At 36.8% G+C, this 72,089-nt stretch overlaps 1 protein-coding gene across 1 annotated transcript; it reads left to right on the top strand.

The window, feature by feature from the left end:
* Positions 1-39,902: 39,902 nt before the first annotated feature.
* LOC123675527 lies at positions 39,903-41,169 on the top strand. Its single transcript, XM_045610892.1, has 2 exons — positions 39,903-40,656; positions 40,755-41,169. Exons 1-2 carry the CDS (start codon positions 40,144-40,146, stop codon positions 40,806-40,808), a joined length of 567 nt encoding a protein of 188 aa, XP_045466848.1. The 5' UTR covers positions 39,903-40,143; the 3' UTR covers positions 40,809-41,169.
* Positions 41,170-72,089: the final 30,920 nt, after the last annotated feature.

Below are 72,089 nucleotides of genomic sequence, written 5' to 3'. Positions count from 1 at the left end.
TTCATGAAATAAATAAATCAGAAATTATTCCAAATGAAAATTTCTGAATTGGACGAAAAATACCTTCACTGCTCTCAATTAAAATTTTATTTTCACCTACTCATATGACTGGTAGAATAATGATGGAATTCTAAACCTGGGGCAAATTATACTAGGTGATTCTAGTAAAATAATTATTGAATTCTAAACCTGGGGTAAATTATACTAGGTGATTCTAGTAAAATAATTATTGAATTCTTGACCTGGGCTAAATTATACCGGATGATTCTAGTAACGAATTTCACTTCGTTACACAGTTAGAATGAGAAACATTGAATAAAATAACAAACGAATGAAATCAACAACAGAAGTCAGTCGTGCATTTGTGGTTACAGCAGCAATTGACCTTACCACGTGGGAGATTATAGCTACCTGCGTGACATCCGAGTCCAAGAAAATCAACAATGTGGAATGGCTTACTTGGATAATTGTTCATTAAACAAAAAGAAGGGAATAAGAACAGTCTCTTATACCAAAGTGGTTTCCTTAGACACGTGTTTCAAGCTTTCGTCCCTGTGCAATACGATGAAAAGTGTAAGAATGAGAAACATAGAAGGAAATAACAAACAAATGAAATCATCAACAGAAGTCAATCGTGCATTCGTGGTTACAGCAGCAATGGACCTTACCACGTGAGAGATTATAGCTACCTGCGTGACATCCGAGTCCAAGAAAATCAACAATGTGGAATGGCTTACTTGGATAATTGTTCATTAAACAAAAAGGAGGGAATAAGAACAGTCCCTTATACCAAAATGGTTTCCTTAGACACGTGTGTCAAGCTTTCGTCCCTGTGCAATACGATGAAAAGTGTTAGAATGAGAAACATTGAAGAAAATAACAAACGAATGAAATCAACAACAGAAGTCAGTCGAGCATTTGTGGTTACAGCAGCAATTGACCTTACCACGTGGGAGGTTATAGCTACCTGCGTGACATCCGAGTCCAAGAAAATCAACAATGTGGAATGGCTCACTTGGATAATTGTTGATTGAACAAAAAGAAGGGAATAAGAACAGTCCCTCATACCAAAGTGGTTTCCTTAGACACGTGTGTCAAGCTTTCGTCCCTGTGCAATACGATGAAAAGTGTTAGAATGAGAAACATTGGAGGAAATAACAAACAAATGAAATCAACAACAGAAGTCAGTCGTGCATTTGTGGTTTCAGCAGCAATTGACCTTACCACGTGGGAGATTAAAGCTACCTGCGTGACATCCGAGTCCAAGAAAATCAACAATGTGGAATGACTTACTTGGATAATTGATCATTATACAGAAAGAATGAAGTAAGGACAGTCCCTTATACCAATGTGGTTTCCATAGACACGTGTGTCAAGCTTTCGTCCCTGTGCAATACGATGAAAAGTGTAAGAATGAGAAACATAGAAGGAAAAAACAAACAAATGAAATCAACAACAGAAGTCAGTCGTGCATTTGTGGTTACAGCAGCAATTGACCTTACCACGTGGGAGATTCTAGCTACCTGCGTGACATCCGAGTCCAAGAAAATCAACAATGTGGAATGGCTTACTTGTATAATTGTTCATTAAACAAAAAGTAGGGAATAAGAACAGTCCCTTATACCAAAGTGGTTTCCTTAGACACGCGTGTCAAGCTTTCGTCCCTGTGCAATACGATGAAAAGTGTTAGAATGAGAAACATTGAAGAAAATAACAAACGAATGAAATCAACATTAGAAGTCAGTCGTGCATTTGTGGTTACAGCAGCAATTGACCTTACCACGTGGGAGAATATAGCTACCTGCGTGACATCCGAGTCCAAGAAAATCAACAATGTGGAATGGCCTACTTGGATAATTGTTGATTAAACAAAAAAAAGTGGTTTCCTTAGACACGTGTGTCAAGCTCTCGTCCCTCTGCAATACGATGAAAAGTGTTAGAATGAGAAACATAGAAGGAAATACCAAAGAAATGAAATCAACAACAGAAGTCAGTCGTGCATTTGTGGTTACAGCAGCAATTGACCTTACCACGTTAAAGATTATAGCTACCTGCTTGTCATCCGAGTCCAAGAAAATCAACAATGTGGAATGGCTTACTTGGATAATTGATCATCATACAGAAAGAAGGGAATAAGAACAGTCCCTTATACCAATGTGGTTTCCATAGACACGTGTGTCAAGCTTTCGTCCCTGTGCAATACGATGAAAAGTGTTAGAATGAGAAACATTGGAGGAAATAACAAACAAATGAAATCAACAACAGAAGTCAGTCGTGCATTTGTGGTTTCAGCAGCAATTGACCTTACCACGTGGGAGATTATAGCTACCCGCGTGTCATCCGAGTCCAAGAAAATCAACAATGTGGAATGGCTTACTTGGATAATTGTTCATTAAACAAAAAGAATGGAATAAGAACAGTCCCTTATACCAAAGTGGTTTCCTTAGACACGCGTGTCAAGCTTTCGTCCCTGTGCAATACGATGAAAAGTGTTAGAATGAGAAACATTGGAGGAAATAACAAACAAATGAAATCAACAACAGAAGTCAGTCGTTCATTTGTGGTTTCAGCAGCAATTGACCTTACCACGTGGGAGATTAAAGCTACCTGCGTGACATCCGAGTCCAAGAAAATCAACAATGTGGAATGACTTACTTGGATAATTGATCATTATACAGAAAGAATGAAGTAAGGACAGTCCCTTATACCAATGTGGTTTCCATAGACACGTGTGTCAAGCTTTCGTCCCTGTGCAATACGATGAAAAGTGTAAGAATGAGAAACATAGAAGGAAAAAACAAATAAATGAAATCAACAACAGAAGTCAGTCGTGCATTTGTGGTTACAGCAGCAATTGACCTTACCACGTGGGAGATTCTAGCTACCTGCGTGACATCCGAGTCCAAGAAAATCAACAATGTGGAATGGCTTACTTGTATAATTGTTCATTAAACAAAAAGAAGGGAATAAGAACAGTCCATTATACCAAAGTGGTTTCCTTAGACACGCGTGTCAAGCTTTCGTCCCTGTGCAATACGATGAAAAGTGTTAGAATGAGAAACATTGAAGAAAATAACAAACGAATGAAATCAACAACAGAAGTCAGTCGAGCATTTGTGGTTACAGCAGCAATATACCTTACCACGTGGGAGGTTATAGCTACCTGCGTGACATCCGAGTCCAAGAAAATCAACAATGTGGAATGGCTCACTTGGATAATTGTTGATTGAACAAAAAGAAGGGAATAAAAACAGTCCCTCATACCAAAGTGGTTTCCTTAGACACGTGTGTCAAGCTTTCGTCCCTGTGCAATACGATGAAAAGTGTTAGAATGAGAAACATTGGAGGAAATAACAAACAAATGAAATCAACAACAGAAGTCAGTCGTGCATTTGTGGTTTCAGCAGCAATTGACCTTACCACGTGGGAGATTATAGCTACCTTAAACAAAAAGAAGGGAATAAGAACAGTCCCTTATACCAAAGTGGTTTCCTTAGACACGTGTGTCAAGCTTTCGTCCCTGTGCAATACGATGAGAAGTGTTGTGACGGCGACTTTCTTCGGATTGATGATTGTTTACTATTTCTCTCCTATATTACCTCGGGCGCCAATTGCGATAGGTTTTATAAGGTCGCAATTCCTTACGTCGCTCACTTTTATCGACCCTGGGTAGCTTTTAAACAGTTGGAGAAGGGTTCGATTCAATCTAAGGTAAGAGCGATTGACCAGTGGTGATTTATTTCGCTAAATGGCAGTAAATGTCTATGAGATAAATAAAAGACACCCTGACGAAACACACTATATTTAACAATATCCGTTCCCTTATGTACAACACCAAATTATATACAATACTATCCTATATATACAATAATGCAAAAGGCTACTAAACACCAAAAGCAAATATTTACAATGCAACACGGTACGGAACGAGAAATAAGCGAGGTGAGCAGGTGGCGTATATCAAGCAGCAGAAATGAGTAAAGCAGTGAGCAAGCAAATTGAGCGATGATAAAAACGGTTAAGTGCGGACAAGCGTGGAAAGCATGCAGATTGGCGTGTGAAATGCAGTCTAATAAGTCAGATGTGACTACCTATCCTGTGTTCCGTACGGTCCGGTTCGATACCTCTTTATTAGAAACAGCAAGCCTGAACAATATCTTCGAATCAGGTCTTGTATCGGCGCATCCACCAAAAATTGATATTAAGTCAGACTGGGCAGGGTGACTCACCGAAATGACCACGGTGATCCGTGAATCGGAAATAAGCGACCCCGCTCCACAAGATAAGGAATTCTGTCTGGTGGTCCCAAATAAGAGTTGCTCGCAATAAGGGACCCGACACACAGATTCCACCTGAGAAAGTTGGGTCTTAGAAACAGATTTCAATTAGGGTATTTGTCGGCGCATCCACCAAAATAAATCTAAGAAATAAATTTCGTTTGGGGTATACTCTGGCGCATCCACCAATTCCAGACTCGAGTCAGACCGGACAGGGTAATTCGCCGAAAAGGCTGCTGTGATCCGGAGATCGGAATTAAGCGACCCCTCTCCCCAAGATAAGGAGTTATGCCTGGTAGTGCCAAATAAGAGTTGCTCGCAATAAGGAACCGGACAGACAAACTCCACTTGAGAAAGAAAGATCTAAGAAATAAATTTCACTCAGGGTATACTTCGGCGCATCCACCAATTCTAGACTCGAGTCAGACCGGACAGGGTAATTAGCCCAAAACACTGCCGTGATCCGGAGATCGGAAATAAGCGACCCCTCTCCTCAAGATAAGGAGTTCTGCCTGGTAGTTCCAAATAAGAGTTACTCGCAATAAGGAACCGGACAGACAAACTCCACTTGAGAAAGAAAGATCTAAGAAATAAATTTCGTTCAGGGTATACTGTGGCGCATCCACCAATTCACGACTCGAGTCAGACCGGACAGGGTAATTAGCCCAAAACACTGCCGTGATCCGGAGATCGGAAATAAGCGACCCCTCTCCTCAAGATAAGGAGTTCTGCCTGGTAGTTCCAAATAAGAGTTGCTCGCAATAAGGAACCGGACAGACAAACTCCACCTGAGAAAGAAAGATCTAAGAAATGAATTTCGTTCAGGGTACACTCTGGCGCATCCACCAATTCTAGACTCGGGTCAGACCGGACAGGGTAATTAGCCCAAAACACTGCCGTGATCCGGAGATCGGAAATTAGCGACCCCTCTCCTCAAGATAAGGAGTTCTGCCTGGTAGCTCCAAATAAGAGTGGCTCGCAATAAGGAACCGGACAGACAAACTCCACTTGAGAAAGAAAGATCTAAGAAATGAATTTCGTTCAGGGTACACCTTGGCGCATCCACCAATTCACGACTCGAGTCAGATCGGACAGGGTAATTAGCCCAAAACACCGCGGTGATCCGGAGATCGGAAATTAGCGACCCCTCTCCTCAAGATAAGGAGTTCTGCCTGGTAGTTCCAAATAAGAGTTGCTCGCAATAAGGAACCGGACAGACAAACTCCACTTGAGAAAGAAAGATCTGAGAAATAAATTTCGCTCAGGGTTTACTCCGGCGCATCCACCAATTCACGACTCGAGTCAGATCGGACAGGGTAATTAGCCCAAAACACCGCGGTGATCCGGAGATCGGAAATGAGCGACCCCTCTCCTCAAGATAAGGAGTTCTGCCTGGTAGTTCCAAATAAGAGTTGCTCGCAATAAGGAACCGGACAGACAAACTCCACTTGAGAAAGAAAGATCTGAGAAATGAATTTCACTCAGGTATACTTCGGCGCATCCACCAATTCACGACTCGAGTCAGATCGGACAGGGTAATTAGCCCAAAACACCGCGGTGATCCGGAGATCGGAAATGAGCGACCCCTCTCCTCAAGATAAGGAGTTCTGCCTGGTAGTTCCAAATAAGAGTTGCTCGCAATAAGGAACCGAACAGACAAACTCCACTTGAGAAAGAAAGATCAAAGAAATAAATTTCACTTACGGTATACCCCGGCGCATCCACCAATTAACGACTCGAGTCGGACCGGACAGGATAATTAACCTTAAAGACCGCAGTGATCCGGAGATCGGAAATAAACGACCCCTCTCCCCAAGATAAGGAGTTTTGCCTGGTAGTTCCAAATAAGAGTTGCTCGCAATAAGGAACCGAACAGACAAACTCCACTTGAGAAAGAAAGATCTTAGAAATAAAACAAATTACAAATAAATCACACTCGAAAAGTATCGATGGAACACAGGAAAGTCACCGATAATACAGACAGGAATAAAACGGTTCTTACCAATCTTAAGAATTTCCCACTTCACTACACGAACTCAAATTCTTTTCGTGTACGGGCTAAGTGTCAAATTCACGAATATAAAATACGGCACTAAAACGTCCAACGTTCAAAAGAAAAATTGCGAACTAAAAATTAAACTCTAAACTGTTACTCAAGAAAATCCGCTCAATAACTATGGAAATATATAGCTCGAAGACGCCGACAGGAGTAAATCGGAAAATATCTTAATACTTCGAAGACACCGGCAAGAATAATTGGAAAAATATCTTTCTACTTCGAAGACACCGACAAGAATAATCCTCCTTTTCCGAAATATTTCACTTGTAATCTCGGTTGGAAGGGGAAAATTTCGAGTCTCAAAATCGGCGGTGTGAATATGAAAAACAAACGGCAACATGTAAAAAAGAACATATTGAAGAGATAACGTCTGTAGCGGTGTCGCACGGAAGTTTTTATACATAGGCTGATATTTTAAATTGCATCGTTATATTTTCATGAAATAAATAAATCAGAAATTATTCCAAATGAAAATTTCTGAATTGGACGAAAAATACCTTCACTGCTCTCAATTAAAATTTTATTTTCACCTACTCATATGACTGGTAGAATAATGATGGAATTCTAAACCTGGGGCAAATTATACTAGGTGATTCTAGTAAAATAATTATTGAATTCTAAACCTGGGGTAAATTATACTAGGTGATTCTAGTAAAATAATTATTGAATTCTTGACCTGGGCTAAATTATACCGGGTGATTCTAGTAACGAATTTCACTTCGTTACACACCCCCCTTACTTCCCCAAAAAAAAACGAAAGTTTTTTTTTTATGACCACCTGCTACCTCGTTGTTCAGAAATCTATTGGCAGACGACCAATATAACCCCTGGATGAATCTTCAATGACCAGCGATGGAGGTTCGTCGAGGTTCGCAGCAGCTCGCATTGGATTCCAATGGACTCGGGGTTGGGCTGGTCTGACCTCGCCTGCTGATTGCGGTTTTCTTCAGCTCGCGATGGCTCCTCTTGTCGCCTTGTTTGGACTCGACTATCTTGGGGGAACTCTTTCGGGCACAAGTATTCCCTGGACATTACCCCCTCGTAGTCTTGGCCAGTAGTCGAATGCTTCTACCACCAGCTCGTCTAGGCGTTCTAACATGGAATCCACCAGCCTGACATTGAATAGGTCCTACTACTTTCAGACATTTCTATTCTGAAACATAAAAGGATTAGCGACCATTCGTATGGATCCCCCCCACGACCAACGACGACCCACTTCGGACTCCAACATAGGGACGTCTTGATGGACGGCCTCACACTCTGGGAGTCCAAATTCGCATTGTGGTCACATCTACAGAAGAGGCGGGTAATGTGACCGCCAAAGATCGGGGCTTCTCCGAAAACGGGCGGCTAACACGGTTACACCTCATTGGCATGTTCTCCACCTAACTCATCCTCGTGGAACGGTTTCAAATCTTTCACGTGGATATGACGGAGGCATTTACCCGACCCGCTTTTCAAGTTGTAAACCACTGGAGATATGACCCTGGTAACGGTATATGGACCAGAATATTTGGGCGCTAATTTAGATGCAAAGCCTTCTGCCGCCGAAGACAACGGATGTTCCCGGCGCAAAACTTTGTCACCTACCCGGCACGACCACGCTCTCCTTCGGAGATTATAATACCGACTCTGTTGGTTGAATGCACGAGCCAGCTGGAGTCTAACAAACTCCCGGGTCTCTTGGAGTCGCTTGATGCGATTTGCGTATTGGCCTACCCCTTGAACCTGTGGTTCTTCCGTTGATTTCTCTGGATCACCTTTGGTTCCTGATGTCCGACGGTTCGTTTCTGGGGAGTGAACCTCCCGACCGAAATTCAGGAACGACGGTGTGAATCCAGTGGACTCATGTTTGGCAGAGTTCAACGCGAAAGCCAGTTCTCCAACTCGCTCATCCCAGGAACGGTGATCCTGCTCGCAGAATTGTGCTATCATGGTTTTGGTGGTCCGGTTAGCTCTTTCTACGGGATTGCACTGCGGCGAATAGACCGGAGCAAACCTATGTTGGATACCCAAACTCTTCAGTTTTTCCCTAAATAGACGTCCGTCGTATTGAGAACCATTGTCGCTAATTACGGTCTTTGGACATCCAAATTTCAGCAACACTAGATCGTAAAACGCCTGGAACACACCTTTACCCGTGGCTGCCCGGAGTGGTTTGCATTCGATCCACTTCGAGAAACGGTCCTGGAACATCACGAGGAAAGTATTACCCCTTTTGGAACGAGGTAATGGGCCTATTAGATCCGTGCAGACCGTATGCCATGGTTCGGTGATGTGGTACGGTTGCATTTTCCCTGGGGGTTTCTGTTGGCAAACCTTGTACCTCTGGCATTGCTTGCACCTTCGAACGTATTGGGCTGCTTCACGGAACATCCCAGGCCAATAGTAGCTTTGGGCCACTCGAGATATGGTCTCCCTCAAGTGTCCGACCTTACCACAACGCCAGCATTGAAGTTCTCGGAGCCTGGTGTCTTCGAACCGAATGACCTTGGCATCACGGGGTGGTGGGCCTCCAGGTCTGACTCCAACGGATGTAGACTCCCTCTTTGGTGTTTCATTCCGGGCCTTAGGCGTCGACTTTGGTACATTTTCCGGTGGCTTCATTTCTTCCGGCCTCTTGGACGGTGGAAACTCGACGGTCAAGGTCTGTGGAGGTTTTCGGCGAGGTCTTTCATATACCAGGTGTGGATCATCGATTAGACCTTTATGGGCTGGAGGTGGAGTGTATTGGTCTGCATGCCACTGAACCAACTCAAACACCTTTCCTTTGGACAACAGCTGGGCATAATTGTTGATCTCTTGAAAAGCCAGTGCTTTCTGCAGGGTCGGCAACAGACGCTTCCTGATCAAATTCACCTGTTCTTCTTCAGGAGGTCGCTTTGTAGTCAACTTCAAGAACAGGTTCTGCATCCTTGTGACGAACATCAACAGCTTTTCGTCCTCCCCCTGAGTTCGTTTCCTGATTTCCTCTAGAAGCGTTTCCTCGTAGTCGAGGGGGAGGAAAGCCTCACGCAGCTGCTCCTTGAAGTCTTCCCAACCTCTGAATGTACCCCTCCTGGGAATATACCAATCCCTGGCATCCTTCCGTAGTAACTCGAAGATAGATTCGAAGAGGTACTGTCGAGTAACCTTGCGAGATTCGGCTAGATGTTCGACCTCCTGCAGGAATGCATTAACGCTGGTTGATCCATCGAATTGTATATTCCACTTATAAACAGGTACGGCTGGCTGGTTAAATGATCTATCCATTCCAGTCCTGTTGTCCTGGCCTGTTCTGCCTCGCTCCAAACTATCTGATCTGCCTCGATCAGCTTGACCTCCCGTAGCCGTCGTGTGGGCTACATCCTCCTCGGTATCTCTCGAATCCTCGGGTACCAAAAATGGGAACGAAATTTTCCGAGTCGACTCAGCCACCACCGGCCTATTCCCTCGCATGAGCGGTCCAGAAGTTTCATCTGTTCTCCAGGGACTAGTGAAGTTTAATCGTCGACGGACAGCTTCACAAGCCCTGTTGTGTAACCGCCGGAAGAAATTCAATGAGAAACCTCCCTCGCTATTTTCCTGCTGCAAAATCTGCGTTTGGTCTCCCTTGAAGGTGCCTCCGTTATCAGCACCGGTGGTTTGTTGGTCTTCCATGGGAGAATCCTCGAAGGAGATAAGACTTACTTCTCTTTCCGGTTGAGATGCTTCACCCAGCTCAGGGTTTTCCGAAACATCCCTCAACCCATTCCGGGCAACTTTTGCTTTGGCCAAGACCACGGCATCCACCAGCATCTCGTCTGTTTGTTTCCATAACTCAGACAGCTCGTCGGCCTTGGCCTGTTCCTCCATCGTAGTCGGTCTCACCAGGCTGAGACGGTTCTGTAGGTGTATGAGTCTACTCCTGATACGTGGCTCCTCATTCGCGGTGTTCTCCTCGTCAAAAGCTTGAACATGTTCCACCAAGCTTCTCAGGATTTGACTGGCATCGTTCAGTTCTTCCTCGGTGTCTCTTTCCATGGGACAGAACTGTACATCCTGTGCCAACACCTTCCTCAGTTCCTTTCGGTTTTCTTGTACGGTTCTGCCGGCTCTACGGCCACGAGCCTCCAGCTCCCATCTCAACTCTTCCGCTCTCAATCTGTTCACCTCCATTATCCTCTGAAAAATATTCTACACAAAAAATACTCTAAAGGGCTCTTCTGTCAGTCCTATAGCAAAAAAAAAATCAGGTCCCTGCTCGGGCGCCAATTTGTGACGGCGACTTTCTTCGGATTGATGATTGTTTACTATTTCTCTCCTATATTACCTCGGGCGCCAATTGCGATAGGTTTTATAAGGTCGCAATTCCTTACGTCGCTCACTTTTATCGACCCTGGGTAGCTTTTAAACAGTTGGAGAAGGGTTCGATTCAATCTAAGGTAAGAGCGATTGACCAGTGGTGATTTATTTCGCTAAATGGCAGTAAATGTCTATGAGATAAATAAAAGACACCCTGACGAAACACACTATATTTAACAATATCCGTTCCCTTATGTACAACACCAAATTATATACAATACTATCCTATATATACAATAATGCAAAAGGCTACTAAACACCAAAAGCAAATATTTACAATGCAACACGGTACGGAACGAGAAATAAGCGAGGTGAGCAGGTGGCGTATATCAAGCAGCAGAAATGAGTAAAGCAGTGAGCAAGCAAATTGAGCGATGATAAAAACGGTTAAGTGCGGACAAGCGTGGAAAGCATGCAGATTGGCGTGTGAAATGCAGTCTAATAAGTCAGATGTGACTACCTATCCTGTGTTCCGTACGGTCCGGTTCGATACCTCTTTATTAGAAACAGCAAGCCTGAACAATATCTTCGAATCAGGTCTTGTATCGGCGCATCCACCAAAAATTGATATTAAGTCAGACTGGGCAGGGTGACTCACCGAAATGACCACGGTGATCCGTGAATCGGAAATAAGCGACCCCGCTCCACAAGATAAGGAATTCTGTCTGGTGGTCCCAAATAAGAGTTGCTCGCAATAAGGGACCCGACACACAGATTCCACCTGAGAAAGTTGGGTCTTAGAAACAGATTTCAATCAGGGTATTTGTCGGCGCATCCATCAAAATAAATCTAAGAAATAAATTTCGTTTGGGGTATACTCTGGCGCATCCACCAATTCCAGACTCGAGTCAGACCGGACAGGGTAATTCGCCGAAAAGGCTGCTGTGATCCGGAGATCGGAATTAAGCGACCCCTCTCCCCAAGATAAGGAGTTATGCCTGGTAGTTCCAAATAAGAGTTGCTCGCAATAAGGAACCGGACAGACAAACTCCACTTGAGAAAGAAAGATCTAAGAAATAAATTTCACTCAGGGTATACTTCGGCGCATCCACCAATTCTAGACTCGAGTCAGACCGGACAGGGTAATTAGCCCAAAACACTGCCGTGATCCGGAGATCGGAAATAAGCGACCCCTCTCCTCAAGATAAGGAGTTCTGCCTGGTAGTTCCAAATAAGAGTTACTCGCAATAAGGAACCGGACAGACAAACTCCACTTGAGAAAGAAAGATCTAAGAAATAAATTTCGTTCAGGGTATACTGTGGCGCATCCACCAATTCACGACTCGAGTCAGACCGGACAGGGTAATTAGCCCAAAACACTGCCGTGATCCGGAGATCGGAAATAAGCGACCCCTCTCCTCAAGATAAGGAGTTCTGCCTGGTAGTTCCAAATAAGAGTTGCTCGCAATAAGGAACCGGACAGACAAACTCCACCTGAGAAAGAAAGATCTAAGAAATGAATTTCGTTCAGGGTACACTCTGGCGCATCCACCAATTCTAGACTCGGGTCAGACCGGACAGGGTAATTAGCCCAAAACACTGCCGTGATCCGGAGATCGGAAATTAGCGACCCCTCTCCTCAAGATAAGGAGTTCTGCCTGGTAGCTCCAAATAAGAGTTGCTCGCAATAAGGAACCGGACAGACAAACTCCACTTGAGAAAGAAAGATCTAAGAAATGAATTTCGTTCAGGGTACACCTTGGCGCATCCACCAATTCACGACTCGAGTCAGATCGGACAGGGTAATTAGCCCAAAACACCGCGGTGATCCGGAGATCGGAAATTAGCGACCCCTCTCCTCAAGATAAGGAGTTCTGCCTGGTAGTTCCAAATAAGAGTTGCTCGCAATAAGGAACCGGACAGACAAACTCCACTTGAGAAAGAAAGATCTGAGAAATAAATTTCGCTCAGGGTTTACTCCGGCGCATCCACCAATTCACGACTCGAGTCAGATCGGACAGGGTAATTAGCCCAAAACACCGCGGTGATCCGGAGATCGGAAATGAGCGACCCCTCTCCTCAAGATAAGGAGTTCTGCCTGGTAGTTCCAAATAAGAGTTGCTCGCAATAAGGAACCGGACAGACAAACTCCACTTGAGAAAGAAAGATCTGAGAAATGAATTTCACTCAGGTATACTTCGGCGCATCCACCAATTCACGACTCGAGTCAGATCGGACAGGGTAATTAGCCCAAAACACCGCGGTGATCCGGAGATCGGAAATGAGCGACCCCTCTCCTCAAGATAAGGAGTTCTGCCTGGTAGTTCCAAATAAGAGTTGCTCGCAATAAGGAACCGAACAGACAAACTCCACTTGAGAAAGAAAGATCAAAGAAATAAATTTCACTTACGGTATACCCCGGCGCATCCACCAATTAACGACTCGAGTCGGACCGGACAGGATAATTAACCTTAAAGACCGCAGTGATCCGGAGATCGGAAATAAACGACCCCTCTCCCCAAGATAAGGAGTTTTGCCTGGTAGTTCCAAATAAGAGTTGCTCGCAATAAGGAACCGAACAGACAAACTCCACTTGAGAAAGAAAGATCTTAGAAATAAAACAAATTACAAATAAATCACACTCGAAAAGTATCGATGGAACACAGGAAAGTCACCGATAATACAGACAGGAATAAAACGGTTCTTACCAATCTTAAGAATTTCCCACTTCACTACACGAACTCAAATTCTTTTCGTGTACGGGCTAAGTGTCAAATTCACGAATATAAAATACGGCACTAAAACGTCCAACGTTCAAAAGAAAAATTGCGAACTAAAAATTAAACTCTAAACTGTTACTCAAGAAAATCCGCTCAATAACTATGGAAATATATAGCTCGAAGACGCCGACAGGAGTAAATCGGAAAATATCTTAATACTTCGAAGACACCGGCAAGAATAATTGGAAAAATATCTTTCTACTTCGAAGACACCGACAAGAATAATCCTCCTTTTCCGAAATATTTCACTTGTAATCTCGGTTGGAAGGGGAAAATTTCGAGTCTCAAAATCGGCGGTGTGAATATGAAAAACAAACGGCAACATGTAAAAAAGAACATATTGAAGAGATAACGTCTGTAGCGGTGTCGCACGGAAGTTTTTATACATAGGCTGATATTTTAAATTGCATCGTTATATTTTCATGAAATAAATAAATCAGAAATTATTCCAAATGAAAATTTCTGAATTGGACGAAAAATACCTTCACTGCTCTCAATTAAAATTTTATTTTCACCTACTCATATGACTGGTAGAATAATGATGGAATTCTAAACCTGGGGCAAATTATACTAGGTGATTCTAGTAAAATAATTATTGAATTCTAAACCTGGGGTAAATTATACTAGGTGATTCTAGTAAAATAATTATTGAATTCTTGACCTGGGCTAAATTATACCGGATGATTCTAGTAACGAATTTCACTTCGTTACACAGTTAGAATGAGAAACATTGAATAAAATAACAAACGAATGAAATCAACAACAGAAGTCAGTCGTGCATTTGTGGTTACAGCAGCAATTGACCTTACCACGTGGGAGATTATAGCTACCTGCGTGACATCCGAGTCCAAGAAAATCAACAATGTGGAATGGCTTACTTGGATAATTGTTCATTAAACAAAAAGAAGGGAATAAGAACAGTCTCTTATACCAAAGTGGTTTCCTTAGACACGTGTTTCAAGCTTTCGTCCCTGTGCAATACGATGAAAAGTGTAAGAATGAGAAACATAGAAGGAAATAACAAACAAATGAAATCAACAACAGAAGTCAATCGTGCATTCGTGGTTACAGCAGCAATGGACCTTACCACGTGAGAGATTATAGCTACCTGCGTGACATCCGAGTCCAAGAAAATCAACAATGTGGAATGGCTTACTTGGATAATTGTTCATTAAACAAAAAGGAGGGAATAAGAACAGTCCCTTATACCAAAATGGTTTCCTTAGACACGTGTGTCAAGCTTTCGTCCCTGTGCAATACGATGAAAAGTGTTAGAATGAGAAACATTGAAGAAAATAACAAACGAATGAAATCAACAACAGAAGTCAGTCGAGCATTTGTGGTTACAGCAGCAATTGACCTTACCACGTGGGAGGTTATAGCTACCTGCGTGACATCCGAGTCCAAGAAAATCAACAATGTGGAATGGCTCACTTGGATAATTGTTGATTGAACAAAAAGAAGGGAATAAGAACAGTCCCTCATACCAAAGTGGTTTCCTTAGACACGTGTGTCAAGCTTTCGTCCCTGTGCAATACGATGAAAAGTGTTAGAATGAGAAACATTGGAGGAAATAACAAACAAATGAAATCAACAACAGAAGTCAGTCGTGCATTTGTGGTTTCAGCAGCAATTGACCTTACCACGTGGGAGATTAAAGCTACCTGCGTGACATCCGAGTCCAAGAAAATCAACAATGTGGAATGACTTACTTGGATAATTGATCATTATACAGAAAGAATGAAGTAAGGACAGTCACTTATACCAATGTGGTTTCCATAGACACGTGTGTCAAGCTTTCGTCCCTGTGCAATACGATGAAAAGTGTTAGAATGAGAAACATTGAAGAAAATAACAAACGAATGAAATCAACAACAGAAGTCAGTCGAGCATTTGTGGTTACAGCAGCAATTGACCTTACCACGTGGGAGGTTATAGCTACCTGCGTGACATCCGAGTCCAAGAAAATCAACAATGTGGAATGGCTCACTTGGATAATTGTTGATTGAACAAAAAGAAGGGAATAAGAACAGTCCCTCATACCAAAGTGGTTTCCTTAGACACGTGTGTCAAGCTTTCGTCCCTGTGCAATACGATGAAAAGTGTTAGAATGAGAAACATTGAAGAAAATAACAAACGAATGAAATCAACATTAGAAGTCAGTCGTGCATTTGTGGTTACAGCAGCAATTGACCTTACCACGTGGGAGAATATAGCTACCTGCGTGACATCCGAGTCCAAGAAAATCAACAATGTGGAATGGCCTACTTGGATAATTGTTGATTAAACAAAAAAAAGTGGTTTCCTTAGACACGTGTGTCGAGCTCTCGTCCCTCTGCAATACGATGAAAAGTGTTAGAATGAGAAACATAGAAGGAAATAACAAAGAAATGAAATCAACAACAGAAGTCAGTCGTGCATTTGTGGATACAGCAGCAATTGACCTTACCACGTTAAAGATTATAGCTACCTGCTTGTCATCCGAGTCCAAGAAAATCAACAATGTGGAATGGCTTACTTGGATAATTGATCATCATACAGAAAGAAGGGAATAAGAACAGTCCCTTATACCAATGTGGTTTCCATAGACACGTGTGTCAAGCTTTCGTCCCTGTGCAATACGATGAGAAGTGTTAGAATGAGAAACATTGAAGGAAATAACAAACAATTGAAATCAACAACAGAAGTCAGCCGTCCAATTGTGGTTACAGCAGCAATTGACCTTACCACGTGGGAGATTATAGCTACCCGCGTGTCATCCGAGTCCAAGAAAATCAACAATGTGGAATGGCTTACTTGGATAATTGTTCATTAAACAAAAAGAATGGAATAAGAACAGTCCCTTATACCAAAGTGGTTTCCTTAGACACGCGTGTCAAGCTTTCGTCCCTGTGCAATACGATGAAAAGTGTTAGAATGAGAAACATTGGAGGAAATAACAAACAAATGAAATCAACAACAGAAGTCAGTCGTGCATTTGTGGTTTCAGCAGCAATTGACCTTACCACGTGGGAGATTAAAGCTACCTGCGTGACATCCGAGTCCAAGAAAATCAACAATGTGGAATGACTTACTTGGATAATTGATCATTATACAGAAAGAATGAAGTAAGGACAGTCCCTTATACCAATGTGGTTTCCATAGACACGTGTGTCAAGCTTTCGTCCCTGTGCAATACGATGAAAAGTGTAAGAATGAGAAACATAGAAGGAAAAAACAAACAAATGAAATCAACAACAGAAGTCAGTCGTGCATTTGTGGTTACAGCAGCAATTGACCTTACCACGTGGGAGATTCTAGCTACCTGCGTGACATCCGAGTCCAAGAAAATCAACAATGTGGAATGGCTTACTTGTATAATTGTTCATTAAACAAAAAGAAGGGAATAAGAACAGTCCATTATACCAAAGTGGTTTCCTTAGACACGCGTGTCAAGCTTTCGTCCCTGTGCAATACGATGAAAAGTGTTAGAATGAGAAACATTGAAGAAAATAACAAACGAATGAAATCAACAACAGAAGTCAGTCGAGCATTTGTGGTTACAGCAGCAATTGACCTTACCACGTGGGAGGTTATAGCTACCTGCGTGACATCCGAGTCCAAGAAAATCAACAATGTGGAATGGCTCACTTGGATAATTGTTGATTGAACAAAAAGAAGGGAATAAGAACAGTCCCTCATACCAAAGTGGTTTCCATAGACACGTGTGTCAAGCTTTCGTCCCTGTGCAATACGATGAAAAGTGTTAGAATGAGAAACATTGGAGGAAATAACAAACAAATGAAATCAACAACAGAAGTCAGTCGTGCATTTGTGGTTTCAGCAGCAATTGACCTTACCACGTGGGAGATTAAAGCTACCTGCGTGACATCCGAGTCCAAGAAAATCAACAATGTGGAATGACTTACTTGGATAATTGATCATTATACAGAAAGAATGAAGTAAGGACAGTCCCTTATACCAATGTGGTTTCCATAGACACGTGTGTCAAGCTTTCGTCCCTGTGCAATACGATGAAAAGTGTAAGAATGAGAAACATAGAAGGAAAAAACAAACAAATGAAATCAACAACAGAAGTCAGTCGTGCATTTGTGGTTACAGCAGCAATTGACCTTACCACGTGGGAGATTCTAGCTACCTGCGTGACATCCGAGTCCAAGAAAATCAACAATGTGGAATGGCTTACTTGTATAATTGTTCATTAAACAAAAAGAAGGGAATAAGAACAGTCCCTTATACCAAAGTGGTTTCCTTAGACACGCGTGTCAAGCTTTCGTCCCTGTGCAATACGATGTAAAGTGTTAGAATGAGAAACATTGAAGAAAATAACAAACGAATGAAATCAACATTAGAAGTCAGTCGTGCATTTGTGGTTACAGCAGCAATTGACCTTACCACGTGGGAGAATATAGCTACCTGCGTGACATCCGAGTCCAAGAAAATCAACAATGTGGAATGGCCTACTTGGATAATTGTTGATTAAACAAAAAAAAGTGGTTTCCTTAGACACGTGTGTCAAGCTCTCGTCCCTCTGCAATACGATGAAAAGTGTTAGAATGAGAAACATAGAAGGAAATAACAAAGAAATGAAATCAACAACAGAAGTCAGTCGTGCATTTGTGGTTACAGCAGCAATTGACCTTACCACGTTAAAGATTATAGCTACCTGCTTGTCATCCGAGTCCAAGAAAATCAACAATGTGGAATGGCTTACTTGGATAATTGATCATCATACAGAAAGAAGGGAATAAGAACAGTCCCTTATACCAATGTGGTTTCCATAGACACGTGTGTCAAGCTTTCGTCCCTGTGCAATACGATGAGAAGTGTTAGAATGAGAAACATTGAAGGAAATAACAAACAATTGAAATCAACAACAGAAGTCAGCCGTCCAATTGTGGTTACAGCAGCAATTGACCTTACCACGTGGGAGATTATAGCTACCCGCGTGTCATCCGAGTCCAAGAAAATCAACAATGTGGAATGGCTTACTTGGATAATTGTTCATTAAACAAAAAGAATGGAATAAGAACAGTCCCTTATACCAAAGTGGTTTCCTTAGACACGCGTGTCAAGCTTTCGTCCCTGTGCAATACCATGAAAAGTGTTAGAATGAGAAACATAGAAAGAAATAACAAACAAATGAAATCAACAACAGAATTCAGTCGTGCATTTGTGGTTACAGCAGCAATTGACCTTACCACGTGGGAGATTATAGCTACCTGCGTGACATCCAAGTCCAGGAAAATCAACAATTTGGAATGGCTTACTTGGATAATTGTTCATTAAACAAAAAGAAGGGAATAAGAACAGTCCCTTATACCAAAGTGGTTTCCTTAGACACGCGTGTCAAGCTTTCGTCCCTGTGCAATACCATGAAAAGTGTTAGAATGAGAAACATTGAAGGAAATAACAAACAAATGAAATCAACAACAGAAGTCAGTCGTGCATTTGTGGTTACAGCAGCAATTGACCTTACCACGTGGGAGATTATAGCTACCTGCGTGACATCCGAGTCCAAGAAAATCAACAATGTGGAATGGCTTACTTGGATAATTGTTCATCAAAAAGAAAAAAGGGAATGAGAACAAACCCTTGTGGTTTCCTTAGACACGTGTGTCAAGCTTTCGTCCCTGTGCAATACGATGAGAAGTGTTAGAATGAGAAACATAGAAGGAAATAACAAACAAATGAAATTAACAACAGAAGTCAGTCGTGCATTTGTGGTTACAGCAGCAATTGACCTTACCACGTGGGAGATTATAGCTAGCTGCGTGACATCCTAGTCCAAGAAAATCAACAATGTGGAATGGCTTACTTGGATAATTGTTCATCAAAAAGAAAAAAGGGAATAAGAACAGTCCCTCATACCAATGTGGCTTCCTTAGACACGAAAGTCAAGCTTTCGTCCCTGTGTAATACGATGAAAACAGTTAGAATGAGAAACATTGAAGGAAATAACAAACAAATGAAATCAACAACAGAAGTCAGTCGTGCATTTGTGGTTACAGCAGCAATTGACCTCACCACGTGGGAGATTATAGCTACCTGCGTGACATTCGAGTCCAAGAAAATCAACAATGTGGAATAGCTAACTTGGATAATTGATCATTATACAGAAAGAATGGAATAAGAACAGTCCCTTATACCGATGTGGTTTCCATAGACACGTGTGTCAAGCTTTCGTCCCTGTGCAATACGATGAAAAGTGTTAGAATGAGAAACATAGAAGGAAATAACAAACAAATGAAATCAACAACAGAAGTCAATCGTGCATTCGTGGTTAAACCAGCAATGGACCTTACCACGTGGGAGATTATAGCTACTTGCGTGACATCCGAGTCCAAGAAAATCAACAATGTGGAATGGCTTACTTGGATAATTGTTCATTAAACAAAAAGAAGGGAATGAGAACAGTCCCTTATACCAAAGTGGTTTCCTTAGACACGTGTGTCAAGCTTTCGTCCCTGTGCAATACGATGAAAAGTGTTAGAATGAGAAACATTGAAGAAAATAACAAACGAATGAAATCAACAACAGAAGTCAGTCGAGCATTTGTGGTTACAGCAGCAATTGACCTTACCACGTGGGAGATTATAGCTACCTGCGTGACATCCGAGTCCAAGAAAATCAACAATGTGGAATGGCTTACTTGGATAATTGTTCATAAAAAAAAAAAAGGGAATGAGAACAAACCCTTGTGGTTTCCTTAGACACGTGTGTCAAGCTTTCGTCCCTGTGCAATACGATCAAAAGTGTTAGAATGAGAAACATAGAAGGAAATAACAAACAAATGAAATCAACAACAGAAGTCAATCGTGCATTCGTGGTTACAGCAGCAATGGACCTTACCACGTGGGAGATTATAGCTACCTGCGTGACATCCGAGTCCAAGAAAATCAACAATGTGGAATGGCTTACTTGGATAATTGTTCATTAAACAAAAAGAAGGGAATGAGAACAGTCCCTCATTCCAATGTGGCTTCCTTAGACACGTTAGTCAAGCTTTCGTCCCTGTGTAATACGATGAAAAGAGTTAGAATGAGAAACATTGAAGGAAATAACAAACAAATGAAATCAACAACAGAAGTCAGTCGTGCATTTGTGGTTACAGCAGCAATTGACCTTACCACGTGGGAGATTATAGCTACCTTAAACAAAAAAAAGGGAATAAGAACAGTCCCTTATACCAAAGTGGTTTCCTTAGACACGCGTCAAGCTTTCGTCCCAGTGCAATACCATGAAAAGTGTTAGAATGAGAAACATTGAAGGAAATAACAAACAAATGAAATCAACAACAGAAGTCCGTCGTGCATTTGTGGTTACAGCAGCAATTGACCTTACCACGTGGGAGATTATAGCTACCTGCGTGACATCCGAGTCCAAGAAAATCAACAATGTGGAATGGCTCACTTGGATAATTGTTGATTGAACAAAAAGAAGGGAATAAGAACAGTCCCTCATACCAAATTGGTTTCCTTAGACACGTGTGTCAAGCTTTCGTCCCTGTGCAATACGATGAAAAATGAGAAACATTGGAGGAAATTACAAACAAATGAAATCAACAACAGAAGTCAGTCGTGCATTTGTGGTTTCAGCAGCAATTGACCTTACCACGTGGGAGATTAAAGCTACCTGCGTGACATCCGAGTCCAAGAAAATCAACAATGTGGAATGACTTACTTGGATAATTGATCATTATACAGAAAGAATGAAGTAAGGACAGTCCCTTATACCAATGTGGTTTCCATAGACACGTGTGTCAAGCTTTCGTCCCTGTGCAATACGATGAAAAGTGTAAGAATGAGAAACATAGAAGGAAAAAACAAACAAATGAAATCAACAACAGAAGTCAGTCGTGCATTTGTGGTTACAGCAGCAATTGACCTTACCACGTGGGAGATTCTAGCTACCTGCGTGACATCCGAGTCCAAGAAAATCAACAATGTGGAATGGCTTACTTGTATAATTGTTCATTAAACAAAAAGAAGGGAATAAGAACAGTCCCTTATACCAAAGTGGTTTCCTTAGACACGCGTGTCAAGCTTTCGTCCCTGTGCAATACGATGTAAAGTGTTAGAATGAGAAACATTGAAGAAAATAACAAACGAATGAAATCAACATCAGAAGTCAGTCGTGCATTTGTGGTTACAGCAGCAATTGACCTTACCACGTTGAAGATTATAGCTACCTGCTTGTCATCCGAGTCCAAGAAAATCAACAATGTGGAATGGCTTACTTGGATAATTGATCATCATACAGAAAGAAGGGAATAAGAACAGTCCCTTATACCAATGTGGTTTCCATAGACACGTGTGCCAAGCTTTCGTCCCTGTACAATACGATGAGAAGTGTTAGAATGAGAAACATTGAAGGAAATAACAAACAATTGAAATCAACAACAGAAGTCAGCCGTCCAATTGTGGTTACAGCAGCAATTGACCTTACCACGTGGGAGATTATAGCTACCCGCGTGTCATCCGAGTCCAAGAAAATCAACAATGTGGAATGGCTTACTTGGATAATTGTTCATCAAAAAGAAAAAAGGGAATAAGAACAGTCCCTCATACCAATGTGGCTTCCTTAGACACGAAAGTCAAGCTTTCGTCCCTGTGTAATACGATGAAAACAGTTAGAATGAGAAACATTGAAGGAAATAACAAACAAATGAAATCAACAACAGAAGTCAGTCGTGCATTTGTGGTTACAGCAGCAATTGACCTCACCACGTGGGAGATTATAGCTACCTGCGTGACATTCGAGTCCAAGAAAATCAACAATGTGGAATGACTTACTTGGATAATTGATCATTATACAGAAAGAATGAAGTAAGGACAGTCCCTTATACCAATGTGGTTTCCATAGACACGTGTGTCAAGCTTTCGTCCCTGTGCAATACGATGAAAAGTGTAAGAATGAGAAACATAGAAGGAAAAAACAAACAAATGAAATCAACAACAGAAGTCAGTCGTGCATTTGTGGTTACAGCAGCAATTGACCTTACCACGTGGGAGATTCTAGCTACCTGCGTGACATCCGAGTCCAAGAAAATCAACAATGTGGAATGGCTTACTTGTATAATTGTTCATTAAACAAAAAGAAGGGAATAAGAACAGTCCATTATACCAAAGTGGTTTCCTTAGACACGCGTGTCAAGCTTTCGTCCCTGTGCAATACGATGAAAAGTGTTAGAATGAGAAACATTGAAGAAAATAACAAACGAATGAAATCAACAACAGAAGTCAGTCGAGCATTTGTGGTTACAGCAGCAATTGACCTTACCACGTGGGAGGTTATAGCTACCTGCGTGACATCCGAGTCCAAGAAAATCAACAATGTGGAATGGCTCACTTGGATAATTGTTGATTGAACAAAAAGAAGGGAATAAGAACAGTCCCTCATACCAAAGTGGTTTCCTTAGACACGTGTGTCAAGCTTTCGTCCCTGTGCAATACGATGAAAAGTGTTAGAATGAGAAACATTGGAGGAAATAACAAACAAATGAAATCAACAACAGAAGTCAGTCGTGCATTTGTGGTTTCAGCAGCAATTGACCTTACCACGTGGGAGATTAAAGCTACCTGCGTGACATCCGAGTCCAAGAAAATCAACAATGTGGAATGACTTACTTGGATAATTGATCATTATACAGAAAGAATGAAGTAAGGACAGTCCCTTATACCAATGTGGTTTCCATAGACACGTGTGTCAAGCTTTCGTCCCTGTGCAATACGATGAAAAGTGTAAGAATGAGAAACATAGAAGGAAAAAACAAACAAATGAAATCAACAACAGAAGTCAGTCGTGCATTTGTGGTTACAGCAGCAATTGACCTTACCACGTGGGAGATTCTAGCTACCTGCGTGACATCCGAGTCCAAGAAAATCAACAATGTGGAATGGCTTACTTGTATAATTGTTCATTAAACAAAAAGAAGGGAATAAGAACAGTCCCTTATACCAAAGTGGTTTCCTTAGACACGCGTGTCAAGCTTTCGTCCCTGTGCAATACGATGAAAAGTGTTAGAATGAGAAACATTGAAGAAAATAACAAACGAATGAAATCAACATTAGAAGTCAGTCGTGCATTTGTGGTTACAGCAGCAATTGACCTTACCACGTGGGAGAATATAGCTACCTGCGTGACATCCGAGTCCAAGAAAATCAACAATGTGGAATGGCCTACTTGGATAATTGTTGATTAAACAAAAAAAAGTGGTTTCCTTAGACATGTGTGTCAAGCTCTCGTCCCTCTGCAATACGATGAAAAGTGTTAGAATGAGAAACATAGAAGGAAATAACAAAGAAATGAAATCAACAACAGAAGTCAGTCGTGCATTTGTGGTTACAGCAGCAATTGACCTTACCACGTTAAAGATTATAGCTACCTGCTTGTCATCCGAGTCCAAGAAAATCAACAATGTGGAATGGCTTACTTGGATAATTGATCATCATACAGAAAGAAGGGAATAAGAACAGTCCCTTATACCAATGTGGTTTCCATAGACACGTGTGTCAAGCTTTCGTCCCTGTGCAATACGATGAGAAGTGTTAGAATGAGAAACATTGAAGGAAATAACAAACAATTGAAATCAACAACAGAAGTCAGCCGTCCAATTGTGGTTACAGCAGCAATTGACCTTACCACGTGGGAGATTATAGCTACCCGCGTGTCATCCGAGTCCAAGAAAATCAACAATGTGGAATGGCTTACTTGGATAATTGTTCATTAAACAAAAAGAATGGAATAAGAACAGTCCCTTATACCAAAGTGGTTTCCTTAGACACGCGTGTCAAGCTTTCGTCCCTGTGCAATACCATGAAAAGTGTTAGAATGAGAAACATAGAAAGAAATAACAAACAAATGAAATCAACAACAGAATTCAGTCGTGCATTTGTGGTTACAGCAGCAATTGACCTTACCACGTGGGAGATTATAGCTACCTGCGTGACATCCAAGTCCAGGAAAATCAACAATTTGGAATGGCTTACTTGGATAATTGTTCATTAAACAAAAAGAAGGGAATAAGAAAGGTCCCTTATACCAAAGTGGTTTCCTTAGACACGCGTGTCAAGCTTTCGTCACTGTGCAATACCATGAAAAGTGTTAGAATGAGAAACATTGAAGGAAATAACAAACAAATGAAATCAACAACAGAAGTCAGTCGTGCATTTGTGGTTACAGCAGCAATTGACCTTACCACGTGGGAGATTATAGCTACCTGCGTGACATCCGAGTCCAAGAAAATCAACAATGTGGAATGGCTTACTTGGATAATTGTTCATCAAAAAGAAAAAAGGGAATGAGAACAAACCCTTGTGGTTTCCTTAGACACGTGTGTCAAGCTTTCGTCCCTGTGCAATACGATGAAAAGTGTTAGAATGAGAAACATAGAAGGAAATAACAAACAAATGAAATTAACAACAGAAGTCAGTCGTGCATTTGTGGTTACAGCAGCAATTGACCTTACCACGTGGGAGATTATAGCTAGCTGCGTTACATCCTAGTCCAAGAAAATCAACAATGTGGAATGGCTTACTTGGATAATTGTTCATCAAAAAGAAAAAAGGGAATAAGAACAGTCCCTCATACCAATGTGGCTTCCTTAGACACGAAAGTCAAGCTTTCGTCCCTGTGTAATACGATGAAAACAGTTAGAATGAGAAACATTGAAGGAAATAACAAACAAATGAAATCAACAACAGAAGTCCGTCGTGCATTTGTGGTTACAGCAGCAATTGACCTTACCACGTGGGAGATTATAGCTACCTGCGTGACATCCGAGTCCAAGAAAATCAACAATGTGGAATGGCTCACTTGGATAATTGTTCATTAAACAAAAAGAAGGGAATGAGAACAGTCCCTTATACCAAAGTGGTTTCCTTAGACACGTGTGTCAAGCTTTCGTCCCTGTGCAATACGATGAAAAGTGTTAGAATGAGAAACATTGAAGAAAATAACAAACGAATGAAATCAACAACAGAAGTCAGTCGAGCATTTGTGGTTACAGCAGCAATTGACCTTACCACGTGGGAGATTAAAGCTACCTGCGTGACATCCGAGTCCAAGAAAATCAACAATGTGGAATGACTTACTTGGATAATTGATCATTATACAGAAAGAATGAAGTAAGGACAGTCCCTAATACCGATGTGGTTTCCATAGACACGTGTGTCAAGCTTTCGTCCCTGTGCAATACGATGAAAAGTGTTAGAATGAGAAACATAGAAGGAAATAACAAACAAATGAAATCAACAACAGAAGTCAATCGTGCATTCGTGGTTACAGCAGCAATTGACCTCACCACGTGGGAGATTATAGCTACCTGCGTGACATTCGAGTCCAAGAAAATCAACAATGTGGAATAGCTAACTTGGATAATTGATCATTATACAGAAAGAATGGAATAAGAACAGTCCCTTATACCGATGTGGTTTCCATAGACACGTGTGTCAAGCTTTCGTCCCTGTGCAATACGATGAAAAGTGTTAGAATGAGAAACATAGAAGGAAATAACAAACAAATGAAATCAACAACAGAAGTCAATCGTGCATTCGTGGTTAAACCAGCAATGGACCTTACCACGTGGGAGATTATAGCTACTTGCGTGACATCCGAGTCCAAGAAAATCAACAATGTGGAATGGCTCACTTGGATAATTGTTGATTGAACAAAAAGAAGGGAATAAGAACAGTCCCTCATACCAAAGTGGTTTCCTTAGACACGTGTGTCAAGCTTTCGTCCCTGTGCAATACGATGAAAAGTGTTAGAATGAGAAACATTGGAGGAAATAACAAACAAATGAAATCAACAACAGAAGTCAGTCGTGCATTTGTGGTTTCAGCAGCAATTGACCTTACCACGTGGGAGATTAAAGCTACCTGCGTGACATCCGAGTCCAAGAAAATCAACAATGTGGAATGACTTACTTGGATAATTGATCATTATACAGAAAGAATGAAGTAAGGACAGTCCCTTATACCAATGTGGTTTCCATAGACACGTGTGTCAAGCTTTCGTCCCTGTGCAATACGATGAAAAGTGTAAGAATGAGAAACATAGAAGGAAAAAACAAACAAATGAAATCAACAACAGAAGTCAGTGGGGACAACGGAAAATCGGTAAGCAGAGTTGGTATTGGCAGTTCATGGTTATTCGAATCGCACTCTCGCCTGACAATATTTGAGTCGAAAAATTTTCTCGAATTTTCTCGAATTTTCCTTACCCCGGACCTTAAAAAATTGTAAAAAATTAAAAGTTCCTTCTTGGTAATAATATACCTCTTTTTCTATTGATCTGGTCATGTAGATCACGAAAGTTTTTATTTGAGGAGTCTGCGACGAATAGTTTAGGAGATATAACGATTTTTATAGAGAGATTGAATTTTCTCGAATTTTCCTTACCCCGGACCTTGAAAAATTGTAAAAAATTAAAAGATCTTTCTTGGTAATAAAATACCTCTTTTTCTATTGATCTGTTCACGAAGATCACGAAAGTTTTTATTTGCGGGGTCTGCGACGAATAGTTTAGGAGATATAATGATTTTTGTAGAGAGATTGAATTTTCTCGAATTTTCCTTACCCCGGACCTTAAAAAATTGTAAAAAATTAAAAGTTCCTTCTTGGTGATAATATACCTCTTTTTCTATTGATCTGTTCACGTAGACCACGAAAGTTTTTATATGAGGGGTCTGCGACGAATAGTTTAGGAGATATAACGATTTTTATAGGGAGATTGAATTTTCTCGAATTTTCCTTACCCCGGACCTTAAAAAATTGTAAAAAATTAAAAGTTCCTTCTTGGTGATATTATACCTCTTTTTCTATCGATCTGTTCACGTAGACCACGAAAGTTTTTATATGAGGGGTCTGCGACGAATAGTTTAGGAGATATAACGATTTTTATAGAGATTGAATTTTTACGGTTTTTTCCAAAAATTTCGACTTCAAATTTCTCCTAAACTATGGGGACTACGGAAAATCGGTGAGCAGAGTTGGTATTGGCAGTTCATGATTATTCGAATTCCACTCACGAATGACAATATTTGAGTCGAAAAATTTTCTCGAATTTTCTCGAATTTTCCTTACCCCGGACCTTAAAAAATTGTAAAAAATTAAAAGTTCCCTCTTGGTAATAATATACCTCTTTTTCTATTGATCTGGTCATGTAGATCACGAAAGTTTTTATTTGAGCAGTCTGCGACGAATAGTTTAGGAGATATAACGATTTTTATAGAGAGATTGAATTTTCTCGAATTTTCTTTACCCCGGACCTTGAAAAATTGTAAAAAATCAAAAGATCTTTCTTGGTAATAAAATACCTCTTTTTCTATTGATCTGTTCACGTAGATCACGAAAGTTTTTATATGAGGGGTCTGCGACGAATAGTTTAGGAGATATAACGATTTTTATAGAGAGATTGAATTTTTACGGTTTTTTCAAAAAATTTCGACTTCAAATTTCTCCTAAACTATGGGGACTACGGAAAATCGGTGAGCAGAGTTGGTATTGGCAGTTCATGATTATTCGAATTCCACTCACGAATGACAATATTTGAGTCGAAGAATTTTCTCGAATTCTTTTTACCCCGGACCTTGAAAAATTGCAAAAAAATTAAAAGTTCCTTCTTGGTAATAATATACCTCTTTTTCTATTGATCTGGTCACGTAGATCACGAAAGTTTTTATTTGAGGGGTTTGCGACGAATAGTTTAGGAGATATAACGATTTTTGTAGAGAGATTGAATTTTTACGGTTTTTTCCAAAAATTTCGAATTCAAATTTCTCCTAAACTATGGGGACAACGGAAAATCGGTAAGCAGAGTTGGTATTGGCAGTTCATGGTTATTCGAATCGCACTCTCGCCTGACAATATTTGAGTCGAAAAATTTTCTCGAATTTTCTCGAATTTTCCTTACCCCGGACCTTAAAAAATTGTAAAAAATTAAAAGTTCCTTCTTGGTAATAATATACCTCTTTTTCTATTGATCTGGTCACGAAGATCACGAAAGTTTTTATTTGCGGGGTCTGCGACGAATAGTTTAGGAGATATAACGATTTTTGTAGAGAGATTGAATTTTCTCGAATTTTCCTTACCCCGGACCTTAAAAAATTGTAAAAAATTAAAAGTTCCTTCTTGGTGATAATATACCTCTTTTTCTATTGATCTGTTCACGTAGACCACGAAACTTTTTATATGAGGGGTCTGCGACGAATAGTTTAGGAGATATAACGATTTTTATAGGGAGATTGAATTTTCTCGAATTTTCCTTACCCCGGACCTTAAAAAATTGTAAAAAATTAAAAGTTCCTTCTTGGTGATATTATACCTCTTTTTCTATCGATCTGTTCACGTAGACCACGAAAGTTTTTATATGAGGGGTCTGCGACGAATAGTTTAGGAGATATAACGATTTTTGTAGAGAGATTGAATTTTTACGGTTTTTTCCAAAAATTTCGAATTCAAATTTCTCCTTAACTATGGGGACTACGGAAAATCGGTAAGCAGAGTTGGTATTGGCAGTTCATGGTTATTCGAATCCCACTCTCGCCTGACAATATTTGAGTCGAGAAATTTTCTCGAATTTTCTCGAATTTTCCTTACCCCGGACCTTAAAAAATTGTAAAAAATTAAAATTTCCTTCTTGGTAATAATATACCCCTTTTTCTATTGATCTGGTCATGTAGTTCACGAAAGTTTTTATTTGAGGAGTCTGCGACGAATAGTTTAGGAGATATAACGATTTTTATAGAGAGATTGAATTTTCTCGAATTTTCCTTACCCCGGACCTTGAAAAATTGTGAAAAATTAAAAGATTTTTCTTGGTAATAAAATACCTCTTTTTCTATTGATCTGTTCACGAAGATCACGAAAGTTTTTATTTGAGGGGTCTGCGACGAATAGTTTAGGAGATATAACGATTTTTGTAGAGAGATTGAATTTTCTCGAATTTTCCTTACCCCGGACCTTGAAAAATTGTAAAAAATTAAAAGTTCCTCCTTGGTGATAATATACCTCTTTTTCTATTGATCTGTTCACGTAGATCACGAAAGTTTTTATATGAGGGGTCTGCGACGAATAGTTTAGGAGATATAACGATTTTTATAGAGAGATTGAATTTTTACGGTCTTTTCCAAAAATTTCGACTTCAAATTTCTCCTAACCTATGGGGACTACGGAAAATCGGTGAGCAGAGTTGGTATTGGCAGTTCATGATTATTCGAATTCCACTCACGAATGACAATATTTGAGTCGAAGAATTTTCTCGAATTTTCTCGAATTTTCCTCACTCCGGACCTTAAAAAATTGTAAAAAATTAAAAGTTCCTTCTAGGTAATAATTAACCTCTTTTTCTATTGATCTGGTCACGTACATCACGAAAGTTTTTATTTGAGGGGTTTGCGACGAATAGTTTAGGAGATATAACGATTTTTGTAGAGAGATTGAATTTTTACGGTTTTTCCCAAAAATTTCGAATTCAAATTTCTCCTAAACCATGGGGACTACGGAAAATCGGTGAGCAGAGTTGGTATTGGCAGTTCATGGTTATTCGAATCCCACTCTCGCCTGACAATATTTGAGTCGAAAAATTTTCTCGAATTTTTCTTACCCCGGACCTTAAAAAATTGTAAAAAATTGAAAGTTCCTTCTTGGTAATAATATACCTCTTTTTCTATTGATCTGGTCATGTAGATCACGAAAGTTTTTATTTGAGCAGTCTGCGACGAATAGTTTAGGAGATATAACGATTTTTATAGAGAGATTGAATTTTCTCGAATTTTCCTTACCCCGGACCTTGAAAAATTGTAAAAAATCAAAAGATCTTTCTTGGTAATAAAATACCTCTTTTTCTATTGATCTGTTCACGTAGATCACGAAAGTTTTTATTTGAGGGGTCTGCGACGAATAGTTTAGGAGATATAACGATTTTTGTAGAGAGATTGAATTTTCTCGAATTTTCCTTACCCCGGACCTTAAAAAATTGTAAAAAATTAAAAGTTCCTTCTTGGTGATAATATACCTCTTTTTCTATTGATCTGTTCACGTAGACCACGAAAGTTTTTATATGAGGGGTCTGCGACGAATAGTTTAGGAGATATAACGATTTTTATAGAGAGATTGAATTTTCTCGAATTTTCCTTACCCCGGACCTTAAAAAATTGTAAATAATTAAGAGTTCCTTCTTGGTGATATTATACCTCTTTTTCTATCGATCTGTTCACGTAGACCACGAAAGTTTTTATATGAGGGGTCTGCGACGAATAGTTTAGGAGATATAACGATTTTTATAGAGATTGAATTTTTACGGTTTTTTCCAAAAATTTCGACTTCAAATTTCTCCTAAACTATGGGGACTACGGAAAATCGGTGAGCAGAGTTGGTATTGGCAGTTCATGATTATTCGAATTCCACTCACGAATGACAATATTTGAGTCGAAGAATTTTCTCGAATTTTCCTTACCCCGGACCTTAAAAAATTGTAAAAAATTAAAAGTTCCTTCTTGGTAATAATATACCTCTTTTTCTATTGATCTGGTCACGTAGATCACGAAAGTTTTTATTTGAGGGGTTTGCGACGAATAGTTTAGGAGATATAACGATTTTTGTAGAGAGATTGAATTTTTACGGTTTTTTCCAAAAATTTCGAATTCAAATTTCTCCTTAACTATGGGGACTACGGAAAATCGGTAAGCAGAGTTGGTATTTGCAGTTCATGGTTATTCGAATCCCACTCTCGCCTGACAATATTTGAGTCGAGAAATTTTCTCGAATTTTCTCGAATTTTCCTTACCCCGGACCTTAAAAAATTGTAAAAAATTAAAATTTCCTTCTTGGTAATAATATACCTCTTTTTCTATTGATCTGGTCATGTAGTTCACGAAAGTTTTTATTTGAGGAGTCTGCGACGAATAGTTTAGGAGATATAACGATTTTTATAGAGAGATTGAATTTTCTCGAATTTTCCTTACCCCGGACCTTGAAAAATTGTGAAAAATCAAAAGATTTTTCTTGGTAATAAAATACCATATACAATATTTGAGTCGAAGAATTTTCTCGAATTTTCCTTACCCCGGACCTTGAAAAATTGTAAAAAATTAAAAGTTCCTTCTTGGTGATAATATACCTCTTTTTCTATTGATCTGTTCACGTAGATCACGAAAGTTTTTATATGAGGGGTCTGCGACGAATAGTTTAGGAGATATAACGATTTTTATAGAGAGATTGAATTTTTACGGTTTTTTCCAAAAATTTCGACTTCAAATTTCTCCTAACCTATGGGGACTACGGAAAATCGGTGAGCAGAGTTGGTATTGGCAGTTCATGATTATTCGAATTCCACTCACGAATGACAATATTTGAGTCGAAGAATTTTCTCGAATTTTCTCGAATTTTCCTTACTCCGGACCTTAAAAAATTGTAAAAAATTAAAAGTTCCTTCTAGGTAATAATTAACCTCTTTTTCTATTGATCTGGTCACGTACATCACGAAAGTTTTTATTTGAGGGGTTTGCGACGAATAGTTTAGGAGATATAACGATTTTTGTAGAGAGATTGAATTTTTACGGTTTTTCCCAAAAATTTCGAATTCAAATTTCTCCTAAACCATGGGGACTACGGAAAATCGGTAATCAGAGTTGGTATTGGCAGTTCATGGTTATTCGAATCCCACTCTCGCCTGACAATATTTGAGTCGAAAAATTTTCTCGAATTTTCCTTACCCCGGACCTTGAAAAATTGTAAAAAATTAAAAGTTCCTTCTTGGTAATAATATACCTCTTTTTCTATTGATCTGGTCATGTAGATCACGAAAGTTTTTATTTGAGGAGTCTGCGACGAATAGTTTAGGAGATATAACGATTTTTATAGAGAGATTGAATTTTCTCGAATTTTCCTTACTCCGGACCTTGAAAAATTGAAAAAAATTAAAAAATCTTTCTTGATAATAAAATACCTCTTTTTCTATTGATCTGTTCACGAAGATCACGAAAGTTTTTATTTGAGGGGTCTGCGACGAATAGTTTAGGAGATATAACGATTTTTGTAGAGAGATTGAATTTTCTCGAATTTTCCTTACCCCGGACCTTAAAAAATTGTAAAAATTAAAAGTTCTTTCTTGGTAATAATATACCTCTTTTTCTATTGATCTGGTCACGTAGATCACGAAAGTTTTTATTTGAGGGGTTTGCGACGAATAGTTTAGGAGATATAACGATTTTTGTAGAGAGATTGAATTTTCACGGTTTTTTCCAAAAATTTCGAATTCAAATTTCTCCTAAACTATGGGGACTACGGAAAATCGGTAAGCAGAGTTGGTATTGGCAGTTCATGGTTATTCGAATCCCACTCTCGCCTGACAATATTTGAGTCGAAAAATTTTCTCGAATTTTCTCGAATTTACATTACCCCGGACCTTAAAAAATTAAAAGTTCCTTCTTGGTAATAATATACCTTTTTTTCTATTGATCTTTTCACGAAGATCACGAAAGTTTTTATTTGAGGGGTCTGCGACGAATAGTTTAGGAGATATAACGATTTTTGTAGAGAGATTGAATTTTCTCGAATTTTCCTTACCCCGGACCTTGAAAAATTGTGAAAAATTAAAAGTTCTTTCTTGGTGATAATATACCTCTTTTTCTATTGATCTGTTCACGTAGATCACGAAAGTTTTTATATGAGGGGTCTGCGACGAATAGTTTAGGAGATATAACGATTTTTATAGAGAGATTGAATTTTTACGGTTTTTTCAAAAAATTTCGACTTCAAATTTCTCCTAAACTATGGGGACTACGGAAAATCGGTGAGCAGAGTTGGTATTGGCAGTTCATGATTATTCGAATTCCACTCACGAATGACAATATTTGAGTCGAAGAATTTTCTCGAATTCTTCTTACCCCGGACCTTGAAAAATTGTAAAAAATTAAAAGTTCCTTCTTGGTAATAATATACCTCTTTTTCTATCGATCTGGTCACGTAGATCACGAAAGTTTTTATTTGAGGGGTTTGCGACGAATAGTTTAGGAGATATAACGATTTTTGTAGAGAGATTGAATTTTTACGGTTTTTTCCAAAAATTTCGAATTCAAATTTCTCCTAAACTATGGGGACAACGGAAAATCGGTAAGCAGAGTTGGTATTGGCAGTTCATGGTTATTCGAATCGCACTCTCGCCTGACAATATTTGAGTCGAAAAATTTTCTCGAATTTTCTCGAATTTTCCTCACCCCGGACCTTAAAAAATTGTAAAAAATTAAAAGTTCCTTCTTGGTAATAATATACCTCTTTTTCTATTGATCTGGTCATGTAGATCACGAAAGTTTTTATTTGAGGAGTCTGCGACGAATAGTTTAGGAGATATAACGATTTTTATAGAGAGATTGAATTTTCTCGAATTTTCCTTACCCCGGACCTTGAAAAATTGTAAAAAATTAAAAGATCTTTCTTGGTAATAAAATACCTCTTTTTCTATTGATCTGTTCACGAAGATCACGAAAGTTTTTATTTGAGGGGTCTGCGACGAAAAGTTTGGGAGATATAACGATTTTTGTAGAGAGATTGAATTTTCTCGAATTTTCCTTACCCCGGACCTTGAAAAATTGTAAAAAATTAAAAGTTTCTTCTTGGTGATATTATACCTCTTTTTCTATCGATCTGTTCACGTAGACCACGAAAGTTTTTATATGAGGGGTCTGCGACGAATAGTTTAGGAGATATAACGATTTTTATAGAGAGATTGAATTTTTACGGTTTTTTCCAAAAATTTCGACTTCAAATTTCTCCTAAACTATGGGGACTACGGAAAATCGGTGAGCAGAGTTGGTATTGGCAGTTCATGATTATTCGAATTCCACTCAGGAATGACAATATTTGAGTCGAAAAATTTTCTCGAATTTTCTCGAATTTTCCTTACCCCGGACCTTAAAAAATTGTAAAAAATTAAATAAAAAATTAAAAGTTTCCTCTTGGTAATAATATACCTCTTTTTCTATTGATCTGGTCATGAAGATCACGAAAGTTTTTATTTGAGGAGTCTGCGACGAATAGTTTAGGAGATATAACGATTTTTATAGAGAGATTGAATTTTCTCGAATTTTCCTTACCACGGACCTTAAAAAATTGTAAAAAATTAAAAGTTCCTTCTTGGTGATAAAATACCTCTTTTTCTATTGATCTGTTCACGTAGATCACGAAAGTTTTTATTTGAGGGGTCTGCGACGAAAAGTTTAGGAGATATAACGATTTTTGTAGAGAGATTGAATTTTCTCGAATTTTCCTTACCCCGGACCTCAAAAAATTGTAAAAAATTAAAAGTTCCTTCTTGGTGATAATATACCTCTTTTTTTATTGATCTGTTCACGTAGTTCACGAAGATCACGAAAGTTTTTATTTGAGGGGTCTGCGACGAAAAGTTTAGGAGATATAACGATTTTTGTAGAGAGATTGAATTTTCTCGAATTTTCCTTACCCCGGACCTTAAAAAATTGTAAAAAATTAAAAGTTCCTTCTTGGTGATAATATACCTCTTTTTCTATTGATGTGTTCACGTAGATCACGAAAGTTTTTATATGAGGGCTCTGCGACGAATAGTTTAGGAGATATAACGATTTTTATAGAGAGATTGAATTTTTACGGTTTTTTCCAAAAATTTCGACTTCAAATTTCTCCTAAACTATGGGGACTACGGAAAATCGGTGAGCAGAGTTGGTATTGGCAGTTCATGGTTATTCGAATCCCACTCTCGCCTGACAATATTTGAGTCGAAAAATTTTCTCTAATTTTTCTTACCCCGGACCTTAAAAAATTGTAAAAAATTGAAAGTTCCTTCTTGGTAATAATATACCTCTTTTTCTATTGATCTGGTCATGTAGATCACGAAAGTTTTTATTTGAGCAGTCTGCGACGAATAGTTTAGGAGATATAACGATTTTTATAGAGAGATTGAATTTTCTCGAATTTTCCTTACCCCGGACCTTGAAAAATTGTAAAAAATCAAAAGATCTTTCTTGGTAATAAAATACCTCTTTTTCTATTGATCTGTTCACGTAGATCACGAAAGTTTTTATTTGCGGGGTCTGCGACGAATAGTTTAGGAGATATAACGATTTTTGTAGAGAGATTGAATTTTCTCGAATTTTCCTTACCCCGGACCTTAAAAAATTGTAAAAAATTAAAAGTTCCTTCTTGGTGATAATATACCTCTTTTTCTATTGATCTGTTCACGTAGACCACGAAAGTTTTTATATGAGGGGTCTGCGACGAATAGTTTAGGAGATATAACGATTTTTATAGAGAGATTGAATTTTCTCGAATTTTCCTTACCCCGGACCTTAAAAAATTGTAAAAAATTAAAAGTTCCTTCTTGGTGATATTATACCTCTTTTTCTATCGATCTGTTCACGTAGACCACGAAAGTTTTTATATGAGGGGTCTGCGACGAATAGTTTAGGAGATATAACGATTTTTATAGAGATTGAATTTTTACGGTTTTTTCCAAAAATTTCGACTTCAAATTTCTCCTAAACTATGGGGACTACGGAAAATCGGTGAGCAGAGTTGGTATTGGCAGTTCATGATTATTCGAATTCCACTCACGAATGACAATATTTGAGTCGAAGAATTTTCTCGAATTTTCCTTACCCCGGACCTTAAAAAATTGTAAAAAATTAAAAGTTCCTTCTTGGTAATAATATACCTCTTTTTCTATTGATCTGGTCACGTAGATCACGAAAGTTTTTATTTGAGGGGTTTGCGACGAATAGTTTAGGAGATATAACGATTTTTGTAGAGAGATTGAATTTTTACGGTTTTTTCCAAAAATTTCGAATTCAAATTTCTCCTTAACTATGGGGACTACGGAAAATCGGTAAGCAGAGTTGGTATTGGCAGTTCATGGTTATTCGAATCCCACTCTCGCCTGACAATATTTGAGTCGAGAAATTTTCTCGAATTTTCTCGAATTTTCCTTACCCCGGACCTTAAAAAATTGTAAAAAATTAAAATTTCCTTCTTGGTAATAATATACCTCTTTTTCTATTGATCTGGTCATGTAGTTCACGAAAGTTTTTATTTGAGGAGTCTGCGACGAATAGTTTAGGAGATATAACGATTTTTATAGAGAGATTGAATTTTCTCGAATTTTCCTTACCCCGGACCTTGAAAAATTGTGAAAAATTAAAAGATTTTTCTTGGTAATAAAATACCTCTTTTTCTATTGATCTGTTCACGAAGATCACGAAAGTTTTTATTTGAGGGGTCTGCGACGAATAGTTTAGGAGATATAACGATTTTTGTAGAGAGATTGAATTTTCTCGAATTTTCCTTACCCCGGACCTTAAAAAATTGTAAAAAATTAAAAGTTCCTCCTTGGTGATAATATACCTCTTTTTCTATTGATCTGTTCACGTAGATCACGAAAGATTTTATATGAGGGGTCTGCGACGAATAGTTTAGGAGATATAACGATTTTTATAGAGAGATTGAATTTTTACGGTTTTTTCCAAAAATTTCGACTTCAAATTTCTCCTAACCTATGGGGACTACGGAAAATCGGTGAGCAGAGTTGGTATTGGCAGTTCATGATTATTCGAATTCCACTCACGAATGACAATATTTGAGTCGAAGAATTTTCTCGAATTTTCTCGAATTTTCCTTACTCCGGACCTTAAAAAATTGTAAAAAATTAAAAGTTCCTTCTAGGTAATAATTAACCTCTTTTTCTATTGATCTGGTCACGTACATCACGAAAGTTTTTATTTGAGGGGTTTGCGACGAATAGTTTAGGAGATATAACGATTTTTGTAGAGAGATTGAATTTTTACGGTTTTTCCCAAAAATTTCGAATTCAAATTTCTCCTAAACCATGGGGACTACGGAAAATCGGTGAGCAGAGTTGGTATTGGCAGTTCATGGTTATTCGAATCCCACTCTCGCCTGACAATATTTGAGTCGAAAAATTTTCTCGAATTTTTCTTACCCCGGACCTTAAAAAATTGTAAAAAATTGAAAGTTCCTTCTTGGTAATAATATACCTCTTTTTCTATTGATCTGGTCATGTAGATCACGAAAGTTTTTATTTGAGCAGTCTGCGACGAATAGTTTAGGAGATATAACGATTTTTATAGAGAGATTGAATTTTCTCGAATTTTCCTTACCCCGGACCTTGAAAAATTGTAAAAAATCAAAAGATCTTTCTTGGTAATAAAATACCTCTTTTTCTATTGATCTGTTCACGTAGATCACGAAAGTTTTTATTTGAGGGGTCTGCGACGAATAGTTTAGGAGATATAACGATTTTTGTAGAGAGATTGAATTTTCTCGAATTTTCCTTACCCCGGACCTTAAAAAATTGTAAAAAATTAAAAGTTCCTTCTTGGTGATAATATACCTCTTTTTCTATTGATCTGTTCACGTAGACCACGAAAGTTTTTATATGAGGGGTCTGCGACGAATAGTTTAGGAGATATAACGATTTTTATAGAGAGATTGAATTTTCTCGAATTTTCCTTACCCCGGACCTTAAAAAATTGTAAAAAATTAAGAGTTCCTTCTTGGTGATATTATACCTCTTTTTCTATCGATCTGTTCACGTAGACCACGAAAGTTTTTATATGAGGGGTCTGCGACGAATAGTTTAGGAGATATAACGATTTTTATAGAGATTGAATTTTTACGGTTTTTTCCAAAAATTTCGACTTCAAATTTCTCCTAAACTATGGGGACTACGGAAAATCGGTGAGCAGAGTTGGTATTGGCAGTTCATGATTATTCGAATTCCACTCACGAATGACAATATTTGAGTCGAAGAATTTTCTCGAATTTTCCTTACCCCGGACCTTAAAAAATTGTAAAAAATTAAAAGTTCCTTCTTGGTAATAATATACCTCTTTTTCTATTGATCTGGTCACGTAGATCACGAAAGTTTTTATTTGAGGGGTTTGCGACGAATAGTTTAGGAGGTATAACGATTTTTGTAGAGAGATTGAATTTTTACGGTTTTTTCCAAAAATTTCGAATTCAAATTTCTCCTTAACTATGGGGACTACGGAAAATCGGTAAGCAGAGTTGGTATTGGCAGTTCATGGTTATTCGAATCCCACTCTCGCCTGACAATATTTGAGTCGAGAAATTTTCTCGAATTTTCTCGAATTTTCCTTAGCCAGGACCTTAAAAAATTGTAAAAAATTAAAATTTCCTTCTTGGTAATAATATACCTCTTTTTCTATTGATCTGGTCATGTAGTTCACGAAAGTTTTTATATGAGGGGTCTGCGACGAATAGTTCAGGAGATATAACGATTTTTATAGAGAGATTGAATTTTCTCGAATTTTCCTTACCCCGGACCTTGAAAAATTGTAAAAAATTAAAAGTTCCTTCTTGGTGATAATATACCTCTTTTTCTATTGATCTGTTCACGTAGACCACGAAAGTTTTTATATGAGGGGTCTGCGACGAATAGTTTAGGAGATATAACGATTTTTGTAGAGAGATTGAATTTTCTCGAATTTTCCTTACCCCGGACCTTGAAAAATTGTAAAAAATCAAAAGATCTTTCTTGGTAATAAAATACCTCTTTTTCTATTGATCTGTTCACGTAGATCACGAAAGTTTTTATTTGAGGGGTCTGCGACGAATAGTTTAGGAGATATAACGATTTTTGTAGAGAGATTGAATTTACTCGAATTTTCCTTACCCCGGACCTTAAAAAATTGTAAAAAATTAAAAGTTCCTTCTTGGTGATAAAATACCTCTTTTTCTATTGATCTGTTCACGTAGACCACGAAAGTTTTTATATGAGGGGTCTGCGACGAATAGTTTAGGAGATATAACGATTTTTATAGAGAGATTGAATTTTCTCGAATTTTTCTTACCCCGGACCTTAAAAAATTGTAAAAAATTAAGAGTTCCTTCTTGGTGATATTATACCTCTTTTTCTATCGATCTGTTCACGTAGACCACGAAAGTTTTTATATGAGGGGTCTGCGACGAATAGTTTAGGAGATATAACGATTTTTATAGAGATTGAATTTTTACGGTTTTTTCCAAAAATTTCGACTTCAAATTTCTCCTAAACTATGGGGACTACGGAAAATCGGTGAGCAGAGTGGGTATTGGCAGTTCATGATTATTCGAATTCCACTCACGTATGACAATATTTGAGTCGAAGAATTTTCTCGAATTTTCTCGAATTTTCCTTACTCCGGACCTTAAAAAATTGTAAAAAATTAAAAGTTCCTTCTAGGTTATAATTAACCTCTTTTTCTATTGATCTGGTCACGTACATCACGAAAGTTTTTATTTGAGGGGTTTGCGACGAATAGTTTAGGAGATATAACGATTTTTGTAGAGAGATTGAATTTTTACGGTTTTTCCCAAAAATTTCGAATTCAAATTTCTCCTGATTCGCGAGTCTACACCCACGGTGTTTGCATCGTTCTTTGGTGGCTACCAATTGAATGTACCTAATTACGAAATAAGTGGTTATCAACGAGTGTGCTATAATAGTATACGTAAGTGGTACTCACTTTGAGTTACTTATCAAAAATTTGAGAGACTTTTTCTACCCCGACTTCGTTTGTAAACAAACGAGTTTTTTCCCACTTTATTCTGTCAGCATATACACACGGCTGATAGTATAAACGGATTATTCACTGCCTATTAATAGGCAACCAATAATACATTATGATGTATATAAAACTACATATACGCTGATAGTTAACACCTAAATACAAACTTCAAACCGAACACTCTTGAGTACAAGGGTGTTAAGCATGGCATCCAAGAACCCTACTGAACACAATACAACAATGTCGAAAAACACTGAACATACAATGAGCTCCCAATCCTACGTAACTGCTGCTAAAACAATTCCAAAAATCAATTTTCCTAAAAGAGAACAAGCTATAGTGCTACATGCGGAGGACAACCTGAAACTATTCGACTACGTCCAGGCTATAGGTAACATTATCCAACCGAAAAATATCTGTTTCGCTTCCAGAATATCTAACAACAGGATCTGCGTATACCTAGCCAATATAGAACTAGTAGACCAACTTATCAAAACCCACCCAACTGTGACTATAGGTGACACAAATTTGAATGTAAGAAGGCTAGTTTCACCAACAAAGAGGATTGTGATTTCGAATATTTCACCATGCATCCCACACGATCTCGTAACAGAAGTCTTAACTGACATCGGACTACAATTGGCTTCCCCCGTTTCATTCTTGAAAGCTGGTATACCTGGAGATGAGTACTCCCATATACTCAGTTTCCGAAGACAAGTATATATTTTCCCCCCTAACGAGAATTACGAACTACAAACATCCACCTTAGTCCAATACGACGGTAACGAATATAGGATTTTCCTTTCAACAGACAAAATGGAGTGCTTTATTTGCCGCCAAACTGGCCACGTAGCATCAACCTGCCCTAACCCTCAAACAGTTCAAGTACATAACACCCAACCACAAACACAAGCCCCAACAAACTATGTTCAAGCTCATCATCCGTCCTCTACGATACCACAAGCGGGTGAGATTCCTGCTCCCAAGAGAGGACTCTCAGAGATCCTGTCATCTAGTGATCAAACCAGTCAACAAGAACCTACCACCGGGTCTGACCCTGTAAGTGAGAATTACATGCCGCCCCCACAAACTCCAACGAAAAGGATTCCCGATAACAAAAGAGTCAGGAAGAAGCGCAAAATAGAGGTACCTGAGGACCACGCCCTGAGCGACTCCACCAAAACTGCAATTTCAACTGCTTATCAAGAAAACCCAGAATCCTTCCATATACCCTATGATAACCTAATTGCGTTTCTTGAAAATTCTTATGGATGCCCTTCACCCTATAACGAAGCTGAAAAATTCACAACGAATGTAAAAGCACTACTACAGGACCTACATAATATTTACCCATACGTAGAAAGAGCAAGCAAAAACAGAATCACCAGAATTTCAAAGAAAATCAAAGAAAAACTTAAGGATGAAGAGATTGAAGTTGAAAGTCTCAATAGCCTTGACATAACTACAGAAGACGACGACCCTTCTGACAGTTCTTCCCAAATATCTACACAATAATAACCATCCACCTTCAAATTAATACAATGGAATTGCAAAGGGTTTTACCCACGACTAGAACGGATTCAACAACTTATCTCCGATACTCTTCCTGACATTCTATGCCTGCAAGAGACGAATTTCAAAACCAGTCATAATCCGTACCTAAAAAACTATTCAGGTCATCACTTCATCAGAAGAACAAACACCAGAGCTAGCGGTGGTGCAACTATATTCATCTCAACAGAAATTTACCACAGAGAAATCAACCTACATACCCCTCTCGAGGCCGTAGCCGTCACTACCTGGTGTCCCAAAAAAATTACTGTTTGCAACGTTTATATTCCGCCGAATCACAACCTCTCTTACTCCGAACTAACAGATCTCGTGAACCAATTGCCTACCCCTTTCATCATGGTAGGCGACTTCAATGCTCACAATACGGCATGGGGCTCAGAAACAACATTTGGTAAAGGAAGAGTGGTTGCAGATGTGATATCAGATCTCGACCTCAACATACTTAATACGGGAGAAAACACATATTTCGATGTATCAACCGGGAAATTTTCATCTATTGACCTCTCTTTGTGTGATCCTACTACAGCGACTCATCTCTCCTGGACCACTCTGGACAGTCTATATGATAGCGATCATTTTCCCATTGTTATAACAGATAGCATTTCCAACCCCTCAGATAACGTTATAAAGTGGAGAATGACCAGTGCTGACTGGGATTCCTACGCGGAAGAGGTGAACTCTCAAGTTACAGCTGCAGAATTCATGAATAACATAAATCAAGCTGTCCACCAATTCACAAACATCTTAATCTCAGCAGCGGAAAAACATATCGGACGAATCACAATAAAAACAAACAAGAAGATGGTCCCATGGTGGAATGAAGCGTGCAAACTCGCCGTAAAACAATGTAAAAGTGCACTGAACCGTTACAGAAGAACACAACATCAAGAAGACTTGGTAAATTTCAAAAAACTCAAGGCAGTCTCTAGAAGAATTCTTAAGGAAAGCAAACGAAAATCTTGGATGAATTTTGTATCCTCAATCTCTCCGAATACAACACCTGCTCAAGTTTGGACCAAAATAAAACAAATAAAAGGTCAGAATACAACCTACAACATTCCTTCCATCCTTGACGAGAAAGACGAACCCATCACTAAGAGTCAAGACATAGCAAATACGTTGGCGAAACATTATTTTGAAAAAACAGTTAATCAAGATATTCCACAACGCCCCAAGAAACAAGCGATGAATATAGGACAAACTGAAAAGACTATCAATCATCCCTTCACCTTACAAGAACTTAAATTAGCCCTTTCCTCTATGAGGAACACTGCAGCAGGCCCGGACGAAATTCCAATGATCTTCCTAAAAAAACTGAAGGATGAGACACTGCCAAAACTACTGAAATTGTACAATAATATCTGGACAAGTCATCAATTCCCCAAACAGTGGCAACAATCACACATCATACCAATTAAAAAACCAGGCAAATCAAAACCCACTCCTAATGTATTCCGACCAATTTCATTGACCTGTACACTGTGCAAAGTTCTTGAGAAGATGGTCAATAGGAGACTGATTTGGTATCTGGAAAAATGCAATCTCTTACATCCCGCCCAATCAGGCTTCAGACAAAACCGCAGCACAACAGATAACCTCGTCATACTTCAAACAGAAATAGCTCACGCATTTGCAAACCAACAAGACCTTATAGCTGCATTAATAGACATCGATAGTGCCTTTGACACTACAAGTCGAGAAGCGATTTTGAACAAACTACATGATATCAAACTTGACGGAAATGTTTACTGTTTTCTGGAGAACTTTCTGACCGATAGAAGTTTCAAGGTGTTAGTAAATGGCAAGTCCTCCGACTCTTTTGTCACCCATAACGGCATTCCGCAAGGCTCAGTGTTGAGCACAACGCTATTTATACTAGCCATCAATGATATCTGTACCGTTATTGAGGCCCCAATCAAATTCATTTTATACGCCGATGACCTGCTTCTCTTCTGCTCGGGCAAAAGTACCAAAAGTACATGTAAACTTTTGCAACGGGCTCTGAATAGCATCACCACATGGGCTAAGACAATAGGATTCAATTTCTCTCCTTCTAAATCTAAACTAATCAAGTTTACTAGAAGACAACCTACAGTCCTACCACAATTAACGATATACGATGCACCCATAGAACTCGTTGATCACCTAGACTATCTCGGAATGACATTTGACCAGAAACTAACGTGGTCACTTCATATCAAGAAAATCAAAGGCTCCTGTATGAATACCATGAACATTCTACGAACATTGTCTCACCATCACTGGGGCTGTGACGAAGAAATACTACTCAAAATCTACAGATCACTCATTCGTTCAAGACTTGACTACGGCAGTATGCTTTATTCCACATCTAGCAAATCAAATTTAAAATTGCTCAACAGCATACCCAACACTGCTCTGCGTCTCTCCCTTGGAGCATTCAGATCCAGCCCATCAATAAGTTTACACGTTGAAGCACAAGAACTTCCGCTCAACTTTCGTCGACAGCAAACTCTCCTTACTTACATATCGAAAGTGTCTGCTCTTCCGAATCACCCAGTGCGACACCTGCTTGAAACTTCACAAGAGCCGCCTACTATGAAACCCATGACCTTGCTCTCAATTCCACAAATCGCAAAGCAAAACTTGAGGCCTATAGATGTTACCTTGACATCCCCCATTACGTTCCCGAAACACACCCCATGGTCTAGACACCACCCAAGGCTAAATACCTCTCTGCATAGACACATCAAACTAGAAACTTTGGGAACAATTCTTAAGCAACACTTATTTGAACTACTTGGGCATGAAAAGTTTGACGAAGAACTATACACCGACGCCTCCAAAGATGAGCAGGGAATAGCATGCTCGATCATCAATAAATCGAATGCCCCAGTGTCCTACAAACTCCCATCCATCTGCAGCATCCACACTGGTGAACTCTTTGCAATTTATAAATCTCTTTGCAGTTCTTTTATCCCAGGTCAAAAGCTCGCAATACTCACAGACTCTTTATCTTCAATTGAATCCATAGACAACATTTACTCGAAGAACCCTCTGGTACAGCAAATTCTAGAACGATGCCATACCCTTAAAGCGAAGGAGAATATTTCCACCACTATAATCTGGATCCCATCACATATTGGTATAACAGGAAACGAAGCTGCAGATCAGGCCGCAAATCAAGCACGAACTTCCGAACTTCCTGTGACCCAAATCCAACTTCATACAGACCTCAAAAATGCCATAAAGCTGAGATCCTTACAGGAATGGCAAGTCCAATGGGAAGGAGCTAGCACTGGACTGCATATGATACAACCCAAAATACATAATTCACCACAAATTAGTTTGGGCAGAAAAGACAAAACCGTAGTAAGAAGACTTCGAATAGGTCACACCAAGCTAACTCACAACTATCTGATGTCTTCAGAAAATCAACCCAAATGCGAACACTGTCACAATACTCGTCTAACTGTTGAACACCTACTATCCATCTGCCCATATTACGGAAATGACCGACGTCGACTTGGGCTGAGAGAGAATCTTGGAAATATCCTCAATTCTCAAAAACAAACTGAATTAGCTCTTAAATTCCTCAAAGAATGTCAACTTTACAATAATATATGAACTTGTATGATATATTCTCAAATTTTAGTTCTTTAAGCTTCGAATACTTAGATTTATATTTAGAATAAGTTAATGTGTACTGTACCTCGTGTCAATGACCTCGATGTCGAGACACGTTAATTCGAAATAAAAAAAAAAAAAAAAAAAAAAATTTCTCCTAAACCATGGGGACTACGGAAAATCGGTAATCAGAGTTGGTATTGGCAGTTCATGGTTATTCGAATCCCACTCTCGCCTGACAATATTTGAGTCGAAAAATTTTCTCGAATTTTCCTTACCCCGGACCTTGAAAAATTGTAAAAAATTAAAAGTTCCTTCTTGGTAATAATATACCTCTTTTTCTATTGATCTGGTCATGTAGATCACGAAAGTTTTTATTTGAGGAGTCTGCGACGAATAGTTTAGGAGATATAACGATTTTTATAGAGAGATTGAATTTTCTCGAATTTTCCTTACCCCGGACCTTGAAAAATTGAAAAAAATTAAATGATCTTTCTTGATAATAAAATACCTCTTTTTCTATTTATCTGTTCACGAAGATCACGAAAGTTTTTATTTGAGGGGTCTGCGACGAATAGTTTAGGAGATATAACGATTTTTGTAGAGAGATTGAATTTTCTCGAATTTTCCTTACCCCGGACCTTAAAAAATTGTAAAAATTAAAAGTTCTTTCTTGGTAATAATATACCTCTTTTTCTATTGATCTGGTCACGTAGATCACGAAAGTTTTTATTTGAGGGGTTTGCGACGAATAGTTTAGGAGATATAACGATTTTTGTAGAGAGATTGAATTTTCACGGTTTTTTCCAAAAATTTCGAATTCAAATTTCTCCTAAACTATGGGGACTACGGAAAATCGGTAAGCAGAGTTGGTATTGGCAGTTCATGGTTATTCGAATCCCACTCTCGCCTGACAATATTTGAGTCGAAAAATTTTCTCGAATTTTCTCGAATTTACCTTACCCCGGACCTTAAAAAATTAAAAGTTCCTTCTTGGTAATAATATACCTTTTTTTCTATTGATCTGTTCACGAAGATCACGAAAGTTTTTATTTGAGGGGTCTGCGACGAATAGTTTAGGAGATATAACGATTTTTGTAGAGAGATTGAATTTTCTCGAATTTTCCTTACCCCGGACCTTAAAAAATTGTGAAAAATTAAAAGTTCTTTCTTGGTAATAATATACCTCTTTTTCTATTGATCTGGTCACGTAGATCACGAAAGTTTTTATTTGAGGGGTTCGCGACGAATAGTTTAGGAGATATAACGATTTTTGTAGGGAGATTGAATTTTTACGGTTTTTTCCAAAAATTTCGACTTCAAATTTCTCCTAAACTATGGGGACTACGGAAAATCGGTAAGCAGAGTTGGTATTGGCAGTTCATGATTATTCGAATTCCACTCACGAATGACAATATTTGAGTCGAAGAATTTTCTCGAATTTTTCTTACCCCGGACCTTGAAAAATTGTAAAAAATTAAAAGTTCCTTCTTGGTAATAATATACCTTTTTTTCTATTGATCTGGTCACGTAGATCACGAAAGTTTTCATTTGAGGGGTTTGCGACGAATAGTTTAGGAGATATAACGATTTTTGTAGAGAGATTGAATTTTTACGGTTTTTTCCAAAAATTTCGAATTCAAATTTCTCCTAAACTATGGGGACTACGGAAAATCGGTAAGCAGAGTTGGTATTGGCAGTTCATGGTTATTCGAATCCCACTCTCGCCTGACAATATATGAGTCGACAAATTTTCTCGAATTTTCTCGAATTTTTCTTACGCCGGACCTTGAAAAATTGTAAAAAATTGAAAGTTCCTTCTTGGTATTAATATACCTCTTTTTCTTTTGATCTGGTCATGTAGATCACGAAAGTTTTTATTTGAGGAGTCTGCGACGAATAGTTTAGGAGATATAACGATTTTTATAGAGAGATTGAATTTTCTCGAATTTTCCTTACCCCGGACCTTGAAAAATTGTAAAGAATTAAAAGATCTTTCTCGGTAATAAATTACATCTTTTTCTATTGATCTGTTCACGTAGATCACGAAAGTTTTTATTTGAGGGGTCTGCGACGAATAGTTTAGGAGATACAACGATTTTTGTAGAGAGATTGAATTTTCTCGAATTTTCCTTACCCCGGACCTTAAAAAATTGTAAAAAATTAAAAGTTTCTTCTTGGTGATAATATACCTCATTTTCTATTGATCTGGTCACGTAGATCACGAAAGTTTTTATTTGAGGGGTTTGCGACGAATAGTTTAGGAGATATAACGATTTTTGTAGAGAGATTGAATTTTTACGGTTTTTTCCAAAAATTTCGAATTCAAATTTCTCCTAAACTATGGGGACTATGAAAAATCGGTAAGCAGAGTTGGTATTGGCAGTTCATGGTTATTCGAATCCCACTCTTGCCTGACAATATTTGAGTCGAAAAATTTTCTCGAATTTTCCTTACCCCGGACCTTGAAAAATTGTGAAAAATCAAAAGATCTTTCTTGGTAATAATATACCTCTTTTTCTATTGATCTGGTCACGTAGATCACGAAAGTTTTTATTTGAGGGGTTTGCAACGAATAGTTTAGGAGATATAACGATTTTTGTAGAGAGATTGAATTTTTACGGTTTTTTCCAAAAATTTCGAATTCAAATTCCTCCTGAACTATGGGGACTACGGAAAATCGGTGAGCAGAGTTGGTATTGGCAGTTCATGGTTATTCGAATCCCACTCTCGCCTGACAATATTTGAGTCGAAAAATTTTCTCGAATTTTCTCGAATTTTTCTTACCCCGGACCTTAAAAAATTGTAAAAAATTGAAAGTTCCTTCTTGGTAATAATATACCTCTTTTTCTATTGATCTGATCATGTAGATCACGAAAGTTTTTATTTGAGCAGTCCGCGACGAATAGTTTAGGAGATATAACGATTTTTATAGAGAGATTGAATTTTCTCGAATTTTCCTTACCCCGGACCTTGAAAAATTGTAAAAAATCAAAAGATCTTTCTTGGTAATAAAATACCTCTTTTTCTATTGATCTGTTCACGTAGATCACGAAAGTTTTTATTTGAGGGGTCTGCGACGAATAGTTTAGGAGATATAACGATTTTTGTAGAGAGATTGAATTTTCTCGAATTTTCCTTACCCCGGACCTTAAAAAATTGTAAAAAATTGAAAGTTCCTTCTTGGTGATAATATACCTATTTTTCTATTGATCTGTTCACGTAGTTCACGAAGATCACGAAAATTTTTATTTGAGGGGTCTGCGACGAATAGTTTAGGAGATATAACGATTTTTGTAGAGAGATTGAATTTTCTCGAATTTTCCTTACCCCGGACCTTGAAAAATTGTAAAAAATTAAAAGTTCCTTCTTGGTAATAATATACCTCTTTTTCTATTGATCTGGTCACGTAGATCACGAAAAATTTTATTTGAGGGGTTTGCGACGAATAGTTTAGGAGATATAACGATTTTTGTAGAGAGATTGAATTTTCTCGAATTTTCCTTACCCCGGACCTTGAAAAATTGTAAAAAATCAAAAGATCTTTCTTGGTAATAAAATACCTCTTTTTCTATTGATCTGTTCACGTAGATCACGAAAGTTTTTATTTGAGGGGTCTGCGACGAAAAGTTTAGGAGATATTACGATTTTTATAGAGAGATTGAATTTTCTCGAATTTTCCTTACCCCGGACCTTAAAAAATTGTAAAAAATTAAAAGTTCCTTCTTGGTAATAATATACCTCTTTTTCTATTGATCTGGTCACGTAGATCACGAAAGTTTTTATTTGAGGGGTTTGCGACGAATAGTTTAGGAGATATAACGATTTTTGTAGAGAGATTGAATTTTTACGGTTTTTTCCAAAAATTTCGACTTCAAATTTCTCCTAAACTATGGGGACTACGGAAAATAGGTAAGCAGAGTTGGTATTGGCAGTTCATGATTATTCGAATTCCACTCACGAATGACAATATTTGAGTCGAAGAATTTTCTCGAATTTTCCTTACCCCGGACCTTAAAAAATTGTAAAAAATTAAAAGTTCCTTCTTGGTAATAATATACCTCTTTTTCTATTGATCTGGTCACGTAGATCACGAAAAATTTTATTTGAGGGGTTTGCGACGAATAGTTTAGGAGATATAACGATTTTTGTAGAGAGATTGAATTTTTACGGTTTTTTCCAAAAATTTCGAATTCAAATTTCTCCTAAACTATGGGGACTACGGAAAATCGGTAAGCAGAGTTGGTATTGGCAGTTCATGGTTATTCGAATCCCACTCTCGCCTGACAATATTTGAGTCGAAAAATTTTGTCGAATTTTCTCGAATTTTCCTTACCCCGGACCTTAAAAAATTGTAAAAAATCAAAAGTTCCTTCTTGGTAATAATATACCTCTTTTTCTATTGATCTGGTCATGTAGATCACGAAAGTTTTTATTTGAGGAGTCTGCGACGAATAGTTTAGGAGATATAACGATTTTTATAGAGAGATTGAATTTTCTCGAATTTTCCTTACCCCGGACCTTGAAAAATTGTAAAAAATTAAAAGATCTTTCTTGGTAATAAAATACCTCTTTTTCTATTGATCTGTTCACGTAGATCACGAAAGTTTTTATTTGAGGGGTCTGCGACGAATAGTTTAGGAGATCTAACGATTTTTGTAGAGAGATTGAATTTTTTCGAATTTTCCTTACCCCGGACCTTGAAAAATTGTAAAAAATTAAAAGTTCCTTCTTGGTAATAATATACCTCTTTTTCTATTGATCTGGTCACGTAGATCACGAAAGTTTTTATTTGAGGGGTTTGCGACGAATAGTTTAGGAGATATAACGATTTTTGTAGAGAGATTGAATTTTTACGGTTTTTTCCAAAAATTTCGAATTCAAATTTCTCCTAAACTATGGGGACTACGGAAAATCGGTAAGCAGAGTTGGTATTGGCAGTTCATGGTTATTCGAATCCCACTCTCGCCTGACAATATTTGAGTCGAAAAATTTTCTCGAATTTTCTCGAATTTTCCTTACCCCGGACCTTAAAAAATTGTAAAAAATTAAAAGTTCCTTCTTGGTAATAATATACCTCTTTTTCTATTGATCTGGTCATGAAGATCACGAAAGTTTTTATTTGAGGAGTCTGCGACGAATAGTTTAGGAGATATAACGATTTTTATAGAGAGATTGAATTTTCTCGAATTTTCCTTACCCCGGACCTTGAAAAATTGTAAAAAATTTAAAGATCTTTCTTGGTAATAAAATACCTCTTTTTCTATTGATCTGTTCACGTAGATCACGAAAGTTTTTATTTGAGGGGTCTGCGACGAATAGTTTAGGAGATCTAACGATTTTTGTAGAGAGATTGAATTTTTTCGAATTTTCCTTACCCCGGACCTTGAAAAATTGTAAAAAATTAAAAGTTCCTTCTTGGTAATAATATACCTCTTTTTCTATTGATCTGGTCACGTAGATCACGAAAGTTTTTATTTGAGGGGTTTGCGACGAATAGTTTAGGAGATATAACGATTTTTGTAGAGAGATTGAATTTTTACGGTTTTTTCCAAAAATTTCGAATTCAAATTTCTCCTAAACTATGGGGACTACGGAAAATCGGTAAGCAGAGTTGGTATTGGCAGTTCATGGTTATTCGAATCCCACTCTCGCCTGACAATATTTGAGTCGAAAAATTTTCTCGAATTTTCTCGAATTTTCCTTACCCCGGACCTTAAAAAATTGTAAAAAATTAAAAGTTCCTTCTTGGTAATAATATACCTCTTTTTCTATTGATCTGGTCATGAAGATCACGAAAGTTTTTATTTGAGGAGTCTGCGACGAATAGTTTAGGAGATATAACGATTTTTGTAGAGAGATTGAATTTTCTCGAATTTTCCTTACCCCGGACCTTAAAAAATTGTAAAAAATTAAAAGTTCCTTCTTGATGATAATATACCTCTTTTTCTATTGATCTGTTCACGTAGTTCACGAAGATCACGAAAGTTTTTATTTGAGGGGTCTGCGACGAATAGTTTAAGAGATATAACGATTTTTGTAGAGAGATTTTCTCGAATTTTCCTTACCCCGGACCTTAAAAAATTGTAAAAAATTAAAAGTTCCTTCTTGGTGATATTATACCTCTTTTTCTATTGATCTGGTCATGAAGATCACGAAAGTTTTTATTTGAGGAGTCTGCGACGAATAGTTTAGGAGATATAACGATTTTTATAGAGAGATTGAATTTTCTCGAATTTTCCTTACCCCGGACCTTGAAAAATTGTAAAAAATTAAAAGATCTTTCTTGGTAATAAAATACCTCTTTTTCTATTGATCTGTTCACGTAGATCACGAAAGTTTTTATTTGAGGGGTCTGCAACGAAAAGTTTAGGAGATATAACGATTTTTATAGAGAGATTGAATTTTTACGGTTTTTTCCAAAAATTTCGACTTCGAATTTCTCCTAAACTATGGGGACTACGGAAAATTGGTCAGCAGAGTTGGTATTGGCAGTTCATGATTATTCGAATTCCACTCACGAATGATAATATTTGAGTCGAAAAATCTTCTCGAATTTTCTCGAATTTTCCTTACCCCGGACCTTGAAAAATTGTAAAAAATTAAAAGTTCCTTCTTGGTGATAAAATACCTCTTTTTCTATTGATCTGTTCACGTAGATCACGAAAGTTTTTATTTGAGGGGTCTGCGACGAATAGTTTAGGAGATATAACGATTTTTGTAGAGAGATTGAATTTTCTCAAATTTTCCTTACCCCGGACCTTAAAAAATTGTAAAAAATTAAAAGTTCCTTCTTGGTGATAATATACCTCTTTTTCTATTGATCTGTTCACGTAGTTCACGAAGATCACGAAAGTTTTTATTTGAGGGGTCTGCGACGAATAGTTTAAGAGATATAACGATTTTTGTAGAGAGATTTTCTCGAATTTTCCTTACCCCGGACCTTAAAAAATTGTAAAAAATTAAAAGTTCCTTCTTGGTGATATTATACCTCTTTTTCTATCGATCTGTTCACGTAGACCACGAAAGTTTTTATATGAGGGGTCTGCGACGAATAGTTTAAGAGATATAACGATTTTTATAGAGAGATTGAATTTTTACGGTTTTTTCCAAAAATTTCGACTTCGAATTTCTCCTAAACTATGGGGACTACGGAAAATTGGTCAGCAGAGTTGGTATTGGCAGTTCATGATTATTCGAATTCCACTCACGAATGATAATATTTGAGTCGAAAAATCTTCTCGAATTTTCTCGAATTTTCCTTACCCCGGACCTTAAAAAATTGTAAAAAATCAAAAGTTCCTTCTTGGTAATAATATACCTCTTTTTCTATTGATCTGGTCATGAAGATCACGAAAGTTTTTATTTGAGTAGTCTGCGACGAATAGTTTAGGAGATATAACGATTTTTATAGAGAGATTGAATTTTCTCGAATTTTCCTTACCCCGGACCTTGAAAAATTGTAAAAAATTAAAAGATCTTTCTTGGTAATAAAATACCTCTTTTTCTATTGATCTGTTCACGAAGATCACGAAAGTTTTTATTTGAGGGGTCTGCGACGAAAAGTTTAGGAGATATAACGATTTTTGTAGAGAGATTGAATTTTCTCGAATTTTCCTTACCCCGGACCTTAAAAAATTGTAAAAATTTAAAAGTTCCTTCTTGGTGATAATATACCTCTTTTTCTATTGATGTGTTCACGTAGATCACGAAAGTTTTTATATGAGGGGTCTGCGACGAATAGTTTAGGAGATATAACGATTTTTATAGAGAGATTGAATTTTTACGGTTTTTTCCAAAAATTTCGACTTCAAATTTCTCCTAAACTATGGGGACTACGGAAAATCGGTGAGCAGAGTTGGTATTGGCAGTTCATGGTTATTCGAATCCCACTCTCGCCTGACAATATTTGAGTCGAAAAATTTTCTCGAATTTTTCTTACCCCGGACCTTAAAAAATTGTAAAAAATTGAAAGTTCCTTCTTGGTAATAATATACCTCTTTTTCTATTGATCTGGTCATGTAGATCACGAAAGTTTTTATTTGAGCAGTCTGCGACGAATAGTTTAGGAGATATAACGATTTTTATAGAGAGATTGAATTTTCTCGAATTTTCCTTAACCCGGACCTTGAAAAATTGTAAAAAATCAAAAGATCTTTCTTGGAAATAAAACACCTCTTTTTCTATTGATCTGTTCACGTAGATCACGAAAGTTTTTATTTGAGGGGTCTGCGACGAATAGTTTAGGAGATATAACGATTTTTGTAGAGAGATTGAATTTTCTCGAATTTTCCTTACCCCGGACCTTAAAAAATTGTAAAAAATTAAAAGTTCCTTCTTGGTGATAATATACCTCTTTTTCTATTGATCTGTTCACGTAGATCACGAAAGTTTTTATATGAGGGGTCTGCGACGAATAGTTTAGGAGATATAACGATTTTTATAGAGAGATCGAATTTTCTCGAATTTTCCTTACCCCGGACCTTGAAAAATTGTAAAAAATTAAAAGATCTTTCTTGGTAATAAAATACCTCTTTTTCTATTGATCTGTTCAAGTAGATCACGAAAGTTTTTATTTGAGGGGTCTGCGACGAAAAGTTTAGGAGATATAACGATTTTTGTAGAGAGATTGAATTTTCTCGAATTTTCCTTACCCCGGACCTTGAAAAATTGTAAAAAATTAAAAGTTCCTTCTTGGTGATAATATACCTCTTTTTTTATTGATCTGTTCACGTAGTTCACGAAGATCACGAAAGTTTTTATTTGAGGGGTCTGCGACGAAAAGTTTAGGAGATATAACGATTTTTGTAGAGAGATTGAATTTTCTCGAATTTTCCTTACCCCGGACCTTAAAAAATTGTAAAAAATTAAAAGTTCCTTCTTGGTGATAATATACCTCTTTTTCTATTGATGTGTTCACGTAGATCACGAAAGTTTTTATATGAGGGCTCTGCGACGAATAGTTTAGGAGATATAACGATTTTTATAGAGAGATTGAATTTTTACGGTTTTTTCCAAAAATTTCGACTTCAAATTTCTCCTAAACTATGGGGACTACGGAAAATCGGTGAGCAGAGTTGGTATTGGCAGTTCATGGTTATTCGAATCCCACTCTCGCCTGACAATATTTGAGTCGAAAAATTTTCTCGAATTTTTCTTACCCCGGACCTTAAAAAATTGTAAAAAATTGAAAGTTCCTTCTTGGTAATAATATACCTCTTTTTCTATTGATCTGTTCACGTAGTTCACGTAGATCACGAAAGTTTTTATTTGAGGGGTCTGCGACGAATAGTTTAGGAGATATAACGATTTTTGTAGAGAGATTGAATTTTCTCGAATTTTTCTTACCCCGGACCTTAAAAAATTGTAAAAAATTAAAAGTTCCTTCTTGGTGATAATATACCTCTTTTTCTATTGATCTGTTCACGTAGTTCACGAAGATCACGAAAGTTTTTATTTAAGGGGTCTGCGACGAATAGTTTAGGAGATATAACGATTTTTGTAGAGAGATTGAATTTTCTCGAATTTTCCTTACCCCGGACCTTAAAAAATTGTAAAAAATTAAAAGTTCCTTCTTGGTGATAATATACCTCTTTTTCTATTGATCTGTTCACGTAGATCACGAAAGTTTTTTAATGAGGGGTCTGCGACGAATAGTTTAGGAGATATAACGATTTTTATAGAGAGATTGAATTTTTACGGTTTTTTCAAAAAATTTCGACTTCAAATTTCTCCTAAACTATGGGGACTACGGAAAATCGGTGAGCAGAGTTGGTATTGGCAGTTCATGATTATTCGAATTCCACTCACGAATGACAATATTTGAGTCGAAGAATTTTCTCGAATTTTTCTTACCCCGGACCTTGAAAAATTGTAAAAAATTAAAAGTTCCTTCTTGGTCATAATATACCTCTTTTTCTATTGATCTGGTCACGTAGATCACGAAAGTTTTTATTTGAGGGGTTTGCGACGAATAGTTTAGGAGATATAACGATTTTAGTAGAGAGATTGAATTTTTACGGTTTTTTCCAAAAATTTCGAATTCAAATTTCTCCTAAACTATGGGGACTACGGAAAATCGGTAAGCAGAGTTGGTATTGGCAGTTCATGGTTATTCGAATCCCACTCTCGCCTGACAATATTTGAGTCGAAAAATTTTCTCGAATTTTCCTTACCCCGGACCTTAAAAAATTGTAAAAAATTAAAAGTTCCTTCTTGGTAATAATATACCTCTTTTTCTATTGATCTGGTCATGTAGATCACGAAAGTTTTTATTTGAGGAGTCTGCGACGAATAGTTTAGGAGATATAACGATTTTTATAGAGAGATTGAATTTTCTCGAATTTTCCTTACCCCGGACCTTGAAAAATTGTAAAAAATTAAAAGATCTTTTTTGATAATAAAATACCTCTTTTTCTATTGATCTGTTCACGTAGATCACGAAAGTTTTTATTTGAGGGTCTGCGACGAATAGTTTAGGAGATATAACGATTTTTGTAGAGAGATTGAATTTTCTCGAATTTTCCTTACCCCGGACCTTAAAAAATTGTAAAAAATTAAAAGTTCCTTCTTGGTGATAATATACCTCTTTTTCTATTGATCTGTTCACGTAGATCACGAAAGTTTTTATATGAGGGGTCTGCGACGAATAGTTTAGGAGATATAACGATTTTTATAGAGAGATTGAATTTTTACGGTTTTTTCCAAAAATTTCGACTTCAAATTTCTCCTAAACTATGGGGACTAGGGAAAATAGGTAAGCAGAGTTGGTATTGGCAGTTCATGATTATTCGAATTCCACTCACGAATGACAATATTTGAGTCGAAGAATTTTCTCGAACTTTCCTTACCCCGGACCTTAAAAAATTGTAAAAAATTAAAAGTTCCTTCTTTGTAATAATATACCTCTTTTTCTATTGATCTGGTCACGTAGATCACGAAAGTTTATATTTGAGGGGTTTGCGACGAATAGTTTAGGAGATATAACGATTTTTGTAGAGAGATTGAATTTTTACGGTTTTTTCCAAAAATTTCGAATTCAAATTTCTCCTAAACTATGGGGACTACGGAAAATTGGTAAGCAGAGTTGGTATTGGCAGTTCATGGTTATTCGAATCCCACTCTCGCCTGACAATATTTGAGTCGAAAAATTTTCTCGAATTTTCTCGAATTTTCCTTACCCCGGACCTTAAAAAATTGTAAAAAATTAAAAGTTCCTTCTTGGTGATAATATACCTCTTTTTCTATTGATCTGTTCACGTAGACCACGAAAGTTTTTATATGAGGGGTCTGCGACGAATAGTTTAGGAGATATAACGATTTTTATAGAGATTGAATTTTTACGGTTTTTTCCAAAAATTTCGACTTCAAATTTCTCCTAAACTATGGGGACTACGGAAAATCGGTGAGCAGAGTTGGTATTGGCAGTTCATGATTATTCGAATTCCACTCACGAATGACAATATTTGAGTCGAAGAATTTTCTCGAATTTTCGGACCTTAAAAAATTGTAAAAAATTAAAAGTTCCTTCTTGGTAATAATATACCTCTTTTTCTATTGATCTGGTCACGTAGATCACGAAAGTTTTTATTTGAGGGGTTTGCGACGAATAGTTTAGGAGATATAACGATTTTTGTAGAGAGATTGAATTTTTACGGTTTTTTCCAAAAATTTCGAATTCAAATTTCTCCTTAACTATGGGGATCACGGAAAATCGGTAAGCAGAGTTTGTATTGGCAGTTCATGGTTATTCGAATCCCACTTTCGCCTGACAATATTTGAGTCGAGAAATTTTCTCGAATTTTCTCGAATTTTCCTTACCCCGGACCTTAAAAAATTGTAAAAAATTAAAATTTCCTTCTTGGTAATAATATACCTCTTTTTCTATTGATCTGGGCATGTAGTTCACGAAAGTTTTTATTTGAGGAGTCTGCGACGAATAGTTTAGGAGATATAACGATTTTTATAGAGAGATTGAATTTTCTCGAATTTTCCTTACCCTTGAAAAATTGTAAAAAATTAAGAGATTTTTCTTGGTAATAAAATACCTCTTTTTCTATTGATCTGTTCACGTAGATCACGAAAGTTTTTATATGAGGGGTCTGCGACGAATAGTTTAGGAGATATAACGATTGTTATAGAGAGATTGAATTTTTACGGTTTTTTCCAAAAATTTCGACTTCAAATTTCTCCTAAACTATGGGGACTACGGAAAATCGGTGAGCAGAGTTGGTATTGGTAGTTCATGGTTATTCGAATCCCACTCACGAATGACAATATTTGAGTCGAAGAATTTTCTCGAATTTTCCTTACCCCGGACCTTGAAAAATTGTAAAAAATTAAAAGTTCCTTCTTGGTAATAATATACCTCTTTTTCTATTGATCTGGTCACGTAGATCACGAAAGTTTTTATTTGAGGGGTTTGCGACGAATAGTTTAGGAGATATAACGATTTTTGTAGAGAGATTGAATTTTTACGGTTTTTTCCAAAAATTTCGAATTCGAATTTCTCCTAAACTATGGGGACTACGGAAAATCGGTAAGCAGAGTTGGTATTGGCAGTTCATGGTTATTCGAATCCCACTCTCGCCTGACAATATTTGAGTCGAAAAATTTTCTCGAATTTTCTCGAATTTTCCTTACCCCGGACCTTAAAAAATTGTAAAAAATTAAAAGTTCCTTCTTGGTAATAATATACCTCTTTTTCTATTGATCTGGTCATGAAGATCACGAAAGTTTTTATTTGAGGAGTCTGCGACGAATAGTTTAGGAGATATAACGATTTTTGTAGAGAGATTGAATTTTCTCGAATTTTCCTTACCCCGGACCTTAAAAAATTGTAAAAAATTAAAAGTTCCTTCTTGATGATAATATACCTCTTTTTCTATTGATCTGTTCACGTAGTTCACGAAGATCACGAAAGTTTTTATTTGAGGGGTCTGCGACGAATAGTTTAAGAGATATAACGATTTTTGTAGAGAGATTTTCTCGAATTTTCCTTACCCCGGACCTTAAAAAATTGTAAAAAATTAAAAGTTCCTTCTTGGTGATATTATACCTCTTTTTCTATCGATCTGTTCACGTAGACCACGAAAGTTTTTATATGAGGGGTCTGCGACGAATAGTTTAAGAGATATAACGATTTTTATAGAGAGATTGAATTTTTACGGTTTTTTCCAAAAATTTCGACTTCGAATTTCTCCTAAACTATGGGGACTACGGAAAATTGGTCAGCAGAGTTGGTATTGGCAGTTCATGATTATTCGAATTCCACTCACGAATGACAATATTTGAGTCGAAAAATCTTCTCGAATTTTCTCGAATTTTCCTTACCCCGGACCTTAAAAAATTGTAAAAAATCAAAAGTTCCTTCTTGGTAATAATATACCTCTTTTTCTATTGATCTGGTCATGAAGATCACGAAAGTTTTTATTTGAGTAGTCTGCGACGAATAGTTTAGGAGATATAACGATTTTTATAGAGAGATTGAATTTTCTCGAATTTTCCTTACCCCGGACCTTGAAAAATTGTAAAAAATTAAAAGATCTTTCTTGGTAATAAAATACCTCTTTTTCTATTGATCTGTTCACGAAGATCACGAAAGTTTTTATTTGAGGGGTCTGCGACGAAAAGTTTAGGAGATATAACGATTTTTGTAGAGAGATTGAATTTTCTCGAATTTTCCTTACCCCGGACCTTAAAAAATTGTAAAAATTTAAAAGTTCCTTCTTGGTGATAATATACCTCTTTTTCTATTGATGTGTTCACGTAGATCACGAAAGTTTTTATATGAGGGGTCTGCGACGAATAGTTTAGGAGATATAACGATTTTTATAGAGAGATTGAATTTTTACGGTTTTTTCCAAAAATTTCGACTTCAAATTTCTCCTAAACTATGGGGACTACGGAAAATCGGTGAGCAGAGTTGGTATTGGCAGTTCATGGTTATTCGAATCCCACTCTCGCCTGACAATATTTGAGTCGAAAAATTTTCTCGAATTTTTCTTACCCCGGACCTTAAAAAATTGTAAAAAATTGAAAGTTCCTTCTTGGTAATAATATACCTCTTTTTCTATTGATCTGGTCATGTAGATCACGAAAGTTTTTATTTGAGCAGTCTGCGACGAATAGTTTAGGAGATATAACGATTTTTATAGAGAGATTGAATTTTCTCGAATTTTCCTCAACCCGGACCTTGAAAAATTGTAAAAAATCAAAAGATCTTTCTTGGAAATAAAATACCTCTTTTTCTATTGATCTGTTCACGTAGATCACGAAAGTTTTTATTTGAGGGGTCTGCGACGAATAGTTTAGGAGATATAACGATTTTTGTAGAGAAATTGAATTTTCTCGAATTTTCCTTACCCCGGACCTTAAAAAATTGTAAAAAATTAAAAGTTCCTTCTTGGTGATAATATACCTCTTTTTCTATAGATCTGTTCACGTAGATCACGAAAGTTTTTATATGAGGGGTCTGCGACGAATAGTTTAGGAGATATAACGATTTTTATAGAGAGATTGAATTTTTACGGTTTTTTCAAAAAATTTCGACTTCAAATTTCTCCTAAACTATGGGGACTACGGAAAATCGGTGAGCAGAGTTGGTATTGGCAGTTCATGATTATTCGAATTCCACTCACGAATGACAATATTTGAGTCGAAGAATTTTCTCGAATTCTTCTTACCATGGACCTTGAAAAATTGTAAAAAATTAAAAGTTCCTTCTTGGTAATAATATACCTCTTTTTCTATTGATCTGGTCACGTAGATCACGAAAGTTTTTATTTGAGGGGTTTGCGACGAATAGTTTAGGAGATATAACGATTTTTGTAGAGAGATTGAATTTTTACGGTTTTTTCCAAAAATTTCGAATTCAAATTTCTCCTAAACTATGGGGACAACGGAAAATCGGTAAGCAGAGTTGGTATTGGCAGTTCATGGTTATTCGAATCGCACTCTCGCCTGACAATATTTGAGTCGAAAAATTTTCTCGAATTTTCTCGAATTTTCCTTACCCCGGACCTTAAAAAATTGTAAAAAATTAAAAGTTCCTTCTTGGTAATAATATACCTCTTTTTCTATTGATCTGGTCATGTAGATCACGAAAGTTTTTATTTGAGGAGTCTGCGACGAATAGTTTAGGAGATATAACGATTTTTATAGAGAGATTGAATTTTCTCGAATTTTCCTTACCCCGGACCTTGAAAAATTGTAAAAAATTAAAAGATCTTTCTTGGTAATAAAATACCTCTTTTTCTATTGATCTGTTCACGAAGATCACGAAAGTTTTTATTTGAGGGGTCTGCGACGAAAAGTTTAGGAGATATAACGATTTTTGTAGAGAGATTGAATTTTCTCGAATTTTCCTTACCCCGGACCTTGAAAAATTGTAAAAAATTAAAAGATCTTTCTTGGTAATAATATACCTCTTTTTCTATTGATCTGTTCACGTAGATCACGAAAGTTTTTATTTGAGGGGTCTGCGACGAAAAGTTTAGGAGATATAACGATTTTTGTAGAGAGATTGAATTTTCTCGAATTTTCCTTACCCCGGACCTTAAAAAATTGTAAAAAATTAAAAGTTCCTTCTTGGTGATAATATACCTCTTTTTTTATTGATCTGTTCACGTAGTTCACGAAGATCACGAAAGTTTTTATTTGAGGGGTCTGCGACGAAAAGTTTAGGAGATATAACGATTTTTGTAGAGAGATTGAATTTTCTCGAATTTTCCTTACCCTGGACCTTAAAAAATTGTAAAAAATTAAAAGTTCCTTCTTGGTGATAATATACCTCTTTTTCTATTGATGTGTTCACGTAGATCACGAAAGTTTTTATATGAGGGCTCTGCGACGAATAGTTTAGGAGATATAACGATTTTTATAGAGAGATTGAATTTTTACGGTTTTTTCCAAAAATTTCGACTTCAAATTTCTCCTAAACTATGGGGACTACGGAAAATCGGTGAGCAGAGTTGGTATTGGCAGTTCATGGTTATTCGAATCCCACTCTCGCCTGACAATATTTGAGTCGAAAAATTTTCTCGAATTTTTCTTACCCCGGACCTTAAAAAATTGTAAAAAATTGAAAGTTCCTTCTTGGTAATAATATACCTCTTTTTCTATTGATCTGGTCATGTAGATCACGAAAGTTTTTATTTGAGCAGTCTGCGACGAATAGTTTAGGAGATATAACGATTTTTATAGAGAGATTGAATTTTCTCGAATTTTCCTTACCTTGAAAAATTGTAAAAAATCAAAAGATCTTTTTTGATAATAAAATACCTCTTTTTCTATTGATCTGTTCACGTAGATCACGAAAGTTTTTATTTGAGGGGTCTGCGACGAATAGTTTAGGAGATATAACGATTTTTGTAGAGAGATTGAATTTTCTCGAATTTTTCTTACCCCGGACCTTAAAAAATTGTAAAAAATTAAAAGTTCCTTCTTGGTGATAATATACCTCTTTTTCTATTGATCTGTTCACGTAGATCACGAAAGTTTTTTAATGAGGGGTCTGCGACGAATAGTTTAGGAGATATAACGATTTTTATAGAGAGATTGAATTTTTACGGTTTTTTCAAAAAATTTCGACTTCAAATTTCTCCTAAACTATGGGGACTACGGAAAATCGGTGAGCAGAGTTGGTATTGGCAGTTCATGATTATTCGAATTCCACTCACGAATGACAATATTTGAGTCGAAGAATTTTCTCGAATTTTTCTTACCCCGGACCTTGAAAAATTGTAAAAAATTAAAAGTTCCTTCTTGGTCATAATATACCTCTTTTTCTATTGATCTGGTCACGTAGATCACGAAAGTTTTTATTTGAGGGGTTTGCGACGAATAGTTTAGGAGATATAACGATTTTAGTAGAGAGATTGAATTTTTACGGTTTTTTCCAAAAATTTCGAATTCAAATTTCTCCTAAACTATGGGGACTACGGAAAATCGGTAAGCAGAGTTGGTATTGGCAGTTCATGGTTATTTGAATCCCACTCTCGCCTGACAATATTTGAGTCGAAAAATTTTCTCGAATTTTCTCGAATTTTCCTTACCCCGGACCTTAAAAAATTGTAAAAAATTAAAAGTTCCTTCTTGGTAATAATATACCTCTTTTTCTATTGATCTGGTCATGTAGATCACGAAAGTTTTTATTTGAGGAGTCTGCGACGAATAGTTTAGGAGATATAACGATTTTTATAGAGAGATTGAATTTTCTCGAATTTTCCTTACCCCGGACCTTGAAAAATTGTAAAAAATTAAAAGATCTTTTTTGATAATAAAATACCTCTTTTTCTATTGATCTGTTCACGTAGATCACGAAAGTTTTTATTTGAGGGTCTGCGACGAATAGTTTAGGAGATATAACGATTTTTGTAGAGAGATTGAATTTTCTCGAATTTTCCTTACCCCGGACCTTAAAAAATTGTAAAAAATTAAAAGTTCCTTCTTGGTGATAATATACCTCTTTTTCTATTGATCTGTTCACGTAGATCACGAAAGTTTTTATATGAGGGGTCTGCGACGAATAGTTTAGGAGATATAACGATTTTTATAGAGAGATTGAATTTTTACGGTTTTTTCCAAAAATTTCGACTTCAAATTTCTCCTAAACTATGGGGACTAGGGAAAATAGGTAAGCAGAGTTGGTATTGGCAGTTCATGATTATTCGAATTCCACTCACGAATGACAATATTTGAGTCGAAGAATTTTCTCGAACTTTCCTTACCCCGGACCTTAAAAAATTGTAAAAAATTAAAAGTTCCTTCTTTGTAATAATATACCTCTTTTTCTATTGATCTGGTCACGTAGATCACGAAAGTTTATATTTGAGGGGTTTGCGACGAATAGTTTAGGAGATATAACGATTTTTGTAGAGAGATTGAATTTTTACGGTTTTTTCCAAAAATTTCGAATTCAAATTTCTCCTAAACTATGGGGACTACGGAAAATTGGTAAGCAGAGTTGGTATTGGCAGTTCATGGTTATTCGAATCCCACTCTCGCCTGACAATATTTGAGTCGAAAAATTTTCTCGAATTTTCTCGAATTTTCCTTACCCCGGACCTTAAAAAATTGTAAAAAATTAAAAGTTCCTTCTTGGTGATAATATACCTCTTTTTCTATTGATCTGTTCACGTAGACCACGAAAGTTTTTATATGAGGGGTCTGCGACGAATAGTTTAGGAGATATAACGATTTTTATAGAGATTGAATTTTTACGGTTTTTTCCAAAAATTTCGACTTCAAATTTCTCCTAAACTATGGGGACTACGGAAAATCGGTGAGCAGAGTTGGTATTGGCAGTTCATGATTATTCGAATTCCACTCACGAATGACAATATTTGAGTCGAAGAATTTTCTCGAATTTTCGGACCTTAAAAAATTGTAAAAAATTAAAAGTTCCTTCTTGGTAATAATATACCTCTTTTTCTATTGATCTGGTCACGTAGATCACGAAAGTTTTTATTTGAGGGGTCTGCGACGAAAAGTTTAGGAGATATAACGATTTTTGTAGAGAGATTGAATTTTCTCGAATTTTCCTTACCCCGGACCTTAAAAAATTGTAAAAAATTAAAAGTTCCTTCTTGGTGATAATATACCTCTTTTTCTATTGATGTGTTCACGTAGATCACGAAAGTTTTTATATGAGGGCTCTGCGACGAATAGTTTAGGAGATATAACGATTTTTATAGAGAGATTGAATTTTTACGGTTTTTTCCAAAAATTTCGACTTCAAATTTCTCCTAAACTATGGGGACTACAGAAAATCGGTGAGCAGAGTTGGTATTGGCAGTTCATGGTTATTCGAATCCCACTCTCGCCTGACAATATTTGAGTCGAAAAATTTTCTCGAATTTTTCTTACCCCGGACCTTAAAAAATTGTAAAAAATTGAAAGTTCCTTCTTGGTAATAATATACCTCTTTTTCTATTGATCTGTTCACGTAGTTCACGTAGATCACGAAAGTTTTTATTTGAGGGGTCTGCGACGAATAGTTTAGGAGATATAACGATTTTTGTAGAGAGATTGAATTTTCTCGAATTTTTCTTACCCCGGACCTTAAAAAATTGTAAAAAATTAAAAGTTCCTTCTTGGTGATAATATACCTCTTTTTCTATTGATCTGTTCACGTAGTTCACGAAGATCACGAAAGTTTTTATTTAAGGGGTCTGCGACGAATAGTTTAGGAGATATAACGATTTTTGTAGAGAGATTGAATTTTCTCGAATTTTCCTTACCCCGGACCTTAAAAAATTGTAAAAAATTAAAAGTTCCTTCTTGGTGATAATATACCTCTTTTTCTATTGATCTGTTCACGTAGATCACGAAAGTTTTTTAATGAGGGGTCTGCGACGAATAGTTTAGGAGATATAACGATTTTTATAGAGAGATTGAATTTTTACGGTTTTTTCAAAAAATTTCGACTTCAAATTTCTCCTAAACTATGGGGACTACGGAAAATCGGTGAGCAGAGTTGGTATTGGCAGTTCATGATTATTCGAATTCCACTCACGAATGACAATATTTGAGTCGAAGAATTTTCTCGAATTTTTCTTACCCCGGACCTTGAAAAATTGTAAAAAATTAAAAAATTCCTTCTTGGTCATAATATACCTCTTTTTCTATTGATCTGGTCACGTAGATCACGAAAGTTTTTATTTGAGGGGTTTGCGACGAATAGTTTAGGAGATATAACGATTTTAGTAGAGAGATTGAATTTTTACGGTTTTTTCCAAAAATTTCGAATTCAAATTTCTCCTAAACTATGGGGACTACGGAAAATCGGTAAGCAGAGTTGGTATTGGCAGTTCATGGTTATTCGAATCCCACTCTCGCCTGACAATATTTGAGTCGAAAAATTTTCTCGAATTTTCTCGAATTTTCCTTACCCCGGACCTTAAAAAATTGTAAAAAATTAAAAGTTCCTTCTTGGTAATAATATACCTCTTTTTCTATTGATCTGGTCATGTAGATCACGAAAGTTTTTATTTGAGGAGTCTGCGACGAATAGTTTAGGAGATATAACGATTTTTATAGAGAGATTGAATTTTCTCGAATTTTCCTTACCCCGGACCTTGAAAAATTGTAAAAAATTAAAAGATCTTTTTTGATAATAAAATACCTCTTTTTCTATTGATCTGTTCACGTAGATCACGAAAGTTTTTATTTGAGGGTCTGCGACGAATAGTTTAGGAGATATAACGATTTTTGTAGAGAGATTGAATTTTCTCGAATTTTCCTTACCCCGGACCTTAAAAAATTGTAAAAAATTAAAAGTTCCTTCTTGGTGATAATATACCTCTTTTTCTATTGATCTGTTCACGTAGATCACGAAAGTTTTTATATGAGGGGTCTGCGACGAATAGTTTAGGAGATATAACGATTTTTATAGAGAGATTGAATTTTTACGGTTTTTTCCAAAAATTTCGACTTCAAATTTCTCCTAAACTATGGGGACTAGGGAAAATAGGTAAGCAGAGTTGGTATTGGCAGTTCATGATTATTCGAATTCCACTCACGAATGACAATATTTGAGTCGAAGAATTTTCTCGAACTTTCCTTACCCCGGACCTTAAAAAATTGTAAAAAATTAAAAGTTCCTTCTTTGTAATAATATACCTCTTTTTCTATTGATCTGGTCACGTAGATCACGAAAGTTTATATTTGAGGGGTTTGCGACGAATAGTTTAGGAGATATAACGATTTTTGTAGAGAGATTGAATTTTTACGGTTTTTTCCAAAAATTTCGAATTCAAATTTCTCCTAAACTATGGGGACTACGGAAAATCGGTAAGCAGAGTTGGTATTGGCAGTTCATGGTTATTCGAATCCCACTCTCGCCTGACAATATTTGAGTCGAAAAATTTTCTCGAATTTTCTCGAATTTTCCTTACCCCGGACCTTAAAAAATTGTAAAAAATTAAAAGTTCCTTCTTGGTGATAATATACCTCTTTTTCTATTGATCTGTTCACGTAGACCACGAAAGTTTTTATATGAGGGGTCTGCGACGAATAGTTTAGGAGATATAACGATTTTTATAGAGATTGAATTTTTACGGTTTTTTCCAAAAATTTCGACTTCAAATTTCTCCTAAACTATGGGGACTACGGAAAATCGGTGAGCAGAGTTGGTATTGGCAGTTCATGATTATTCGAATTCCACTCACGAATGACAATATTTGAGTCGAAGAATTTTCTCGAATTTTTCTTACCCCGGACCTTGAAAAATTGTAAAAAATTAAAAGTTCCTTCTTGGTGATAATATACCTCTTTTTCTATTGATCTGTTCACGTAGTTCACGAAGATCACGAAAGTTTTTATTTAAGGGGTCTGCGACGAATAGTTTAGGAGATATAACGATTTTTGTAGAGAGATTGAATTTTCTCGAATTTTCCTTACCCCGGACCTTAAAAAATTGTAAAAAATTAAAAGTTCCTTCTTGGTGATAATATACCTCTTTTTCTATTGATCTGTTCACGTAGATCACGAAAGTTTTTTAATGAGGGGTCTGCGACGAATAGTTTAGGAGATATAACGATTTTTATAGAGAGATTGAATTTTTACGGTTTTTTCAAAAAATTTCGACTTCAAATTTCTCCTAAACTATGGGGACTACGGAAAATCGGTGAGCAGAGTTGGTATTGGCAGTTCATGATTATTCGAATTCCACTCACGAATGACTATATTTGAGTCGAAGAATTTTCTCGAATTTTTCTTACCCCGGACCTTGAAAAATTGTAAAAAATTAAAAGTTCCTTCTTGGTCATAATATACCTCTTTTTCTATTGATCTGGTCACGTAGATCACGAAAGTTTTTATTTGAGGGGTTTGCGACGAATAGTTTAGGAGATATAACGATTTTAGTAGAGAGATTGAATTTTTACGGTTTTTTCCAAAAATTTCGAATTCAAATTTCTCCTAAACTATGGGGACTACGGAAAATCGGTAAGCAGAGTTGGTATTGGCAGTTCATGGTTATTCGAATCCCACTCTCGCCTGACAATATTTGAGTCGAAAAATTTTCTCGAATTTTCTCGAATTTTCCTTACCCCGGACCTTAAAAAATTGTAAAAAATTAAAAGTTCCTTCTTGGTAATAATATACCTCTTTTTCTATTGATCTGGTCATGTAGATCACGAAAGTTTTTATTTGAGGAGTCTGCGACGAATAGTTTAGGAGATATAACGATTTTTATAGAGAGATTGAATTTTCTCGAATTTTCCTTACCCCGGACCTTGAAAAATTGTAAAAAATTAAAAGATCTTTTTTGATAATAAAATACCTCTTTTTCTATTGATCTGTTCACGTAGATCACGAAAGTTTTTATTTGAGGGTCTGCGACGAATAGTTTAGGAGATATAACGATTTTTGTAGAGAGATTGAATTTTCTCGAATTTTCCTTACCCCGGACCTTAAAAAATTGTAAAAAATTAAAAGTTCCTTCTTGGTGATAATATACCTCTTTTTCTATTGATCTGTTCACGTAGATCACGAAAGTTTTTATATGAGGGGTCTGCGACGAATAGTTTAGGAGATATAACGATTTTTATAGAGAGATTGAATTTTTACGGTTTTTTCCAAAAATTTCGACTTCAAATTTCTCCTAAACTATGGGGACTAGGGAAAATAGGTAAGCAGAGTTGGTATTGGCAGTTCATGATTATTCGAATTCCACTCACGAATGACAATATTTGAGTCGAAGAATTTTCTCGAACTTTCCTTACCCCGGACCTTAAAAAATTGTAAAAAATTAAAAGTTCCTTCTTTGTAATAATATACCTCTTTTTCTATTGATCTGGTCACGTAGATCACGAAAGTTTATATTTGAGGGGTTTGCGACGAATAGTTTAGGAGATATAACGATTTTTGTAGAGAGATTGAATTTTTACGGTTTTTTCCAAAAATTTCGAATTCAAATTTCTCCTAAACTATGGGGACTACGGAAAATTGGTAAGCAGAGTTGGTATTGGCAGTTCATGGTTATTCGAATCCCACTCTCGCCTGACAATATTTGAGTCGAAAAATTTTCTCGAATTTTCTCGAATTTTCCTTACCCCGGACCTTAAAAAATTGTAAAAAATTAAAAGTTCCTTCTTGGTGATAATATACCTCTTTTTCTATTGATCTGTTCACGTAGACCACGAAAGTTTTTATATGAGGGGTCTGCGACGAATAGTTTAGGAGATATAACGATTTTTATAGAGATTGAATTTTTACGGTTTTTTCCAAAAATTTCGACTTCAAATTTCTCCTAAACTATGGGGACTACGGAAAATCGGTGAGCAGAGTTGGTATTGGCAGTTCATGATTATTCGAATTCCACTCACGAATGACAATATTTGAGTCGAAGAATTTTCTCGAATTTTCGGACCTTAAAAAATTGTAAAAAATTAAAAGTTCCTTCTTGGTAATAATATACCTCTTTTTCTATTGATCTGGTCACGTAGATCACGAAAGTTTTTATTTGAGGGGTCTGCGACGAAAAGTTTAGGAGATATAACGATTTTTGTAGAGAGATTGAATTTTCTCGAATTTTCCTTACCCCGGACCTTAAAAAATTGTAAAAAATTAAAAGTTCCTTCTTGGTGATAATATACCTCTTTTTCTATTGATGTGTTCACGTAGATCACGAAAGTTTTTATATGAGGGCTCTGCGACGAATAGTTTAGGAGATATAACGATTTTTATAGAGAGATTGAATTTTTACGGTTTTTTCCAAAAATTTCGACTTCAAATTTCTCCTAAACTATGGGGACTACAGAAAATCGGTGAGCAGAGTTGGTATTGGCAGTTCATGGTTATTCGAATCCCACTCTCGCCTGACAATATTTGAGTCGAAAAATTTTCTCGAATTTTTCTTACCCCGGACCTTAAAAAATTGTAAAAAATTGAAAGTTCCTTCTTGGTAATAATATACCTCTTTTTCTATTGATCTGTTCACGTAGTTCACGTAGATCACGAAAGTTTTTATTTGAGGGGTCTGCGACGAATAGTTTAGGAGATATAACGATTTTTGTAGAGAGATTGAATTTTCTCGAATTTTTCTTACCCCGGACCTTAAAAAATTGTAAAAAATTAAAAGTTCCTTCTTGGTGATAATATACCTCTTTTTCTATTGATCTGTTCACGTAGTTCACGAAGATCACGAAAGTTTTTATTTAAGGGGTCTGCGACGAATAGTTTAGGAGATATAACGATTTTTGTAGAGAGATTGAATTTTCTCGAATTTTCCTTACCCCGGACCTTAAAAAATTGTAAAAAATTAAAAGTTCCTTCTTGGTGATAATATACCTCTTTTTCTATTGATCTGTTCACGTAGATCACGAAAGTTTTTTAATGAGGGGTCTGCGACGAATAGTTTAGGAGATATAACGATTTTTATAGAGAGATTGAATTTTTACGGTTTTTTCAAAAAATTTCGACTTCAAATTTCTCCTAAACTATGGGGACTACGGAAAATCGGTGAGCAGAGTTGGTATTGGCAGTTCATGATTATTCGAATTCCACTCACGAATGACAATATTTGAGTCGAAGAATTTTCTCGAATTTTTCTTACCCCGGACCTTGAAAAATTGTAAAAAATTAAAAGTTCCTTCTTGGTCATAATATACCTCTTTTTCTATTGATCTGGTCACGTAGATCACGAAAGTTTTTATTTGAGGGGTTTGCGACGAATAGTTTAGGAGATATAACGATTTTAGTAGAGAGATTGAATTTTTACGGTTTTTTCCAAAAATTTCGAATTCAAATTTCTCCTAAACTATGGGGACTACGGAAAATCGGTAAGCAGAGTTGGTATTGGCAGTTCATGGTTATTCGAATCCCACTCTCGCCTGACAATATTTGAGTCGAAAAATTTTCTCGAATTTTCTCGAATTTTCCTTACCCCGGACCTTAAAAAATTGTAAAAAATTAAAAGTTCCTTCTTGGTAATAATATACCTCTTTTTCTATTGATCTGGTCATGTAGATCACGAAAGTTTTTATTTGAGGAGTCTGCGACGAATAGTTTAGGAGATATAACGATTTTTATAGAGAGATTGAATTTTCTCGAATTTTCCTTACCCCGGACCTTGAAAAATTGTAAAAAATTAAAAGATCTTTTTTGATAATAAAATACCTCTTTTTCTATTGATCTGTTCACGTAGATCACGAAAGTTTTTATTTGAGGGTCTGCGACGAATAGTTTAGGAGATATAACGATTTTTGTAGAGAGATTGAATTTTCTCGAATTTTCCTTACCCCGGACCTTAAAAAATTGTAAAAAATTAAAAGTTCCTTCTTGGTGATAATATACCTCTTTTTCTATTGATCTGTTCACGTAGATCACGAAAGTTTTTATATGAGGGGTCTGCGACGAATAGTTTAGGAGATATAACGATTTTTATAGAGAGATTGAATTTTTACGGTTTTTTCCAAAAATTTCGACTTCAAATTTCTCCTAAACTATGGGGACTAGGGAAAATAGGTAAGCAGAGTTGGTATTGGCAGTTCATGATTATTCGAATTCCACTCACGAATGACAATATTTGAGTCGAAGAATTTTCTCGAACTTTCCTTACCCCGGACCTTAAAAAATTGTAAAAAATTAAAAGTTCCTTCTTTGTAATAATATACCTCTTTTTCTATTGATCTGGTCACGTAGATCACGAAAGTTTATATTTGAGGGGTTTGCGACGAATAGTTTAGGAGATATAACGATTTTTGTAGAGAGATTGAATTTTTACGGTTTTTTCCAAAAATTTCGAATTCAAATTTCTCCTAAACTATGGGGACTACGGAAAATTGGTAAGCAGAGTTGGTATTGGCAGTTCATGGTTATTCGAATCCCACTCTCGCCTGACAATATTTGAGTCGAAAAATTTTCTCGAATTTTCTCGAATTTTCCTTACCCCGGACCTTAAAAAATTGTAAAAAATTAAAAGTTCCTTCTTGGTGATAATATACCTCTTTTTCTATTGATCTGTTCACGTAGACCACGAAAGTTTTTATATGAGGGGTCTGCGACGAATAGTTTAGGAGATATAACGATTTTTATAGAGATTGAATTTTTACGGTTTTTTCCAAAAATTTCGACTTCAAATTTCTCCTAAACTATGGGGACTACGGAAAATCGGTGAGCAGAGTTGGTATTGGCAGTTCATGATTATTCGAATTCCACTCACGAATGACAATATTTGAGTCGAAGAATTTTCTCGAATTTTCGGACCTTAAAAAATTGTAAAAAATTAAAAGTTCCTTCTTGGTAATAATATACCTCTTTTTCTATTGATCTGGTCACGTAGATCACGAAAGTTTTTATTTGAGGGGTTTGCGACGAATAGTTTAGGAGATATAACGATTTTTGTAGAGAGATTGAATTTTTACGGTTTTTTCCAAAAATTTCGAATTCAAATTTCTCCTTAACTATGGGGATCACGGAAAATCGGTAAGCAGAGTTGGTATTGGCAGTTCATGGTTATTCGAATCCCACTTTCGCCTGACAATATTTGAGTCGAGAAATTTTCTCGAATTTTCTCGAATTTTCCTTACCCCGGACCTTAAAAAATTGTAAAAAATTAAAATTTCCTTCTTGGTAATAATATACCTCTTTTTCTATTGATCTGGGCATGTAGTTCACGAAAGTTTTTATTTGAGGAGTCTGCGACGAATAGTTTAGGAGATATAACGATTTTTATAGAGAGATTGAATTTTCTCGAATTTTCCTTACCCCGGACCTTGAAAAATTGTAAAAAATTAAGAGATTTTTCTTGGTAATAAAATACCTCTTTTTCTATTGATCTGTTCACGTAGATCACGAAAGTTTTTATATGAGGGGTCTGCGACGAATAGTTTAGGAGATATAACGATTTTTATAGAGAGATTGAATTTTTACGGTTTTTTCCAAAAATTTCGACTTCAAATTTCTCCTAAACTATGGGGACTACGGAAAATCGGTGAGCAGAGTTGGTATTGGCAGTTCATGGTTAT

Source organism: Harmonia axyridis, chromosome 3, assembly GCF_914767665.1.
Source record: "Harmonia axyridis chromosome 3, icHarAxyr1.1, whole genome shotgun sequence".
Classification (NCBI taxonomy): Eukaryota; Metazoa; Arthropoda; class Insecta; order Coleoptera; family Coccinellidae; genus Harmonia; species Harmonia axyridis.
The sequence above is the reverse complement of the archived record's forward strand: the minus strand, read 5'-3'. Positions and strand labels throughout refer to the sequence as shown.

Coding starts and splice junctions, on each gene's coding strand:
- LOC123675527 (XM_045610892.1), top strand. CDS start 40,144: ATGGCATCCAAGAACCCTACTGAACACAATACAACAATGTCGAAAAAC. Junction 40,657..40,754: donor TACTCAGTTTCCGAAGACAA/GTATATATTTTC, acceptor TTCAACAGACAA/AATGGAGTGCTTTATTTGCC.